The sequence below is a fragment of the Curcuma longa genome, chromosome 18 (genome assembly GCF_044706935.1).
Source record: "Curcuma longa cultivar G26 ecotype Majalengka, Jawa Barat chromosome 18, ITB_CL_G26_1.1, whole genome shotgun sequence".
Classification (NCBI taxonomy): domain Eukaryota; kingdom Viridiplantae; phylum Streptophyta; class Magnoliopsida; order Zingiberales; family Zingiberaceae; genus Curcuma; species Curcuma longa.
Window position 1 is genome coordinate 4,732,355 of NC_133878.1, and position 70,900 is coordinate 4,803,254.

Below are 70,900 nucleotides of genomic sequence, written 5' to 3' on the forward strand. Positions count from 1 at the left end.
AAGAGAATGCTTAGTCATGCACTAATCATCATCTTCAGAAGAACTCCAAGTTCTGTAATGGATGGAAACTTTGATGACTCCTTGGAAACAGCTCTCCTAGGATTCCCTGTCATGGGAAAATACCTCCTCCTAGGGAAGGGGAGAACCTCCAAATCCCAGATGATCTAAACAATAGCCTCATAGGTTCGTTTATAACCTCAAAGCCTTTCAAATTCATTGAAGCCTTCATAAATTATCGGGGCACCACCACCATGTCACAAAATGACATTTTTGCGCCTTGAAACTGGGTTTTTACGGGTTCCACCCTGAACAAAATTTGGAGATATCTAAATTATCTTCGATTTGATATATTGTACACCTTGTGATTCAACTCGAATTAAAAGTTATGATCTATACAAATTTGGTCTACTATTTCGCACCAACAGTCGATCACGAGACAACAAGCAACACAGTTGTGCCATTTAGCATGATTCAGGCATGTCAGAAGCTGTGGCATTGAACATGGTCATGCCTAGAGGCACGACTTGGGTGTGTTGGAAGCTATGGACTCCGTGGCTATTCCATTTTGCATCTAAATTCGTCTGGAGGAACACGCTCATGCCATGAGACACTATCAAAGTGTGTTCTTTGATGTGAATTCTCTTTCCATGACCTTTTTACTCTAATAAAGCTTCAGTTTCACATCTTGTCGATCAAAAAGCACTAAGAGTAGTTTTTCGAACTAAAAGAATGAAAACAATACAAAAGAGGTGAAAGTATGCATGATATAATGATATAATGATATAATGGAATAATATGTATGCAAAATAATACCAAAAACTAGGTATAAAACACACACACATCAGGAATTCAGTCACTTTTCCTTAGTTAGCATGCACCATGACATTGTATTTTCCTTCCTTATTTCTATCATGCATCTTATTTTCTTTTTTCAATTTGAATTTTTAACACTCATGCATTTTGCTTCTCTTATAGCTAACCATAGCATGTTAAACTTAGTGTTTTTGTGATAGCATGCTCATATCTTTTAGCAATTCATATTTTCCGATCTTGTAGTAATATTACATAAGCTCTATTGAGTCAAAGATATTTCACTGTAGGCCTACATGTTTAGTATCTCCTTCACTTACACATAAAAACTTAGTTTGAAAAGTTGAAGTATCCGAAAAAATTATAATTCATCTTGTTGAACTAGTATCTTTGTATCTTTAGATGACCTATAAACATGTTTTGGTTACTGAAGAAACACTCGAGTCGAGGATCTAACAAAAAGGAGATAAAAGAAAATTTTTATTTTTAAAAATGTGAAGAAAAACTTATTTTGATAATGAGTAAAAACAATTTGATACCCTTTGAGACATAATGATTACTGAGTAAATATCGATTATGTACCCCTTTGAGATCCTGAGGTTACTAGAAAATACCTATTAGTTTCCCTCGACATCGAATGCTTCTTTGAGATCTTATGTGGACAATGCAAAGCATTATCAAGGGGACGATCTTTGCATATGATAGGTAAGTGCCTCTTGCATGGGTAACTCTGGGAACACAATAGAATAACAAAATAACTTAGCTTAGAAATGGATACTTGAAGATTGAGTTACATTGCACCATGTGCAAAGAACTTTCTGATTAGGACTCAGTAAAACTATTCATTTACCTTTGCTCCGTAGTGGTACTACTTGATAGGACTAGATGAACTTGCTAAAGGTAATGAGGTGTTATTCACACACATGAATTTGACTACAGATTTTTGCTTGAGGATAAGCAAAGATTTAAGTCTGAGGGTATTTGATATATGTGATTCATACCTATATTTCTAGGTTTATTTTGCATCTATCTTAGACATTTCACTAACATATGTGCATATACTTTTAGCGTTTTCATAAATTTGTATCACTTTAGTTCGGGAGACTACTTTTTTATATTTATTGTTGTCAAGGCAGGAAGATCTCGACTTTGGACACATTTGGAATGAAAAGTCTCAATCCAATATTTAGCACAGGTTACCCATGGTCCATACCACAACCGTGCACCATATTTGGAGGCAAGACACACAAACGGAGCAAATTTAGAGCATACAAGGGTTGATAAGGGAAAGTCATGCCAACCATTGCCTTCCTAAACTTAGTGTTCAGGAGCCAACACAACCATGTCATGTTCTCTAACACGGTCGTGGCGCGCCGACTAGGTTTTATCTTAAAATTTTGTATTATGTTGAAGATTGAGTAGCTCTCAAAAGCTATAAAAGGAACCCAAGTCCTCAAGCCAAGGAACATTGAGGGGTTCTCAAAAGAAACCCTAAGGATTAAGTGATCCCATGATAGAGGATCGAGGAGAAGGCTATCGTGCGAGGAGTGGAGACTTCACCATTGCCAAGAGCTATTGGAGTTCAATCGAAGATGATTTTCTGTCTTTTCTAAACTTAACTCCTATGTCTTCATTTTATAACTACATCACAAAGTTGTCTCCCTAATTCTAGGATTAGGGAGAACTTGATATTTTATCAGATGAGTTTAATGCATTAATCCTCATTTTGGCTATGATATGTGTTTGAATCGATTGATTTTAGTTCGTTTCACTCCATCCAACGTATGTTGCTAGATTCAACGAGAAAGTAACCTCTCTGGGATAGATTAAGAGGTGAATCTGAGCCGTTATCATCACATATAAATATACGATTAGATTATTAGAGAGAGGGGGTTGTACTTATCGACGAACCCCAATCTCCGACCTCTAAAACCAACTTGAGGGCCCCACCAACTTGAGGGCTTGTCTACAAGTAGATAGGTAGATATCCCATGTGACAGTTGGGATAAAGCCCGGACCTTTGAGTGACAGAAGGAGGTCGATAAGGGTCACCTACGAAATTAGATTGAATATCAACGAGTAGGATAGCGTTTATAAGTCATGGAGCTCTAGCGACAAGAGTATTCCTTGAAACCGATCTCTAGTACGATTATCCCGAAAGTGATTCTCTCTCGAGGCTTTCACAATTTGTTGCAGAGCTTAAAGGGTATATCCTAATCCACTTTATGAGTTGCGGGTATGATAGACACATCGTGTCCTTGTTCTTTTCTTTTCCATATAGACACATCACAATTACCTTAGGACGAATCCCTTCATAATCATACGTTGAGATAAGAGGATTTGCATTCACCGACATTCATCATAGTGAAATCAAAACCCTAGAATTGCCTTCCTAAATAATTTTCTCTTCATTTTCATTCAATCGCTCTCATTTCTCTTTCTATACATACCTTGTCTCGATATTCTAGATAATCGCCTTCGCGAGTATTTTGATACTCAATAACACGGTCTCAGTGGACGATATTCTATGATACCATGTAGTTGTTGTATGATTAGACGACATCACCCTGATGTTGATTCCTTTAAAGCATCACCACCTTGATGTTGATTTCATCAAAGCATTACTACCTTGGTGTTATTTTCATCAAAGCATCACTATATTTGTGATCTAAAGAAGGAATATTAAAAGATTTAGTCTAATAGATTCCTTTCATTCTCCTAAGTCTCACCATACTTAAAAACTCTTTATTCATAACCTTTATCAATTTAGAGCAATTGTTTAAAAAATTCACCTTTCTTTATTTTTGGCATGGTGTTATGTCTGGACTTAAACACCTCTAATTTACTCTAAGACAACACCAATATCTTTCTTGTGCTCTCTTTATCTTAACTAAAAGTCATAGATAGACTTAGATAAGTCAATTTCATCTAAACTTTATCCAATAGATTCCTTTCACTTTCTTGAGTCTCATCATGCTAAAAAAAACTTTTGATTCATGACCCTTATCGATTTTAAAAAAATTATTTAAAAATTTTAACCTTCTTTAATGTTGACACAGTGTCTTATTTGGACTTAGATACGTCTGATTTACTTTAGGACAACACCAATAACTTCCTTGCACTCTCATAATCTTGTCCATGCTAAAGTTTTAAAATTTTAAAAGAATCTAAGCCATCAACGAGTTTTGACGAAAACTCATTGATTGATATAGATAAGTCAATTTCAGTTTAAACTTTATCCAATATGTTCCTTTTATTGTCTTAAGTCTGACCATGCTAATAAACTCTTAATTCACGATCCATTTCAATTTAGAGAAATTGTTTAAAAAAATCAGTCTTCTTTACTTTTGGTACAATGTCATATTTGGACCATACATCTCTGATTTATCTTAGAACAATATCAATAGCTTCCTTACACTCTCTTGATCTTATCAATGCTAAAATGTTAGGATTTCACAAGCCTTTAAGTCATCAATGAGGTTAGACTAAAACTTATTGATGAACTTAAATAAGTCAGATTTAGTCCAAACCTTGTCCAATAGATTCCTTTCATTCCCTTGAGTCTCATCATGTTCCAAAACTCTTAACTCATGACCTCTATCTATTTAGAGAAATTATTTTAAAAAATTCAACCTTCTTTACTTTTGACCCCTAGCAATACTTTTTAGTTTAAACTCATTAATAACTTAAATACCTGTAAAATCTTGACACTTTAGTATGGATGAGATCAGAAGAGTATAAGAAAGTCATTGATGTTGTCATAGAGTAAATTAGAAGTGTTTAGGTCTATGCCAAAAGTAAAGAAGTTTAAATTTTTTAAACAATTTCTCTAAACTGATAGGGATTATGAATCAAGAGTTTATAAATATGGTGAGACTCAAGAGAGTAAAAGGAACTTATTGGATAGAGTTTGGATTGAAATTGACTTATCTAAGTCCATCAATGAGTTTTAATACTTCTGAAATTTTGAAACTTTAGCATGGACAAGATCAGAAAAGTGCTAGGAAGCTATTGGTATTGTTCTAAAGTAAATCAGAGATGTCTAAGTCCAGATATGAGAGTGTACCAAAAGTAAAGAAAATTAAAAATTTTAAATAATTTTTCTAAATTGATAGGGGTTATGAATCAAGAGTTTTTGAATATGGTAAGACTCAAGAGAATGAAAGAAATCTATTGGATAATGTTTATTTTTAGTTGGCTTAGATGCTTCTAAAATTTTGAAATTTTGGTATGGAGAAGACTAGGAGAGTAAAAGAATGTTGTTCTAGAGTAAATCAGAGGTGTTTAAGTCCAGATATGACACTGTGTCAAAATAAAGAATGATAAATTTTTTAAAATAATTTCTCTAAACTGGCAAAGATTATGAATCAAGAGTTTTTAAGTATGCTGAAACTTAAGAGAGTAAAAGACACATATTGAATTAAATTTTTTTGATATTTCATCTTTGGATCACTAAGATGGTGATGCTTTGATGAAATCAGTACCAAAATGATAATGTTTTGACGAAATCCACATCAAAGTGATGGTGTTTTAAAGAAATCAATAATGCTTTAAAGAAATCAACATTAAAATTGTGATGCTTTGACGTAATCAACATCAAAATGATAATGCTTTGATTAAATCAGAACTAAGATGATGGTGTTTTAATCAAAATAGTACCAAAGTAGTGATGCTTTAATTAAAACCGTACCAAAATGATTTTTAAATTTTATTTCACTTTGTTCTTGTAATTAACTATTAAAAAGATAAAAGTAATTTTTATTTTATTTTTTGATTTTATTAGTGTTTCTTTAGTTTTATAATTTTTATTAAGTTTTTTTAATACTTTACATATTTTTCAAATTTTTTATTAAAAGTTTAAATTTTAAAAATGAATAAATTTAAGAGATCAACGATCACTACAAGAATTCAGGTATTTAGCGACGACTTTTTTTCGTCGCTAACTTAAGTATTTCGTCGCTAACAAATCTTAGCGACGAATAAATTTCGTCGCTAAAGTCGTCGCTATAAGCTTGTCGCAAATTCACATTAGCGACGAAATATAGACAATTCATCGCTAACATTAGCAACGAAAACGTAATCGTCCCTAATTTAAGAAAATTCGTCGCTATATTTAGCGACGAAATATCTATATTTCGTCGCTAATGTTCATACGTTTAGCAACGAATTTTACAATATCGCCGCTAAAACTTCGACTAAATTTCGCCTAAAATATCAAATATTAGCGACGAAATCCACAATTTCGTCGCTAACTCGCGGATTTTCTGATCGATATATATGGAAGGTTAGCGGCGAAATTGGCATTTCCGTCGCTAACAATGGGATTTTCTGAACGATAGGTCTCGAAGGTTAGCGGCGAAATAGGCGTTTTCGTCGCTAACACATCGAAGGTTAGCGGCGAAATTGGAATTTTTTAGATTTATCAATGATTTTATTCGAAACTATTAGATGAAATAATTAAATTATTTTTTATTTTTGATTCGATTATATTTAAATAAAAATTAAATTTTTTGTTTTAATTTAGAATTGAAAAGTAGAAAAAATATTTTAGAAATTAAATGCGCTCTTCGATAAAAAATGCTGTTTTATTTAAAAAATTTCAGAAAACTAAATATGCGGTACCGTAAAAAAATGCTGTTTTTACTTAAAGAAATTTCGAAGACTCCCATGCCCCATCATACATATTGCTATAGCCGTTAAGTTGAGTTAGATTCGTCGAGTTGACTTGTCCCATCAAGTAATTTAGGCGGATTGAATTAAAATTTTATCAATCCATTTTAAGATGAGTTCAGATGCATTGGCCCGTCTAGGTCCGCGACTCACGTGAATTAGTCCGCGGTGGACTTAGATTGGCTCGCGGATTGAGAAAGTTTATTTATTTTAAATTTTAAAATTAAAATAGAAAATTAAATGAATTAGTAGGTTTGATCAATTTAAATTACAATTCAAACTTAAAAATTATAATTTAAATCTAAAATTTTCAACTTCATCCATTTAAATTATAATTCAAACTTATAATTTTTAATATTTTTTTATTTTTTAACAAATCCATGAGTTGACCCGCCTAACTTGCGATCCGTCTTGAATTGGGTTGAGTTGGAGATTTTTCAATCCACCAAGTTGATGAATCAGTCCGTTCCGTCTTACTCCGTCATATAATAGATCTGTATCCACTCTATTCATAAATTGATCCGTTTGATAATTCTGCTGTTATTTTTATTAAAACAAATTCTGTCGTTTTGTTTGTTTTCCAGTTCTATTTTCAAGCAAAAATAACAATTGACTGCGCAGATGCATTTTGAAACTCTATTCTATTCTGGACCGAAGATTTGATTCTGCGACAACGATGACCAGCGCTTCACTTTTGTCTCTGTCTGCAACAATAATTATATTTATGGCTGCATGCTTCCATTGCGTCACCTGATTAAATTAAATTAAATTAAATTCCCACCGACCAAAGTTTCTTTTTATTTTTAATTTAATTGTTTCTTTTTATTCGCGAATTTATTGCTTTGTTCACTCTTTTCATGTTTTTAAAAAGTAACGGCTCTTTGTTACTTTGCTCACTTTTTTTGATGTAAATTAATCTCTACCATGACAACGGTGAATTTACCCAGATACCCTTCTTCTAGTAGTACAGTAATTGATTGTATAGTGGTCAATTTGAATTGGATCTGTCGAGTTAATTTATCTTATCAAATAATTTAGACAGATTGAATTGATATTTTATCAATCCATTTTATAATAGATTCAGATGGATTGATGTATCTAGGTCCATGATCTGTATGGATTGATACACGACATATTTGAATTGATTCATAGATTGAAAAAAATTATTTATTTATTTTAAATTTTAAAATTGAATTAAAAATTTTGATAATTAATAAATTTGATCTGTATAAATTATAATTTAAATTTAATAATTTTAATTAAATTAAAAATATAATAAATTTTTAAGGAGTGAATCCGTCCACCGTAAATTTGCCCGTTTAACCGCTCAATTGTCTGCCTAGCCCTCGCTCCGAAAAGTTACCCTTTTGTTTTTTTTTATCTTCCTCTCCCATGGCGATTCCTTCCTTTCCCACAAACGCCTCCTCCCCTCTTTGTTCGTCGCGCATTCCCACTGAGCCAGAGTGCTAAACCTTCACTCTGACGGCCTCTACGCCGGTTATCCATGGCTACTGCTCGTGCGCCGCCGCCTCCGCCAGTGATCGGGAAGGCCGGCAGCTTCACCGTCTTCATCACTCCCTCGTCGACCGCGCCGCCATCTGAGAGCCCGAGATCGGACATTGTGAGTCCCTCGCCGAGCTCTACTGCTAGAAGACCTGAAACGGAAGCTCCTTCTCCTGCGAAGGCTCCTCCTTCTCCTCCGCCGGTGCAGGTCCCGCCTCCGCAGTTTGAGAAGACAGCGACAAAGTCCTCCGGATCTGTGTTAGGGTTCTTCCGGGAGGCTGTCGCCAAAGTCCAAAATGGTATCATCTGTGATTTTTAGTTTTTGCGGGTGTAATAATTTCCTTGCTTTCTCATTTTCTTTAATTAACAGCGCATTCAAGTTTGGACGAGCACTTGGCGAACTGGTTCGGCTTGGACCATTCCAGGTACCAGTGGGCCTTGAATGATTACTATGAAACCAGTGGAAAGGTAATTGCTCTTTCTCCTTTTCCTTCTGTTCTTTTGGAGGGCAATGGCTTCAGGCTTACTCTGAAATTGGAATATACTGTTTCAGTCTGCATTTATCTTCTATAATTGGGAAGTGATATTATTTTCGCTGGAATTATTTCCTGGATCAATTTTCTTGTTGGTTGGTTCTAAACAGAATTGTATTTTCAATTTCTCCTGACGTTCTGAATTCTGAATTCTGGAGATTCGCATCTGTCAAATTGAATAACTATTAACATTTTTTAGCTGAATATATATATATAGGCATTGATAAGGGTGATTGTTAAGTCCATTTTTTTATCTGAAAAGTGTTCTCATTCATAATGGCTTACAAGCTACTTCGAACACTTGCTAAAGATATTATGGAGAAGATCCAATGTGAGTTTCCTAGGCTTTTCCATTCATTTTCTTTTTCAGGAGTTTATATCCACTAGAACAAAGAAGTGTACCCATATTTGTTTAAAATCACATTTGCCTTGAAAAGTACAAATTTGCACATATATGTATATTGTTGGGCCAAGATTAGAAAATTCAATTACAAAAATTTTCTATAAATCAAACATCTCATTACAGGATCGTGATTATTTATGTATTAACACGAATTGATTTAATGGAACATGTAAAAGAATTAAGGTTACCCTTGAAGCATGCTTTCAACATCGGATCTATGCTCCAAACCTCCCAGCCTTCTTTAGTATTCTCTCATGACTCAACTCTGTAATAGTATTTTTTGTATGTGTGGGTACACCATATATATAGAATTAAACATAATTATTCTATATAATAATAATATAGAATAATTATATTCTTACTATAGTTTAGGGTTGATCAAATCATATCTAGAATATTATGACAAGTTTTTTAAAAATTTTCCCTAAATAAAGATTTAACAATTACTTGTTGTCACTATCAAATATCTTGCCATGTGTAGAATACACATGCCAATATTAGTCTAATATATTTTATTTTCTACTACAATTTCGATAAATTATAACTCTTATAATTTATCCGAATCTCACTGAAGCTACCAAAGGGACCTAATTGGACCCAATTAAATTAAGCTCCAATAAATTAATTTTGACCTAGTCAACTCTTAACTTGTCAAAATAATTTATTAATCTCATTTTATTCCACTAAAAAAATGAAATTGCACTCTTAATCTCATTTTATTCAACTTAATTTTTACCAATATCGTTTTGGTGTTGGTTTTCGAAGACTAGCACTACAATACTTTGAAAAGTTTTAAATTATTTTACGCACTATTAGGAGTGCATTAAAACAGTAAACGATAGTTTATTGGACTCAAGTTCACCTAATAAACCTATAGGAGTTGGAATAGGCTCGATCGGAACTCTCTAGGTTAATCAATAGGTTTTGGTCAAAACTCATTGATGGACCTAAAAAACTCAGATTTCTGAAAACGTGCAATGAGATGGCAGATGTGAGCGTAGAAGGGAGATATGGTGAGAAATCCTAGTCCTAAGTCTCCTGCACGAAGTTATAGGCCTGTGTCAATTGACATCGAGTATGAAACTTTCTAAACCTTTTGAGTAATGTTGGGAATCTTTATGATGATAACGGAGGGCACCCTTGGATTCCAAGGCATTGCAAAAAGCTATAGGAGTTGAAATAAGTCGGATTAGAACTTTTTAAGTCCATCAATGAGTTTTGATTGAAATTATTGATGGACCTAAATGATTTGGATTTCTGAAATTTTATAATGAGATTGAAGTATGGAGTATGTAGAAGGTAGATATAGTGAGAAATCTTGGTTTTAAGTCTCCTATATGAAGTTATAAGCCCGTGTCAATTGGCAAAAAGTCTGAAACTTTCTAAATATTTTTGAGCAATATTAGGAATCCTTTATGATGATAATGGAGGACACCCTTGAACTCCAAGGCACTATAGAATTTACAGGATTTGGAATGAGCCTGATCAGAGCTCTCTAAGTTCATCAATGTATTTTGATCGAAATCCATCGATGGACCTAGACTACTTGGATTTTTGAAATTTTACAATGGGATAAGAGAGGTGAGTGTGTAGAAGGTATGTATAGTGTTTAATCCTAGTCCTAATACACATAAGCAAAGTTATGATTGCGTGCAAATTAACACAGACTGTGGTGCTGGTTTTCGAAGATCAGTACTACAGTGGTGTTGGTCTTTAGAAACCAACACTATAGTGTTGGTTTTGATCACACTGTAGTATTGGTTTCTGAAGACTAACATCACTGTGGTACTGATTTTCAGAAACTTTGGTGTGCCTTTCAGGCATTCTCAAATTTGAAGCACGCCCTTTGGGAATTTATCATTTTTTTTCGAACGCCCATAATTTTTTTAATATTTCAACTTACAACTTATAAATTTAATATTTTAAAATCATGAGCCAATGTTATAAATTATGTAATGTAGTATTTTAAATTTTAACAACTAGTTTATTTACAATCGACCATATGCTTGATAAATTTCTACTATTGACTAAATGCTTGATAAATTGAAACGACAATTGATTGTAGAGGGCTCTCACGTGGAAATTGCATGAAGGATCCTGCGATCAAGGGAAGGTGATGGAACCGTCAAGCTCCTGTGCTCCCAAAGGAGACTTAAGAGTCACCTATAAAACTAATACTGTGGTGTTGATTTTTGAAGAATGGTACCACTGTGGTGTTTATTTTCGAAAATCGACATTACATTCTGTATTAGTTGACACGTGATTATAACTTCGCTTACATGTATTAAGATTAGACATCATATATATTTTCTACACATTCACCTCTTCCATCTCATTGTAAAATTTCAAAAATTCAATTTTTCTAGGTCCATCAATGAGTTTCAGTCAAAACTCATTGATGGACTTAGAAAGCTCTGATCAGGCTCATTCTAACTTCTGTAGATTTCTGTAATGCCCTAGAGTCCAAGGGTGCCCTCCGTTATCATCGTAAATGATTCCCAACATTGCTCAAAAAGGTTTAGAAAGTTTCAGACTTTATGTCAATTGACACAGGCCTATAACTTCGTGCAGGAGACTCGGGATTAGGATTTCTCACTATATCTACCTTTTACACACTCCACACTTCCATTTCATTGTAAAATTTCAGAAATCAAGTTGTTTACATCCATCAATGGGTTTCGGTCAAAACTCATTAATGGACTTAAAAAGCTCTAATTGAGCTCATTCCAATTCTTGTAGGCTTCTGCAGTGCCTTGGAGTCCAAGGGTGCCTTCTGTTACCATTGTAGGATTCTCAACATTGCTTAAAATGTTTAGAAAATTTAAAACTTTGTGTTAATTGACACAGGTCTATAACTTCGTGTAGGAGACTCAAGATTAATATTTCTCACCATATCTCCCTTCTACACACTCATGTCTTTCATCTCATTGCAAGTTTTCAGAAATCCGAGTACCCTAGGTCCATCAATGGGTTTTGACAAAAACTTATTGATGGACTTAAAGAGCTTCGATCGGACCCATTCCAACTCCTATGAATTTATTAGATGAACCTAAGTCCAAATAAGCCATCGTTTTACTATTTTAAGGTCCTTTCAATAGTATTTAAAATGATTTAAAATTTTTCAGAACGCTGTGATGCTGATCTTCAGAAACTAATACTAAAGCGATATTGGTATTTAAATTGTAGTGTTGGTTTCTGAAAACCAACATCAAAACAAATTTTTATTTCATTTTTTTGTTATTTTATTAATAAAATCAGCTTTATTAATTATTTTATAATTAGATATTAAAAATAAAAGATATTTAAAAATATTTTTAATATTTTATTAACTTTCTTTTATATTTTTAATTTTTATTAAAATTTTAAAATAAAAATTAAAAATAAATAAATTTAGAGGATTATCTATGCTGATTAAAGTTTAATTTAATTTAAGAGGAATGAGAATAGAAGAACTTTTAAAATAGCGGCCCCCCCACCCCGGCCCCACAAGTTGAGGGGGAGTAAATCACGGTGAATGCGGGACTGGCCAACATAGTGGCTCGAGGAAGAAACATGACACATTTTGATGTTATCTCATGTGCGCCATGAGCCTCGAACCGCATACCTTCAACTGCAAGCATCTATGTCCTGAAGCTGCGCCCGCCCGTGGGGGCGAATGAGAATAGAAGAAAGATATTGCATGCAAAGGAGAGAGGAAAGAGAAGATATTAAATGTTGCATGCAAATGAGCAAAGAAAGAGAAGAGGAAAAATCGACAATTGTCAAAAAGGGTAAAATGGGAATCAAGTGTGCCTTTTGGGGAAAATGAAACTTCGGTGCACTGTTTAGACATTCTCAAACTTGAAGTGCACTCTTTGAGAATTTGCCGAATGGAATTAAAATATCATGATACAAAACTAACATTCTCGGTAAAACTTCTAATTTAAGTCTAAGGTCTAAAACAAATGCAACTAAATAAATTTGAAGAATATAAAAAATTATTTTTCCCATTTTACTTTCATTGCATATGCTCAAGGAGATAAAAATTCATTCGTATTATGTTTTTATAAAACTAATACTAAACTACAAAAATTCACTATAATTAAATGAGAAGTGGGATAATAAACACTGGAAAATTATTCGGTTGAATTATTAAATACTTTTAAAATTTCATAAATACTACTATATATATATTCCATGGACGTGAAAATGAATATATATTATATTATTATTTTGTGTAAAAAATGAATATAATAATTCTTTATATTGAAATGAGTCTTGTAATAATTGATAGGTTGAATTCCAATGTGTTGGCAAATCACGTGGAAATTTTTTAAGTCTTATTCTATTACTTTTATTAAATCTATTCCATTATTTCGTTATAGTAGGATGTGATCATAAATAAGAAATAGCAATTCTAATTAATTTAATATAATTTTTTAAAATTTTTAATCTATCTTGAATATATGAATTTAAAACATGACATACGCAACGAATATGAAAAAATAAACCATCAATAATAAGTTGACATATAAATTTAAGTTGTTCAACACTAGCAGTATTAGAATTAGCATTATCAAATGATATTGAAAATATTTTAAAAGTTAATACATATTTTTCTAAAATTAAACATAATAATTGAGAGATATTGTGAACACTATATGATTCATAAAAAACTCTATAGGCTAACAAACTTTTTTGAATTTTTCAGGAATTATCAATCCAATGGTAAGTCACACCCATATACGAATATGTTTACTAATGATCACTCTAAATATTATAACATAAAGAAACTTTATTATTTAATTTATTAAATTCTTCAATAATTTTTTCCCTTGCCTTATTAATCTTTTAATTGTATGAGTAAGTATTGTTCGAGGAACATGTTTAGCAGATGGATTAAAGAATTCTTGATAAAAATTTACAAAATTGCATTTAAACCCAAAACTAAAAGAAAGATGTTCTACGAAAACAAATATAGCTAATGATTCTTTTAATTTATTATAAAATATATAAATAAATAGGAATTAGTACCTCTATTAGTTGAGAAAAATCTGGATAGTTGCATTTGAGAAATATTCGATATCATATTCTGTCGAGTGCTTCATTTCAACATGTCATTTTAATGACTCATAGTCGCTTCAACCCATATTAATTTATGTTGTTAACATTATATTTATTTCTTATTCTTATTTTATTACGTCTATAGTTGACACGAATGACCGAACACACACATGAGTGCCCCATGAGAGAATTAATGATTTAAGTTATGTTTGTTTTGCAAGAGAATTTTATGTTAGGGTTTTAGTTATTCACCCCCTTCCCCTATGGCCCTGTCAAATCTCTTCTAAACTAGACCATCGATCTTGATAAATGCTATTAGAGCAAGTGTTCTAATTCAAAGGACTAATTGCCAATCATCTTGCAACTCTGGAATATGATAGAATAAATTTTGAATTTTAAAAGATGAGAATGGAATATTTTTTGAAGATTGTCTTCGAGGTGTTTTCTATTGTTGCACATGGATTTGAATCTCCAAATGATAACAATGGAAAATTTCTTAAAAGAAGGAAATGGACAAGCTAAGATGTTGAATGGTTTGAGGGCAATGATATAGAGCAAAATTGGTGAGTAAACTTATTTAAAAGATCTTTAGAGTACACTGGTCAATCTTTCTGAAAAGCACTTTCAATAACAAGAAGTTCAAAGTGTTGAATTAGTAGAGGATAACAAAAATTATAAGTTGAAGACATTAAGTTCATGAGGCTAAGGAACCACATGATGAGGTAGACTAGACTATGACTTAATTGGGTAGAGAATGACAAGCAATGAAGATGAGCGACTATCTTCATCATCTGAGCCATTGGAAAAAATAACCCTTAAATAACATCAAGGAGTGAATTTTCACTTAGGCCAATTGAGGAGAATAACTCAAATGCAACTCCTTCAAGCCTCTTAGTCTCAAATGGTGAAATCAATGCAAAAATAAGTTGTATGATTCATATGCAATGAGAAGCTCACTACAAAAATGTCCACACATAAAGAAAGAGAAAATGAAAGAGAAGAAAATAAAGGAGAAAATCAAAGAGAAAGCAACTAAGAAGAAAATTAAGTGCTTTCATTACAATGAAAGTGGGCATTTCAAGAGGGATTACCCTCTTATCAAGAAGGGTCTGATCAAGAAAAAAAGAGATGTCCTAAGACAAATCCCTTTACAAAGCTAATGTGGTAAAAATTAAGGAGTGAAGCTCAAGACAAGAGGAGGTAGAGAAAGGTTTGAAAGGGGGTAACGAACCCCTTTCTTAACTCTAATATGTATGATTTAATGTTTAATTTAACTTTAGAGTCCAAGAGAAACACTAAGGCCTTAAAACAAGAACTTGGGAAACTTAAGGCCAAGGTCAAATTATCTCACATGCTTGGTTAGTTGTTGAATTAGAAAATCAAGCTTTGTGGTCAAAACTTGATGACATGAGAACAACCCTATAAAAAATTACAAATGGCTCCACCTAAATATGATTTTAGAGAGACAAACGGCCTACATCTGTTTGACATACAAACTAATGCCTAAGAATTAGGTCGTAACACCCTCATACAACAGGTTTACTTTCAATTGAAATGTTATACTATATGAACCCACTAGGTCAAGATATGCTAACAAGAACATTAAGTCTAGAATGATGGCCAGGGAAGATATCCTAGTGAATACCTAGGAAACCCAATTGAGACGAATTGAGTTTGGGTTCTAAAGAATATCATTTTATTATTTCAAATGGGTTGGGTATGCCAACAATTTGGGAAGGGCAATCAATTCACTCCAAGTTAAACACACAATTAGGCTCTTTAGTGAATGTATATTTGCAATTTCATAGAATGAGAAGGGATAAATATGTTATTGGATGTAAATTGATTGTTTCATGATTGATATGCCATGATATCTGTTGTGTATTTATGTTTGATTGAATTAAATGCCTAGATGTAGTAAAACCATGTCAATAATAAAAGCTAGGCATAAAAATAATAGATACTTGGCAAGATTAGAGCACATTTTTGCACTAAGTATCAGTAGACTTATGGAATCACAATAATTGCCTAATCATAAGACTAAAACATGTAATTTAATGTTATGCGTGTCATTAAAATGATAGGATAGACAATTCAGCTATGCTAAGATGACTATATGGTACTTAGAACTCATATCATTGAACAATTTGGATCACTTAAAAATCTTGCCAAAAATATAAAGCATTATGACTTTGTATGAAAAATAAATATACACGTAAAGTTTAATATTTTTAAAATTTTATATGAACTTTTATGAATTTTTAAACTTGGACTACTATTATTTTAGCATCTAATTGACTATATCAGAAATACAATTGATTGAAACTTAGTCTAGCATTCTAAAATTACAATAGTTAGTTTTAATTTTTCAGTAAAATTTTGCATATCTTATAGCCCTTGATCATGTTTAAATGGTCGTATATATTCCATACATCATTAAAACATGTTTGACTAATTTTCATCATCTTTAGCATGTTAAAATTCAAATATGGCAAGCAATTTTCATCTAGGATTGAAATTATGAAATCTACTATTAGCATAATTACAAATTGATTATTTTACTACATTTAGGAATATTTTATGCTCTTAGAATAGTTATCATGCATAAACATACGTCCTCATGTTTATTTACATACATACTTCAAGGTGGAGAAATGTTTTTAATTAGTGTGCATGATTGATATGCATTCCTTCTTGCATGTCTTGATCACTATGCATGGAATTAGTATGTTGATCTTGTGGCAAAGGGGGAGAAGTATAAAGGTCCACCAATCAAAAAGAAAAGAGTCACCTTTAGTAGCTCACTCATGGATGAAATCTCGAATCAAGGAGAAGCTTATGTTGTGATGGAGCTTTGAGTTTTGGATTGCCTAGTTTTCTTATTCATTTTTATGTCCTAATTTAAGCAGATCTTCAAGCATCAAAGAGCAGAAGATTGTTGGTGCAACTATGCTTCCAAATGGTTAGCTTCAATTAAATTGTTTTGATGTGTTTGACAAAGGATTTAAATAATATTTGACGTGTGCATTAAGTGTGCAAGGAATTAGAAAATTTTACATAGGAGCTTACAGAGCTCGGTAATTTAATGAACTTAAGTTGGTTTGATGGATGACTTGACGTAATTGAGTTGAGTGGTGGCTCAAAGGTTTGACATCAAGGTGGACTTTGAAGGTAAGGAGCGATGGCATGTGAGAAAACTTGGAGAGCTTAGTGCATCTAAGGTATTGAAGGTTTTGATGCTAGGTGGACATTGGAGTGGACTCCGAAGAAGAGAGAAGGATGACATATGTAGCAAACTTGGAGAGTTTAGTAGAACTGAGGTTTTGAGGGTCTGACACAAGGTTTATTCTCAGCAACACGAAGTGAGGTGGACTTGTAGGCGAGGGGTGAAAAATGACATGTGCCACAAGCTCGTGGGGCTTAGTGCATCTAAGGGATTGAGGGCATAATACAAAATGGACTTGAGGGCAATGAAAAACACCGACTAGGTTGAAGACCTTGAGGCATGAAAGTTTTGAGTAGTTATGAGTGATGTGTAATCTTAGGCTTTTGCTTTTGACCAACATCATCTGGGGTTGTGGTTAACTAGGTAGAGGTACATTACCTAGTGGCTTGATTGAAGCTGTTGATTGAGGAACAATATGTGAGATCGTAGCCTACAATTTAACTCAATTTCAAGACTTTGTGTAGGCTTACAAGGGTGTAAGCTGAGTGAAGGAGAGATCATTGATTTGATTCTGTTGATTAGAGATGTTTCTTAGTCAACTGAACGTGTAGTTTCTGTAAACAAAAAGGCTTTGTTCAAGCAACAGCCAACTGGAGGTTCGTCTAATCAACTCGAGACTTAAGCAATCAACTAGAAATTTTGACTAACGATGTGGTCGTTGGCTGCTCAACAATCATTAGTCCCAGAGCATTCAACTAAAGCCTTTTCTAGTTGATTAGAGGTGGAAAAAATAGAGTTGTGGGAGCAACATCTATAAAACCTCTTGGGGAGCTTTGAGTGGCAACAGGTTGCCTGAATGCATTTTATACTTCTCAAATTTTGTTCTAACAATGCTTGGATAAGGTTGAAGCCTTTAATTCAAACTATTGGTAATAAAAGTTTTATCCCATTATCACTTGCGAATGAGTGATTTTTAGTGGAACCTTCGTAATCGTAAAGTGACTCACTGGACAAATCATTAAATCGTATTATTAGAATTATATTTGTTTCTTATTTTTATTCTGTTGCATTTATACTTCACTTCTGATTTGTGCTTGTTTTGCAAGAGAATTCATTTTAGGGTTTCAGCTATTCCCCCTCCAACCATATCAAACCACATTCGAACCTGTTCTTGATCGTGCCATTGATCCTGACACAAGCATCCTTTGTCGAAATCTCTATGAAGGGGATTTTTATATAATTTGTATTGTGATTAGTTTGTTAGCATACTTCACTATTTTATGCCTAAGTTGCTCACTTGACCAATCAATGAATTATTAGGTTGACTCCCATGTGGTTCTCCATTAGGGCTATAAATGAATAGTATCTTTGTGAACAAATTCGACTAAGTTAATCCATATTCATTCGACATTAAATATATGTAGATGTATAATAAATAAGCTTGGACACTAGTGAGGTTGATTCATTAATCTTCATGAATAAAACTTGCAAACAATTAACTTTTCTGAAAAATATAATTTTAAAACTTATATTCAAATAAATATGAAAAATATAATATGTATCGTACAAATTTTTTACTTTCATGCTATCCAATAATATGTAAAAGTTAGCAAATAAAGTAAATTTCAATTAAATCTACATCATAACTTATAATGATAATAATGTTCGGTTGATCTTGGTAAAATCTCAAACTAGATAAATTTTTTAATAAGAAAAATGAACAAGCTTAAATATTGTCAATCTATTTACTTAAGTTTTGTATGCTGAGATAACATGGGTTGGGTCTACGATTCCATTTTCTACAAGGTTAACGATTCGCGAGAAGTAGATTATCAGCAATACTTGATGGCCTTTGCAATCTTCCTAAAAAATTTTCATATTTATTGCAGAAGGATAGTGAAAAAGTCACAAAACCAAAAGAGCTTGTTGGCAAAGGCCAAGCTGCCTGATGGGTTGTAGTAGAGTGGTATCCATCCTTATCTGCACATTGTCCCTTCTTCCAACTTTTTATGGATGACTCTAAACTTGTGTTCTTTTTTTTTTTACAGTAAGCGATTCCGACAGTCATATCTGGAAACATACTGTAAAATGAAATGCTGTGAAGACATCTCCATGAACTGCCCAACATTTTGTTATATGAAAGGTATCGCGCCATCATGCCGATCAGAGTTGCCCAATAAGGAAGCTGGAGTATATTAGATAAATAAGATTTCCTTTAGATATATTAGTAGCCTTGGACAATTCTGTATCTGATGTGTAACAATCAAAATTGCTCTCTTTTTTTTTTTTGTATGGGGACTGGATCTAACTATTCCTTTGTGCTAGTTTTAGTGTCTCTGATGTTTTCGGGTAGAATTGAATTACTTGTGCTTCGATTATTGATTCTCATGAAATTCTATTCATTCTCACACTTATGTTGAGATATCTTATCTCCTTAGGTGTAAGAAGTGTAGGAATATAAAAATGGATGGCGAATTGAGGGTGATGGCACGGTCGCTCTCCTCTCCTTTGATGTTAACACATATCTTTTGTCTCTTTGATATGAAATTTTTGGTTCCGTCCTTGCGTACAAGGGGATGCATTTGTGGTCTTTTTCAGCTCAATTTTTGTTCCATATTCTCTAGGTTGAAATTAGAGTTTTTCAATATTGTTTTTATCTTTTAAAAGAGAGAGATTTGTAAAACTTATATGGTTTAGAGGTTTTGTTCCTCTAAAGTTTAAGAGAATTGTTCTTAGAGTTGTCATCTCCAAAGTAAAGCTGGGAGATATATTCCGGCCCTTATCGTAATCGTTAAAACGGTATTTTTTTTCTTTTAAAAAAGAAAAGTTAAGTGTCCATCGTATTTTTCATCTCAAAAATATTTTTATTTTAGTATCAATTTGATTAAAATTGTTTAAATTTAATTAAAACTATTTTAATATGTTCGAAATGATTGTGATATTATTGTTAAAATATTATAATAGTTAATTAATGGTTGTTAAAATATTGAGCGCTAGAATAATATTATGATAATTTTAATTATGTTAAAGTGATTTTCATTCCGTTTGAATAATTTTAATTAAGTTAATATATATATATATATATCTAATTAAATCAAAAAAATTTGCACGTTATAATAATCATATTCTTTATAAAAATACTTTTATTTTAGCGTTGTAGCAATTGAAATAAGGATATTTTTAGTATGAGGATTTGATGGGATGTCTTTTCAAAATTTTTTTAAAAAGATGCTATTTTAATTAATTATTTTTTTTTTTTTTTTTGGCATACACTTAAGGCAGGGTTGTACCTAATATTTTTAGGCCCGAGATCAATTTGAAAAAAAAAGTGTCCCTTCAAACAATACTTTAAATTAATGCTTCTTTTCTTTATGTTTTTTTAAACTAGATAAATATTTAAGAGTCATTTTTTATTGATTATATCTAAAAAAAATTAAAAATACATTAAAACACATAAATTATTAGTTTTTTATAAATAATTAATTCAAATACTTTAAATCCAACGTGAAAAATATGAATGCATAAATATATAAATGAATGATGCATATATTTGTACACGAAAAAATAATTAAAAAATTAAAATACATCGTACTAATAAATTATAATTTATGATTATTATTTTATTTTTTTTAAACTTGGGTATCAAACTTTATAGACTCTCTCCCTAATCTCTCGGACTCTCACATTCTCAAATCAATTAAACAACTCAATTTTCACACAGTTTACGCATACTTAGGAAGAGAAAAACTAATGCACAAGATCAAATTAATTAATTAAGTAATACAAAATACAAAAAAATTAACATACAAATGACACATCATTAGTGAAGTAAAGTAGATTAAAAAGTTGTCTCTTGGACATAATTGAGTTAGTTACAACTAAGTAGAGTTGCAGAAGAGAGTAAGAGTCCGAATCCAAGATAATACTCTCCTCCATCATGGTCAACTGTAATTTTTCGATTTATTTCCTCACAGATGATCATGAAATTGACCGTGTGAGACCGCTGAGTGACGGATTTCATCTTTTATAGAAGAGTAGATTAAAAAATTTCTAGACCTCATAATATTCATCACAATTGAACACATTACGTAAATTAAAAAAAAAGTATATATACTAAAAAATTATAAAAATAGATTTAAGTCAAATAAAATATAACAATTAACGAAAAGCAAAAGAAACAAATTGTATCATCAATTATCAGCATTATCGCAAAACTATTACCACATCACGTGTTTAGGTCGTCATTTTTTTAAATTTATTTTGTTTTACCATTTGTGATTCAAAAAGGACAAAACAAATTTTTAGTCCTTTATGCTGGGAGAATTAAAGTACCTAACATAATTTTTTAAATATATAACTCATTTATAATTTTTGACCTCTGATAAAGAGCTGTCAATTTGGATTGAACTTACCAAGTTATTTTATTTCACCTCCGTTAAATAATTTAAATAAGTTAGATTGAAATTTTATCACTTATTTTAAAGTGGGTATAGACAGATTAACCTATCTAGGCTTGCAACCCGCACATATCAACTTAGACAAGCTCGGATTGAGAATTTTTTTCTTCTAAAATTTATAATTAAAGTAGAAAATTCAACATATAAGTTTAATCCTTCTAAACCACAACTCAAATTTAAAAATTTTAATCATTTTTTATTTTTTTTATTTTTTGACAGACTCTTAGGTTAGCTTGTCTAACCCGCAATCTATCTTGAATTGGGTTGGAAATTTTTTAGGTAATATTTAGTTTAGTCTTTTTTTAATTTTTAATTTTTTATTTTCTAGAAATTATTGTTTACTTTGTGTTTTCCAATCTCATTTTCTGGAAAATGAGAAGTCATTTTCTAGGAAAACAGAAAATAGAAAATGCGAAAACATGACTACAGTAACGCCACATGCCTAACCCTGATCGTACAACTCTAAATTTCTCTCCGAAATCACAACTTCATCGCACAACTCTTTTTCTCCTCCGATGCCACAATCTCATCGCACAACTCCTTTTCTTCCCCGACATTGCAACCTCATTGCACAATCCTTTTCTCCACCAACGCCGCAACCTCATTGCACAATTCCTTTTCTCCCCGACGCTGCAATCTCCCCTACATGCGATTTTTTTTCCCTTCCTTGCGCAAGCAAGCGACACCGTAGCCCTCCTCGTGGGTCTTTTCCTCCACGCGCGACACCACAACCCTCTCCTTCCTCCTCAAGTCTGTCGATGCCACTCATCCCTTCCCCTCCCCTCATGATTTAGTTGGCATTAAGGTTCCATCACATTCTTTTTATAGGTTCCCAAATGACCTTGATTTTGTTGGATCCAGAGTAAAGAAATTTATTTTTAAATTTTTTTTAATTTTTTTAAAAAATAAAAAATAATATATTATATCAAACGTATTTTTTATTTTTAAAAAATAAAATTAAAAATAAAATAAATAAAAATAAAAAATAAAATAAATAAAAATAAAAACTTTCTAAACCAAACGTACGTCCTCTTAATTTGTGAACGATGAATCGATCCATTCCACTCCATCACGAAGGATTTCTGACAGGTCGATCTATTTTGCCATGGATTGACTTATTCTACATCATTAGGCTCATGGAAGATTGGGAATGAGGTGGAGGTCGCTTGCACCTTCGTCCGACCGAAGGCAATTTAGTGATCTAGATTTGTTGATCTTGTAAAAAAAGAATATTTTTAAATTAATTATTATTATTTTATTTATAGAAAGTGTTGCACTTAAATTAACTATTATTTTAAATATTTATAATTATGATTTATTTATTTATTTATAAATTATCTATCCCCTGATGGTTATGGAACATGGATACCTCCAGTGACGGATCAAAATGAATTTATGATAGGTGATATATTCTAAATTAGTTTTTATAATTATTTTTAAAAAAATAAAAATAAAACTTATCTGTGACCCTAAAATCTATATTTGATAATTTTTCTGACATAAAAATTCTGATAATTTAAAATTCCACAAGTTTTCAACATGTTCCGGTCCAATCTCCACTATTTGGATTCGGATTCGGATTTTGCATATGGGGATCCGTACCCATACTCTTATATGTCGGTTATTTTGCTCGGCCAGTGAGCAATAACGCAAACCCTAGCCTAAGGATCCGCCGCACGCCATCTCCTTCTCTGCCGGATCGCCGCCTCTGCCTCGCCCTTTCACATCTGTTATCGCCCCCGCCGGAGCACTGCCCTCATCTCTCCACCCGGACCGCAACCAGCGCAAGCCACCTGCTTGATTTTCCTTTTGTAAGTTCTTTTGTGTTTCTGTTCGAGTTCCTTCGTTCCGATATCTTGCTTTTTGCATTTTCGCTTGCTCTTTGCTCTGTGTATTCTTGTCTGTCATGGCTAGATTAGTGTTTGGATAAACATTTTGTTTTCTGAAATTTGAGTTGCATTAAACATGATGGTTATAGTGCTAAATTTTATGTGGAAGGTGAACTAAGGTTTTGTTTTACATATTTTCATAGCTGCTCCTTTTTACTCGCAATTAATTATTTTATTATTGAATGATGCGTTCAGTCTTCATCGTGTTGTTGATCTTCTGATCACTAGTGGTTGTTATAAATAAAAACTTCATGAAGAACAGAAGGGGGGACGAGAAACTGTTCTAGAGATTTACTATAATGCTACATATTTATCCGGTTGGTGAAAGTATTTGCAGTCTTTCAAGTAGACTTGTAATATTTTGATGTCAACTGCCTCATTAAAATCTACAATGCCAAAGTAGTACTTAACCAGTGCTTCATGAGGCATTAGGTGCACATAGGCACTAAAAGGTTGTAGGGCTAGGCAAACAATGGGAGGTGCAGGGTGTTTCTATGTGAAGTGTGGCACACAATTTCAAATATCGATTATATGAGCTACATCTCCCTTCTATACTAGTGGATAGGCGCGTGCCTTCCTTACACCTGGATAGAGTCACCTCATCTCAGCTACTAGGATTACCTAGGTTGTACCACATAGTACTTTTGAATTGAATTTTTCACTATATTTTATACTAAAATCTCTAATACCAATTGCATTCCTGTTCTACCTTGATGTTCCCTTCTGATACTAACTTTTTTGCACATTGCTTAAATATTTAAAATTAGTTTTTAATTGGAATGAGAGACTTAGGGCTTGTTGTACATATTTATCTCTTTTGTTTGCTTCATTCTCTTCTACAGATAAGGTGGATCTGCTCGTTATTTGTTTTTAACAGAGATAATGTTCCTAGTTATTAATTTAAGCATTATATTACTTTTTGATTTACTTGCCTTTTCATTTAATAACTAATTGGGTAGTGTGCTTATTGTTGAATAACCTTTTATGTGGAATTTCAAGGTTTTGGGCTAGAAGGAATCAACAAGAAAATGGCTTCTCGTTTCTGGACACAGGTGTGTTTTGTTGTTATTTATTTATTCTTTGTACAAGCAACTCCTTTTAGCATGTTTGATTTGTCATTGAAAATTCTTGGTTTCAGGGTGGTGATAGTGATACTGAGGAGGAGGAACAGGAAAACAGCGAGTATGAAGATGGAAGTGATGCAGAGCAGCCTGCAGGTGATAATGCCGGGGCCACAGCTAGGAGCAGGTACCTTCGAGATCAAGCCAGTGATAGTGATGATTCAGATGGCCAGCACCGAGTGATCAAGTCAGCTCGTGATAAAAGATTTGATGAGATGGCTGCCACTGTTGATCAGATGAAGAATGCTATGAAGATAAATGACTGGGTTAGTTTGCAGGAGAGCTTTGAGAAGATCAATAAGCAGCTTGAGAAGGTTGTTCGTGTGACAGAGTCTGTGAAGGTGCCAAATCTTTATATTAAGGCCCTGGTGATGCTGGAGGATTTCTTGGCTCAGGCCTTAGCTAACAAGGATGCTAAGAAGAAGATGAGCAGCAGCAATGCTAAGGCCCTTAACTCAATGAAGCAGAAGCTGAAGAAAAATAACAAGCAGTATGAGGAGCTGATAGCAAAGTATCGTGAAAAGCCAGAAAGTGAGGATGAAGGGGCTGCAGATGAAGATGAGGATGAGGAGTCAGAGTCAGAGGTGGAGGAAGACCCATCGAAGATTGTCATGTCTGATGAAGAGAATGATGATGAGGATGATGAGGATGAGGATGAACGTGATGAGGAGGGTGGTGGAACCTGGGAGAGAAAGATGAGCAAGAAGGATAAGCTTATGGACAAGCAGTTCATGAAGGACCCAAGTGAGATCACATGGGATATTGTTAACAAGAAGCTCAAGGAGATTGTGGCAGCTAGAGGCAAAAAGGGAACAGGGAGAGTAGAGCAGGTTGAGCAGCTTACTTTTTTGACACGTGTTGCCAAAACACCTGCCCAGAAACTTGAGATTCTATTTAGTGCCATATCATCACAGTTTGACATCAATCCAAGCTTACTTGGGCATATGCCCATCAATGTATGGAAGAAGTGTGTTGGTAACATGCTTCTCGTACTTGATATCCTTGAGCAATATCCTAATATTGTAGTCGATGACACGGTTGAACCTGAGGAGAATGAGACTCAGAAAGGTGCAGATTATAATGGAACTATCCGTGTATGGGGAAACTTGGTTGCATTCCTTGAGCGACTTGATTCAGAATTTTTCAAGAGTTTGCAGTGTATTGATCCATATACTCGAGAGTATGTTGAGAGGCTTAGGGATGAGCCGTTATTTTTTGTGATTGCACAGAATGTACAAGACTATTTGGAGAGGATTGGGGACTTCAAAGCAGCTTCTAAGGTAGCACTGCGCAGACTTGAGCTTGTATATTATAAACCTCAGGAAGTTTATGATGCGATGAGGAACTTGGCAGAGCAGACTGGGACAGAAGAGGGTTTGGAAGATGATGAGAGTGAAGAGAAGCAGTCTATAGAGGAAAACAGAGGACCACCAGTTTTTATCTCAATTCCTGAACTTGTGCCGAGGAAGCCTACTTTTCCAGAGAGCAGTAGGGCATTGGTGGATGCGTTGGTATCTCATATCTACAGTTTTGGTGATGAAAGAACAAAGGCTAGGGCTATGCTGTGTGATATATACCATCATGCTATTTTTGATGAGTTCTCTATTGCTCGGGATCTTCTATTAATGAGCCATTTGCAGGATGGTATTCAACTCATGGATATATCTTCTCAAATCTTGTTTAATAGAGTAATGGCACAACTTGGACTTTGTGCCTTCAGGGCAGGTTTGATTCAGGAAGCCCATGGTTGCCTCTTTGAACTGTATCAAGGTGGTAGAGTAAAAGAGTTACTGGCTCAAGGCTTGTCCCAAAATCGATACCATGAAAAAACTCCTGAGCAGGTAACTTATCTTCTTTTCTTATTGTCACTTTTTACCTGTTTTAAACTGTCTTTCATTTGTTAATTTTAACAAACTGATTTTGGTAACTAAAATTTTTTAACTGGTTCTTCTCTTGTCATGTGAATATTACACCAATAGTATATAATTTTCCTGCAACATGTGAAATTTATATCAATAAATAGGTAGATAATATCTATCTTTTGACATGTATGTTAGATGGAATGTCTCGTCTTAATATTTTATAAGTCCACCTGCCGGGACATATCTTCCTTGTTTTTTTTTGGGTACTGCTTAGTACATATAAAGTATAACTGACACTTTGGGTTCCATAATTCTTTTGATGAATAATTCTGCCATGTTTGAACGAAGGTTTTTCTTTATAAAATAGCATTGAAAAAGAATTGACATTTCTTTCTAGAACAAATCTTGAAAGAATCTTATTGGCGCTGAGATTTGGTAATGTAAAATTCTAGTTTTGCTTTTTTTTTTGGTTAGGTAGAAGGTTTTTGAGGATCCTTTTTTATTTTTTTTTTCTTGAACTTCTCTTGTGCATTAATTGTGCTACAATGTATGTTTTGAACTGAATGCTGCCTTACTTTACTGTCTATTAACTATGTTATGATATATTGTTAGTACATTTAGATGTATCAGATATATGAAATCTTGTTTCCTGAAAAGAAAATTATGTACCTAAATGCCAGCCATTAATTGGCTTTCCATTCAAGAGTGGACAAGGAATTGGAAGTTGCATGTACTTGTGTAAAAGATACATTTCCAATTTTGGTTCCACTTTTACCTCATTATACAAAATTTCTCGTGCTGTTCCACTGTAATGCTTTCCTCTCATTGTACAAATCCTACTCATAACATTTTTTATTCTTGGTGACTAAGTGATACAATTTACTTGCTTCGGGTGTCAGCACAATGATTTTATTTTTGCATCCAAACAATATTCAGGCAATATAGTTTCGACCATGATTGACCTTACCTCTTATCTCCTGTATTGTATTATTCAACTGCTATGCAATGAAAATAATATGTATATATAATATATTTCATCAGGAGAAGGCTGAGAGGAGAAGGCAGATGCCATACCACATGCACATTAACCTTGAGCTCCTTGAAGCTACTCATCTTATCTCTGCAATGCTTCTTGAGGTCCCCAACATGGCGGCTGCTGCATATGACCCAAAGCGTAAGCCTATTAGCAAGACATTTAGGAGACTTCTCGAAGTGAATGAGCGCCACACATTTGTGGGTCCTCCTGAGAATGTTAGGGATCATGTCATGGCTGCTACAAGAGCCCTTAGCAAGGGAGACTGCCATAAAGCTTTTGGCGTCATCAGTTCTCTTGATATCTGGAAGCTTCTCAGGAACCGAGAAAGTGTACTAGAGATGGTGAAGTCCAAGATCAAGGAAGAGGCTCTCCGAACTTACCTCTTTGCTTACTCATCCTGCTACGATACTCTCAGCTTAGAGCAGCTTACTTGTATGTTTGACCTCTCTAAGGCTCAGGTCCACAGTATTGTTAGTAAGATGATGGTTATGGAAGAGTTGCAGGCAAGCTGGGATCAGCCCACAAAGTGCATTGTCTTCCACAACTTGGAACAAACCAGGCTCCAAAGCCTACTCTTTCAGATGGCAGATAAGCTTGTAATTCTAGCTGAAAACAATGAGAGGGCATTTGAGGCAAGGACTGGCGGGGGGATCGAGGGACTTCCGCCAAAGCGAAGAGAAGGTATGGATTATGCTGCTTCTGGGGCATCCAACAGGTGGCAAGATAATTATGTTTCAGGAGCCTCGCAAGGCAGGCAGGGTGGTGGTTATGGAGGCCGCCTAGGATACGGTGGGAGGACTGGAGGCTCGGCACAAGCTGGTGGAGGGTTTCAGAGAGATCATAGTGGGCATGGTTCACGGGGTGCCGGAGGGTATTATGGGGGTACAGGGCGGACATCATACCATGCATCAGCTCTGAGAGGCGCACAAGTGGAGGGTTCTGCAGGGATGGTGAATCTAAGTAGGGCTGGTAGAATTTAAGATCAACTGGGTCGTGGCCAACAACTTATCCCGAATTATTTGGCATTTTTGTTTGTCTTTTGATCTGCTTGCAGCGGAGGACTTTGCAACGTTGTGTTTACCAAGTGAAATTTGTTCCCCTATGTAGTTCAGCTACATTTACAACTTATGTTACCTTAATCCTACATGCTCTCAGTTTTTTTGGGTCGCTTGCTTATAAAATCACTTGATTGTTTAAGGATTTATATTTGATTTGAGATGGAAACATATAGTTTCAGTTGTGGATGAGTGTTTACTATTAATTTACTTGATGGCTTAATTGATAAACCTAAAGCTCTAAGTGGCATTAAGCCAATAGGTGTATGGTGGTGGCATAATCTATTCAATTGTTAGGGTTGCTTGCTTCACTGTCTTTCTTACATTGTAAAATAAGACAATAGATTGGTTGAATGATTCTTACAAATGCTTTTTTGAATTAGGAGTTTCTATTCTTGGGTTTGCAATTTTGGGGGCGCCCGCCTCATTTGTAAAATGAAGAATCCTTAAACCCTAAACCGAAATAAATTTTTAGGGCTTAGTTTGGTAAAGTTAACTATAGTTTCTTTGGTTTGGGTCTACCCGAAAATTTTTAGGGGTTAGCGGGCATGGTCGATGGTCGACGGCTCATGATCCACAGAAAAATAGAGGTCGGAATAAATAGAGTTTCCACAGGCGGACGGGTCGGGTCGTTACAAGTGTCGCGCACGGGTCGCGTAAATACCCGTCGCGCATATATATATTCTTCAGTCTATTAGTGCAAACTGATTCAAAAAATATCTGATGCATGATAAAGAACATAAACAGTCATAAAGATTGCATAATGCAAGCTTTGACAGCTTACCAAATCGGAACTTCATATCTTCAATACTAAGTATCCCTTAATAATAGCTGATTAATAATAAATAATAATAATTTTCTTTTTTATGTAAACATTAGCGCCGCCTTTGTTTGGGCCTACCCGATCACCCGACCCGATCCGCTACCGCAGCTATAAAAATCTTTCTCCTCGATTTCTCTCTCATTTCTCTCGCGTCTGTTTGTGTTCCGAGCGGCGATTCACCGGCGATTCAGCGGCGAAAGAGCGAATCGGCGGCGATTCACGGGCGATTCAGGGCGAAAGAGCGAATCGGCGGCGATTCACCGGCGATTCAGCGGCGTCATCAGAGCGAAAGAGCGAATCGGCGGCGATTCACCGGCGATTCAGCGGCGAAAGAGCGAATCGGATTCACCGGCGATTCACGTGAGCGATCGGCGATTCCAGCGGCGAAACGGAGCACGTGAGCGATCGATTTCTTTGATTCTCACATTCCGGCGATATCTCCGGCGCACCGTCTGCGTCTGCGTTCCGAGCACCGTCTGCGTCTGCGATGTCGACGGCGGATGGCGATGGTGGCGATATCTCCGGCGCACCGTCTGCGTCTGCGTCTGCGATGTCGACGGCGGATGGCGATGGCGCAGCCGGCAGTTCTTGGTCTCCGACGGCCACTCCGGCGGACGGCGAGGGCGCAGCCGGCGGTTCTTGGTCTCCGACGGCCACTCTGGTGGACGGCGAGGGCGCAGCCGGCGGTTCTTGGTCTCCGACGGCCACTCCAGCAGATGAACGTAAGACTATTCCCTGCCAACTAATTCCTGCCAGCCAACTATTTCCTACACTAATCGTTTTAATGTTTGTTTTCCTCTTGAATTGAATAGGTGTGAAGAAGTACGTGGAAGAATCTCATGCTCTAATACGGGAATATTTCATCTCCGAAGACATACAACGACTTGTCAAGGGCCTGGACGAATTAGGTGCACCAGAGCACCATGTCCTTTTCATCAAGAACTTAATTAGCCAGGCAACGCAATGGAAGAACACCTGGAAGGATGCTGCTGCAGCCTTGTTCCTGGCAAGGGCGGTGATCGACGATGTCTTATCACCCCTCGACTTAGAGCTCTGCAACGACTTCCCTCCAAACTCAAGCGGAAGTGAAATTGTAACCAAGGCTTGCGCACTTGTATCTGCTGCACATGCCTCAGAAGAGCTGAGGGTAGGTGTAGTAAATTTTGTATTTGATTCTGTAAATTTGTAAACAGTAGTTTGTTGTTGGATGGAAGCTTATTTTTATGATATTATTATTAGGTTAGTGTGTAAATTGGTTGGTTTGTAATTAACATATAACTTTTTTAAAATCAAAGTAATCACAAATTTTATATAATAACAAAAAATATTTTTTTTCAAAATTAAAATACACAATCTTCAATCACTGTGTGAGCTTTTTTAAATCATAAGTAATTACAAATTTATATACCAACAAAAATTATTTTTCAAAATTAATATTTATATACACAATCATGAACAAAAGCACAAGAGCAACTAACAATAACACAATTCAATAGTCGAACAAGTGGAACTTCAGATAGAGAAGGCAACATTGAAGTTGATGAAAGAACTTATGGCTTTGTAATATATGACAAACATTTAACAGTACAAATATGGTAATTACTAGTTTCTCCAACAGAAGAATAAGGCGAGCTTAGTACAATGGTAATGTCACCCTTGCTCCTCCACAAATAGGGATTCAAGTGTTGCTTTCTCTTTGATATGGAGGATAAGATCTGTGCACAATAACCCTCCGCAAGCAAACCCAGCATTGATGAGAGTCTTGGATCATAATTTTTACTAGTTTCACTAAGAATGTAGAAAACTTAATGCATGTTCTTCCATAATTCACACAACAGCCAATAACATCCTTGAATTGGTACTCTTTGTACCAGTTATTAATATTGCACACAAATATGGTTTAAATATTAAACCATATATTATACAATGAATCAATCTATGCAAAGAATAATGACGAAATGAGAACCCAGCAAAACGTGCTATTCTTTATGCAACTGGACCAAGACAAATATATGGATGAACTTTAATCAGTCTCGAAGCTGGTCACAATCTAAATTTGAGCTGATGGTATCTGAAACCCCACTTTACCAGCACGAATCTCTCTCTATTACAACGTACAAAGCCAATTAACTACCTAAACTTGTGCAAGATCTCAATGCTCAGATCAGACTACTTGGAGGAGACAAATAAAGCATCCATTACAATCTCATTGCACAATCAAAATCATGAAGCTGAATAACTCCCTAAACATATACCACATGCCAATGCTTAAACTAACTGATAAATGGAACAAGAACTCTCGCCAGAACATTCTGAAATGAGAAAAATACTTGTTCAACATCAGTTAGATTTGGGTAAGTCTCAGGGTCTTAGAAAGCTCAAAGAGATCACTGCCCTGCCCTTTAAGATAAGCCCATCGAGCCCAACCAGTCACACACACACACACACACACATGCCTCTCTCTTGCTTTTACGAGCAAATTTCAACAGCCAGCCACTTCAATCCCTGGGAGCATCTTTGTTAGATAATGGAGAAAGAAACAAAGACGAAAGACAAAATGGAGAAAGAAACAAAGACAAAATGGATATACAACAGCCACTTCAATCCCCGGGTTCTCAGCATTCCACGGACAAGACAAACAGGCTGGGAAATGATTTCCGATGACTCAGATTAGTGTCACAAGAACTTTTAACAGGCAGTGCTCAGGGGAGAGGCAGCTCGTCTGGGGGTTGCAGACCTCACAACATGTCCGCTTCTTTCATTGAATGTCTTGATCTTCATCAGCAAACTCGAAGGAATTACCAATCGCTTGTGCAATTTTTGCAGGAGAGATGATGCCCTCAGTAGAAGATTTGGGTTTACCAATCGCTGCACTGCACTCAATTGAAATTATAAGATAATGAAATTATCACTAATTTTTCCTAATTTTTAAAGATAATGAAATTATAAGATAACAAAAAGTATTTTTCAAAATTAAAATGATTGCCTAGGTCGGTCCTTAAAAAAAAACACTTTATACGCACTAAATAATGAGAATTATTGCAAGAAAACCTTTTGAGTTCTACATCTATCTGCTTTCTTCTTCGATTCTAGTTGATTTATAAATCATCTAATCTGATTTTACAGACGCCGACAGACCTCGCCACTGCATCGCTTGAGCATGCCACAGATGAGTTTGCAATGGAGAGACCTGCCAAGAAGCAGAGACTGGTTCCATCTCCCCTGCCCAAAATCACACTCATCTTGGATTTGGATTTAACTCTCCTGGACTCGGTCACCGTAAGTAAACAAAATGCAAATGGTTCTTTCTTTATTGATCAATGAATCGATATTTACATGTCTTCTATTTTTTCAACAGTTTGATCAAGTGTCTGCCGTCCATGAGCAACTTCTGCGAAAGAAGGATAACTGTGATATATTTCGCCTCCCTCGTCTTAGATGCTGGACCAAACTCCGACCAGGGATACGAGATTTCCTCCACAAGGTATCTTATCTGCTTTTTATCTATCTGGTGCTTTTTATTTATCTGATCGATGTTTATTGTTTGTTTTACATCTGCTGCTTCTGTTTCTGCTTCTAAATTCTATTCTCAATCATATGCTGCTCAGCTCTACGTGTTTCAGTTAGTGAATATGCATGCATATTTCTGTGGCTGCTCTACATGCATTAGTTTGTTAATGCATGTTGTACTGATCATTTATTTATATGTGTGTTCATTTGTTGTTGCAGGCTAGCGAGTTATTCCATCTGCACGTCGTCACCTTGGGGCGCAAGAAGTATGCACATGCCATGGCAAAACTGCTCGATCCCATCGGCACTTTCTTTTCCGGGAGAATCACTTCCAGGGAGGAGGCTCACAAAGGTAAGGATGGTTACTCGAAAAATCTAGACCATGTCTCGGCTACTGTGTCCAGCGTCTTGATTCTTGACGACACTCCTAGGGTTTGGCCTGACCACCAGAGTAACCTTATCACAATCAAGAGGTATGGTATGCATGTAGTTATAAGTTAGTCGTCTATTTTGTCTTTAATTTCTAATTAATTAAATTGTTTAATTTGTACAGGTATGCGTATTTTCCTCACACCTGGCAAAAGCAGCAGATGCCAGTTGGATCATCACCCCTAGAGACTGGCGTAGACAGTGATGACACCCTCACATTCATCTTATCGGTAAGTAATTAGGATTTTTTTAAGTGTTCAAATTAATAAATTTTTAGTATTTGAAGATATTCATTCATTACTTGTGTTGTGCAGATGTTAGAGAAAGTCCATGGTGATTATTCTTTGGCATATCAGTCGACGAGGGATGTCGATATCAGGAGCATCCTTGCTACTCGCCTCATGCCATAGCGAGTTGCATTATACTACTAGTCTTACTTACAGATTTTTTTTTTTTTTTTTGAGTTATTTTAGACTGTGCAGTGCAATTACCCCTACAAGCTAAGGAGACCTACATTTGTATATATTCTTTCCATGAACTCAACTCATAGAAAGGAAATCACAGAAGAAGACTTCAGTTGGGTGTCAAATTCCTCATAACTCTATGACTTGTTAACCAGGTAAGAACATTATACAGAGAGCATAAAATTGTATGCAGGTCAAAGAAACACTGTAAATTATGTGGAATAGTATGGGTCCTAGCATGACAGTTATGAAAAGCTAAAGTTCCTAATAGTCATCAATTAATAAATAAATACTAAAATACCTGCTTTCTTTGGCTTATATTCTGAAAATAAGCCTCTTCTGCATGCTGTAAAATCTCAAACTTTTTGGCATTGCATCAGTTGACATCATAGACATAACCATGTTGGTTGAAACATCTGCCTCATCTGTCAGGTAAGGAGTAATGGTTAAAAAGATACAAAAATATTCAGAGATATAATTAGTGTTTCATCTAGTACTAAGAATCATTTTATCATCTCATCGATGCAATAGTTTTAACTTTAATACCCCCAAAAAATTGTGGTGTCTAGCACCAATTTTATACTGCAGCAAGCAAATCCATAGTAATTTCTAAAAGTCATTTGTGAACTATACTTATTGGCAGGATTTTCTATTGGAGTTGAAGGTAAATAAGAGTGATTTTAAAAATTCAAATTTTACCAGTGATATAACATTGCATAGAGCTGACTACGGGGAAAAGATCCCCCAACTTGATGAGAATAACACAGCTTGTTGATGATTACGCTGATGATGATACTTGCCAGGATTTATGGATATTCAGCACTTATTACACTATCAATTAATGATCAGCTTGACGTAATAATAAGATTATTGATGACTGAAATTCAAACACACTAAAAGACAAGCTTGGCTCAAACAAGTGCAATATATACCTCCACAATCCGATATTGCTTCCTCGAAGAAACTGTCGTCATCTTCTCGATTCCAAAATTCAGTATGTTGACCTTCTAAAGGAATGTAGGTTGAGATGGAAAGAAGCAAAAATAAAAATAAGGATCAGAAAAAATCAATCAAGGAATTTATTAAACTAAAATTTGCATAATGATGCTAAGCCATGAAATAAGATTAGTAGCTTTATGAAGCTCATTCAGATGTGATCATATATTCTCTTAATTCTAATGCAGAGACAAAGCTGTGGCCAAACTATGGTGACTCTAGGTAGTAGGGCAGCTTGTGTAGTTAATAAACTTTTCGATTAGTTTGGTAAACAAAATCAGGGGCAAGAAAGAATAAGATTAGATACTTATTCAGTATGGATAGCATACCTGATCATTGGAATCTTTTCGAAAACGAACTTCATTCATCTCATTGCCTTGTGTATAGCCAACCAAACTGCCCACCTTGACACTGGAAGCAGCTTCTGAGTTTTGTTTCTGTGAATTAAAACTTGCTGTATGTATGGAAATTTGAGATACTGTTGCTGATTGGTTTTTGGTATTATCTCCAAAGTCCAAGGCAAGCCATTTCTTTTGTAATCCCTGAAGCCTTCCAGGGAATTCTTTCAGAGATATATCAGGTGGTGTACTAGCTTCTTGGAGCGAAATTGAAGAGCTCATCAATGTTGATCTACAACTTTTACTTCTACTTAATGGAATGCCTCTAAAGCTTTGATCTTGCCATGCTGAACACGGAGAGGATCCATCTGGATATGCTTTCACAAGGTTGCTAAGTGTCTTCTTTACATTCTGAAGATGCTGCTCTAATGTGACAGGATCAGCATTTGTTAATCCCTGATCTAGTTGGAGACTGTTGCTTCCTTCTGCCAACATGCACTCTGATTCTTGGTGCACAAGTTCACCATTCACTTCAATGCAGTGGACATCCTGACAAAGTTCCTCAAACTCTTCATCACGTTGACTCCTGGTTGACTCAATGAAGTCCAGATTTTTAACTGTGCGTCTTGGTGACGGAGTTCATGGGTTCGTCTTGCAATTTCCTTCATCCTTAAATCAATGCAACATGCCATTTAAGACATCCAGAATGAATTGGGAAGATATATTTATATCAAGTCAACATAACTCTTCAGATTGGCATCATTGAAGATAACATGGGTTCTGAAGGCCCAACCTTCCTCGATGCTTCAATTTCTATATACAAACATAATAGCCAGATTGAGTTGATGAATTAATGAAGTTATAGAACACTAAATCTCTACTGCTAGCAAAATGAAAGGTTGATGATGATTGTCCTCAGATGATGCCTAGCTGTGAGTTACTGATACCATGCCAAATAGTTCCTTGCTTATTGAATAACAGGAGTATAGGTGAAATTAAGGTTGTCGGCTATATATAGGGCATTCATCTTGTGGGTATAGGAGTTGTGATACCATGTCTATAATCTAATAGTGCAAATTTGTGCTAAACTGAAATAAATTTGGTTTCAAAGGAACTACTAAAAGAGTATAAAATTATCTTGTAGAGTTATCTTCTCCTTGTGTACGCATCATCACCACTCCTTGTTTTCTTTTTTGCATGCTTGAGATAGAATTGAAAAGAAGTCGCAGAATTATGAAGCCTATATGTAGTCATCCAGCTAAGGCTAGGGAAAAAGCACTATATGCGACCCTGAGTTAAGGATATGGCAGAAGCTGGTGTTCAAATTCAAGCATTCCAAACACTGACACTTTCGCCAAGCATCATTGTGGTGAAACTCAACACTGTAAGTGATCATGTCTGTGAAGCCAGTTACACGTGGAACATGTGTCCCCTATGGCTATATTTGATGGTGTCAATTGCAGAAATGCCTTGCAATCTTAGGTCATGGCCCACCACGTCTAAATGTTTTAATAAAATACTAGTAGTAAATTATACCCATACAATACCAACTACTGGTGTCAGAACTATAACCAAACAGTATGGGAAAAGTAATAGTTGCATCTTCCAAAGAACAATAAAGTTACCAAATCATATATTGGACTTTTTTTAAACTGCATCCTCGATAGAGGGTAGAAGGATGGTATGAATTAAGATTTAAGGCCATGGTTTTTCATAACCTTTATATCTTGATATACAAATTTAATCCATATTTCTCAGTATATCTTCTCCATGTGGTTATCTTATATGAAGCTAAGGATGGATACGTTGCATTCAGGCTACATGGTTATAAACATGTATTATTAGACACATGATTAACCTAAACCTAATGATATCTAACTTCAGACTTACAGATGAAAAGTTTATATGACTAGCTTCGTAACAAATTATAAATGGGGTTTTCGATTAAGAGCTCTAAGAAAAACAAAGACAAAGCAAACAACTTAGTTTCGACAGGCAGTAGGAAAGTGTGAGAACACAACTAAAGCAACACCATTTACATGTCATATAAAATCCACATAACTAATAATTTCAGCTATAAGTTTTCTGTAAACATGCTTTGATCAGACCAGTAGGCAACCAGCTTAGGAGGAATAGATCAAACCCCAATCCCTTAAGATATGAAGGCATTCTTGCATCAAACAGAATATGCATATTAAAAAATGGAGAGTTGGGAGAGAGAGTGGGTCCATGTACAATCTTAGCCCTCCTAGGGCCCTCGACATTTGGTTCCAAAATCTATTTTATTATTGAAAAAAAACTATTGCTAATTTAGCCCATGTAAAAATATATATCCTCCCGTTGGAAAACAAAGGGATTAAAAGAATCTACTTTATGTTGTCTGATCATTGGAAAAATACCCTTTTAGTCCAAAATAGGAAAGAACTTGTCCTTCTGCGAATATATTTTTCCCTCAAGATCCTTTAGGTGTTGTACAACTATGCTTGGTTGTTTGCATGAATCACATGATTTCTGACATAAAGATGTTTGCACCTATTCATGGAAAATGTTGATTAATAATCAAAAACTAAAAAGTCAAACAAACAAAGTTCATTTTTGTGGAGAAACATAGAAATATCATTGAATAAATGAAGTCAAGAAATAAATTTGTAGGCACCTGATCATTGGAAAAATACCTTTTTAGTCAAAATAGGAAACAACTTGTCCTTCTGCGAATATGTTTTCCCCTCAAGATCCTTTAGGTGTTGTACAACTATGCTTGGTTGTTTGCATGAATCACATGATTTCTGACATAAAGATGTTGACACCTATTCATGAAAAATGTTGATTAATAATCAAAAACTAAACAGTCAAACAAACACTCATTTTTGTGGAGAAACAAAGAAATATCATTGAATAAATGAAGTCAAGAAATAAATTTGTAGGCACCTGTTTGCCAAAATTTTGAAGAATTTTCCCCCTATGGCAACCAAAATCTTCATAGTATTCCACCATCTGTAAGTTAATCCAAGAAATTTTTATAATTAAACAACACAACTAACACACCTGAGCAAATGCAACTAAAGACTTCTCTGGCAAGCCACCTGAGGGAGATGAAGATTCTCTCTTTTTCATAGTGGCATTATGTTGAATGAATTCCTATCACATGTACCTAAGTGTTATGTGGAGATGATGTCTGATAAATGTTTGTTAACTATAGTGTGTATGGTATAATCACCATCTTTTTGCGATCATCTAGCCCATAGTACAATATACTCCTGGAAGGCAACTGATCATGACCGGCTCTTGCAGATTCCTGGTAAAACAATTCCATTGATTTTGGAATATTGAAATGACAAACAATGCGGACATCCTTGTTAGCGGTTTCGGTAACCGCCCACCACGCACGACCTCTACGCACCCCACTTCGGCACTCTGTGGATGATGCAACCTCTCCCTATTAAAGGGAGAGGAAAGCCCTGAGGAGATGGGAATGATATCAGTGCGTTCAAGCAGAGGGTAAGAGGTGCGAGAGTTCATACCTTGGAGGTGTGTGCGTCCAAGCCCAGAAGCCAGCAGTGGATTTGTTCCAGAAGTGCTGCGCTGGAGAAGAGGAAGAATACCAGATCGAAGGATTTCGTTCGTGGAAATCTAAGGAGCTTTCCTCGTGATTGTTCCTTCAACAGAAGTCATCCCAATCGCCGGCTGTTGAAGGCACGCTTCAACAGGTAATCAATCCACATTGGTATCAAAGCAGTAATTTACTTTACCTGTTGAGTTTCTTCGTTCGGAAGAAATCTGTTCTCTGCTCTGCATTTTTTTTCGTCTCTTTCGTTCGGCTCGTCACTGGCTTGTCCAGCGGCGCATTGAACAACCCTTCACAAGCATGGCTGTCCGCGGCCAGCGAAGTGCCCCTCTGACTCTAGCGACGCCGACATGGAGACGGCGGCAGTTGGCGTCAGCTACTGTCAGCGGAAAACAACTCTCAGCGTTGGTTTTGTGATCGGCACGCCTGGGACAGGCCATGGCGCCGACGAAGTCGACGCAGGCTGGCGACAACTAGCGATGACTGGAAAAAGGCCGTCGAATGGGTTTTCACGCTCATGCGTGATTGAGGGCGGCAGGATTTTGTTTGCTTGGTGGGGAAGAAATGAAATCACAACCACACACGTGATTTCATTTTTCCCAAGAACAAGAAAGAAAAAAATAGAAAAGATTATTTGGATTTAATTAGAAATTTGATTACAAGTCTAATTAATCCTTTAAATCGGGTAAGAACGTTGGGTCAACCCAATTAAAGGAAACAACCCAATTAATTGAGATTCATTGGAAGCTCAATTAATCAAATTGGATGGGATAATTGGGTTAAATTTCTAATTGGGCAAATTTAGGGCTTTCAATTAGAAAGACCCAATTTGGAAGGACATTGTTAACAAATTAATCAAAATGGGTCAGTCGACTCAAACTCTTGAAAATCAAGAAGATTTATTTTTCTTGATTAATATTGTTGGTTCTAAATAAATTGAATTAAGTCGGTTTTGTACTGACTTATTTAATTTCAATTTTTCAGATGACACGGACGACTGACATCTTGACTAGTCGCGAAGAGCGACAAAATGAACTTTGGGACAAGATTAAGAAGCTTAATTATGACCCGAATCAGGGAGTCAGATGGTTGATTGATCAGCTTGATGAATTGTTTTGGAAACTAGAGCAAGAAGATGTTCCAATCACAGACAATGAACGAAGATTTTTTCTAGTTTATTCACTATCGGAACATCTTAGGAATATTGCACTCGAACTATGGGATGATTCTGAAGGGCTCATGTCATATTCAGAAATGTGCAAAGAACTACTTCACTATGAAATCCTCGAGGAGGATCCAGAAGAATTCGAGGAGGATCCTGAAGATATGGATCCTGGAGAATTCAAGGAGGATCCTGAAGAATTCGAGGAGGATCCTGAAGAAATAGATCCTGAAGAATTCGAGGAGGATCCTGAAGAAATGGACTTCGAAGAACCTGAAGAGGTTCCTGAAATGGACCTCATGGAATTCGAGGAGGATCCTATAGAAGTAGATCTCAATGAACCTGAGGATCTAGAAATGGATCAGGAAGAATCAGATGAGGATCCCGAAGAGTGCGTGGAAGATCCAGAAATGGATCCGAATACAGGGCCGTTGGACAATTCTAAAGCTGACATTGCCATCATTGAGTCCGGGATGAACATGACTACATTGGCTACTGCACTAGTGTCCTTCCTAGTGGGAGCAGTGTTCACCTATCTATCTTCTTAGAGTCCTGTTATTAATACTGTTGTTATGTACGAACAGTATTAGTCTTGTCAGTTCATGAGTCATATGAATGTTATGTGTTACATTCCTAGTAGAGTCTGTTATATGTTAACAAAGTACAACAAGTTTATGTTAATGATATGTTCATTTTATGCTGTTTTCTCTACATGATGCAAAATACTCTTTGATTAGTTCATTATGAGTATAATATTAAATGATTAGTTCATTTAGATTATTAAATGATTAGTTTATTTAATAATATTAAACTTCATGATTAGTTCATGTTTAATCAAATGATCAGTTCATTCAATGATTAGTTCATTAGTTGGGATGTGTGTAATAAAATTGATTAATGTTGATTTGATTGGATGATACGAATGATGAGTGGAAACGTAGTTATCACTTGATTTTGTAAACCAACTCAAATTAATATTGATTCAATCATAAATTGCATGCATATTAATTACACTGAATATCTAAATAATCTGTTTATTTTAGGTTATGACAACCAAGAACATAATAGCTGAACTGAATAAGGAAGAAAAATTTAATGGTGAAAACTACAAAAATTTAATGGTGAAAACTACCTGAGGTGCCAGATTTTGTAGTTTTCACCATTAAATTTTTCTCCCTTATTCAGTTCAGCTATTATGTTCTTGGTTGTCATAACCTAAAATAAACAGATTATTTAGATATTCAGTGTAATTAATATGCATGCAATTTATGATTGAATCAATATTAATTTGAGTTGGTTTACAAAATCAAGTGATAACTACGTTTCCACTCATCATTCGTATCATCCAATCAAATCAACATTAATCAATTTTATTACACACATCCCAACTAATGAACTAATCATTGAATGAACTGATCATTTGATTAAACATGAACTAATCATGAAGTTTAATATTATTAAATAAACTAATCATTTAATAATCTAAATGAACTAATCATTTAATATTATACTCATAATGAACTAATCAAAGAGTATTTTGCATCATGTAGAGAAAACAGCATAAAATGAACATATCATTAACATAAACTTGTTGTACTTTGTTAACATATAACAGACTCTACTAGGAATGTAACACATAACATTCATATGACTCATGAACTGACAAGACTAATACTGTTCGTACATAACAACAGTATTAATAACAGGACTCTAAGAAGATAGATAAGTGAATACTGCTCCCATTAGGAAGGACACTAGTGCAGTAGCCAATGTAGTCATGTTCATCCCGGACTCAATGATGGCAATGTCAGCTTTAGAATTGTCCAACGGCCCTGTATTCGGATCCATTTCTGGATCTTCCACGCACTCTTCGGGATCCTCATCTGATTCTTCCTGATCCATTTCTAGATCCTTAGGTTCATTGAGATCTACTTCTATAGGATCCTCCTCGAATTCCATGAGGTCCATTTCAGGAACCTCTTCAGGTTCTTCGAAGTCCATTTCTTCAGGATCCTCCTCGAATTCTTCAGGATCTATTTCTTCAGGATCCTTCTCGAATTCTTCAAGATCCTCCTTGAATTCTCCAGGATCCATATCTTCAGGATCCTCCTCGAATTCTTCTGGATCCTCCTCGAGGATTTCATAGTGAAGTAGTTCTTTGCACATTTCAGAATATGACATGAGCCCTTCAGAATCATCCCATAGTTCGAGTGCAATATTCCTAAGATGTTCCGATAGTGAATAAACTAGAAAAATCTTCGTTCATTGTCTGTGATTGGAACATCTTCTTGCTCTAGTTTCCAAAACAATTCATCAAGCTGATAAATCAACCATCTGACTCCCTGATTCGGGTCATAATTAAGCTTCTTAATCTTGTCCCAAAGTTCATTTTGTCGCTCTTCGCGACTAGTCAAGATGTCAGTCGTCCGTGTCATCTGAAAAATTGAAATTAAATAAGTCAGTACAAAACCGACTTAATTCAATTTATTTAAAACCAACAATATTAATCAAGAAAAATAAATCTTCTTGATTTTCAAGAGTTTGAGTCGACTGACCCATTTTGATTAATTTGTTAACAATGTCCTTCCAAATTGGGTCTTTCTAATTGAAAGCCCTAAATTTGCCCAATTAGAAATTTAACCCAATTATCCCATCCAATTTGATTAATTGAGATTTCAATGAATCTCAATTAATTGGGTTGTTTCTTTTAATTGGGTTGACCCAACGTTCTTACCCAATTTAAAGGATTAATTAGACTTGTAATCAAATTTCTAATTAAATCCAAATAATCTTTTCTATTTTTTTTCTTTCTTGGGAAAAATGAAATCACGTGTGTGGTTGTGATTTCATTTCTTCCCCACCAAGCAAACAAAATCCTGCCGCCCCCAATCACGCATGAGCGTGAAAACCCATTCGACAGCCTTTTTCCAGTCATCGCTAGTTGTCGCCAGCATGCGCCGACTTCGCCGGCGCCATGGCCTGTCCCAGGCGTGCCGATCACAAAACCAACGCTGAGCGTTGCTTGTCGCTGACAGTAGCTGACGCCAACTGCCAACTGCCGTCTCCATGTCGGCGTCGCTGGAGTCAGAGGGACACTTCGCTGGCCGCGGACAGCCATGCTTGTGAAGGGTTGTTCAGTGCGCCACTGGACAAACCAGTGACGAGCCAAACGAAAGAGAAGAAAAAAAATGCAGAGCAGAGAACAGATTTCTTCCGAACGAAGAAACTCAACAAGTAAATTACTACTTTGATACCAATGTGGATTACCTGTTGAAGCGTGCCTCCAGCAGCCAGCGATTGGGATGACTTCTGTCGAAGGAACAATCACGAGGAAAGCTCCTTAGATTTCCACGAACCAAATCCTTCGATCTGGTATTCTTCCTCTTCTCCAGCGCAGCACTTCTGGAACAAATCCACTGCTGGCTTCTGGGCTTGGACGCACACACCTCCAAGGTATGAACTCTCGCACCTCTTACCCTCTGCTTGAACGCACAGATATCATTCCCATCTCCTCAGGGCTTTCCTCTCCCTTTAATAGGGAGAGGTTGCATCATCCACAGAGTGCCGAAGTGGGGTGCGTAGAGGTCGTGCGTGGTGGGCGGTTACCGAAACCGCTAACAAGGATGTCCGCATTGTTTGTCATTTCAATATTCCAAAATCAATGGAATTGTTTTACCAGGAATCTGCAAGAGCCGGTCATGATCAGTTGCCTTCCAGGAGTATATTGTACTATGGGCTAGATGATCGCAAAAAGATGGTGATTATACCATACACACTATAGTTAACAAACATTTACCAGACATCATCTCCACATAACACTTAGGTACATGTGATAGGAATTCATTCAACATAATGCCACTATGAAAAAGAGAGAATCTTCATCTCCCTCAGGTGGTTTGCCAGAGAAGTCTTTAGTTGCATTTGCTCAGGTGTGTTAGTTGTGTTGTTCAATTATAAAAATTTCTTGGATTAACTTACAGATGGTGGAATACTATGAAGATTCTAGTTGCCATAGGGGGAAGATTCTTCAAAATTTTGGCAAACAAGTGCCTACAAATTTATTTCTTGACTTCATTTATTCAATGATATTTCTTTGTTTCTCCACAAAAAATGAGCTTTGTTTGTTTGACTTTTTAGTTTTTGATTATTAATCAACATTTTTCATGAATAGGTGTCAACATCTTCATGTCAGAAATCATGTGATTCATGTAAACAACCACGCACGAACCATTTTCCTATGTATGAATTGGTTGCTGTCGCACGAACCATTTTCCTATGTATGAATTGGTTGTTCTTACAGTCTATGTGACTGAGCATTCCGATTAAATTTAGTCTACGTAGCTAGATATTTCTTAATGGTCTTTGTGACTATTTGTCTTTGTGGCTGCACTTGGACGAGTGGGAGATGTTAGCGGTTTCGGTAACCACCCACCACGCACGACCTCCACGCACCCCACTTCGGCACTCCACTTCGGCACTCTGTGGATGATGCAACCTCTCCCTATTAAAGGGAGAGGAAAGCCCTGAGGAGATGGGGATGATATCAGTGCATTCAAGCAGAGGGTAAGAGGTGCGAGAGTTCATACCTTGGAGGTGTGTGCGTCCAAGCCTAGAAGCCAGCAGTGGATTTGTTCCAGAAATGCTGCGCCGGAGAAGAGGAAGAATACCAGATCGAAGGATTTGGTTCGTGGAAATCTAAGGAGCTTTCCTCGTGATTGTTCCTTCGACAGAAGTCATCCCAATCGCCAGCTGCTAGAGGCACGCTTCAACAGGTAATCCACAATCCTTTCTATCAATACTCTATAAATGAAATCATTAACACTCAGCATCAAGTACCTTAATAGGGTTCAGGATTTAGGGTAAGTTTAGGGTAAAAATAAGCTTCAACACTTCCAAGATTAAAAAAAATTTGTTTGTACCATCCTGTACCAGCATAATTGAAGCATAAAAACCAAAAATTTCAGTCATGGGCACACCATAGTTGCAGCATCCAAAGAAGATTTCATTAGCATATAGAATAATAAAAAGAGTAGAAACTAATGGTTAAAGGGCTCTAAAGCTAGAATATAGGAGATATCAGCTTATTTAACCCATATGAATGGAATTACAAAATTCAAACCAAATACACCAAATTAATTAACAAATGATAGCCACTATGAAAACCCATCAGAAAGCATTTCTTATTTACACAGAGTGATAGTATGACTAGCATCCACAATTACTGATGTGGAGTATACTAACTAATCAGAAACATCAAAAGTATAACATCCTGATATGTTGGAGACCTACTTACAAATCATTAGGGACTTATATAATATGCTATGCAATTATACAAATATATTGGTAAACGGGACTACCTTGGCAATTAAGATTGATAATTTTCCCAAATCAATATGGTATCAGAGTTGATACTTTCATTAAATCCAAAAAGCTGAACTTGTAGTCATGTCTTGGTCAATACAAACTCTTCTATTGTCCTCAATCTTTTCCACTACATTGCTAATTTTGTTATGGCAACTATCTCCTAGAAGCCTGCCGTGGCTTTCAATTCAATCTCTTTGCATTTTAGCATCCTGATTAGTTCTAGATCAACATCTCCAGCTACACCTCATAACTCCACCTACAGTCTTCTTCCTTGCTACTAGTATCTTCACAGTGATCCTTTCTTTGCTGCTCTTCCTGGCAACCAACAGCTCACACAATCAACCTCCCGCCTGGCAACCAACAGCTCACACAACCAACAGCGCAAATATCTTCTAGAAGCTTGCCATGGCTTCAATTCAATCTCTTTGCATTTTAGCATCCTGATTACGCTTCTAGGTCAACATTTCCAGCTACACCTCATAACTCCACCAACAGTCTTCTTCCTTGCTACTAGTATCTTCACTGTGATCCTTTCTTTGCTGCTCTTCCCAGCAACCAACAGCTCACACAATCAACCTTCAGCCTCTTTTGGAGCTTCAATTCCTAGAAAACAACACAAGCCTCTTACTAGAAGAGCCCGTCTCTTTTGTTGTAGGTCTTCTTGAAATCCTGCAATCATTGACAAGCTTCCTTCTCCAGCATAAGTTTGAGGCACCACTAGCAAGATGAATGGGACTCAATGACAAGATATTCTTGGCACAAGCCCCTACAACACTGTACCATTAGGTACTAATGCTAACTTCAATTCGTACACCTTTCATGTCATGATATCCTTGATTCGCCAACGTAACTGAATTGCTTGCATGACATATATTGCTGGGTTCATTTTAGACTTAAGACCCTTCTTAGTGTACATTTAATGACTTGATTAAATGTACACTTCTACATTTTTTTAGTTTTTAGATATTTAGTGTCCTAGTGCTGTCATTTTAAATTTAGCTTTAGGTGTTTTGTTAGTGTCCTATTGCTGTCATTTTAACGACTTGACTAAATGTACACTTTAATGAAAGTTTAAGTGACCAACTTAACTTTTGAAACTTAGCAGTCAAAGGAGGATTGAAATTTAAATGTCTATCGGAGAATTCAAACTTCAGAATTAGAGCGTACATTAAATGGGATGTAAAATGGGAAAACAATTAAATCTCCAATAGAGGTATAGCAATGGGTAAGGAAGCAAGGCATTGAATGAACAAACAAAATATCCGATCAATAGAGGGTAAGTACTCAAATCTCCTATAAAAACAAAGGAGATATACAAAATTATATGAATTATAAGGGCATTAAACTAATGGGTTATAACATGAAACTTGAAAAACAAAAGTAATATAAAAAGATTAAGTATCTAAGGTGACCTTAAATCAATTTCAATTAGTGCCTAAAAGGTTAACGATATAAATTATACAAATTCTCAAATAATTAATTGAAAAACATTGTGAAAAAAAGTAAGAATTACACATTGTATTCATTGTCCTCAAAAAAGTTCATAATAGAATCTCAAAGAAAATTATGTGGAGAATTCTAAAAAAGAAAGGTATTACTGTCGCGTATATTGAAATAATTAAGAGCATGTATGAGGATGTAGACAAAATCATTAAAAAAAATAGCATTTTATTGAACTGCGTAAGCAAGTTTCGGTATTACCCAAATCACGTACTCAACTTTTATAATACTCAAATCACGTATCATATCCCGAAATACCCCCTCTTTCTCTATAAGTACATTAGCCCAGTTTCATCTAAAACTGGATGATGGACTTAAAGAACTCCGAATCACTTCAAATTTAAATCAATGTACTCTTGAAAATACTCTTAATCAGAGTCGTACCCACAGCTGGCACATCATCTCAATTAACAAATTAAACACAGGTTTAGTGCAAAATAAACACAAGTGAATAGCAATAATCTGGCAACTTAGTGTATTGGTTGACACTGCTAATATAAGTAACATACTTTATCGAAAGATACATCATATACTCATATTTGAGGAATTCCTAGTGTGTGCGCAAGTATGGGGCATACTTCAAGACCATTAATCACATGTTAACTAAGACAAGTGACACTTAAATAACTGAAATCTACAAGTAGAATAATTATTAAATTACCAATAGATTCATGTAAAGGAATAACTGAAGCAAGAAGAAATCATATAGATTCATTTCTTATATTAATTATGAAAAGACATGCCCGAAAGCTACTGTTGCAACAACAACCTGAACTTTGGAAGACAACCAGTCACCCTAGTACGCGATTGTCTATTCAAACCAGCATGGTAAACTATGCAAACAAAAAGATTAGGTGCCTTTTAGTGCTTATAATTATTGTAACGGAATTGAATGTTTAACATTTTAAACCCAGACACATACCTGCTGGTGAAATGCCATTCTTTGACAAGTAAGCTGATAAGTCATTGCAGGAGGCATGCTCAAGACAATAAATATCTGAGCAAGCATTTCAATTAGACTTGAATAAAAATTAGAGAGATCAGCATAGGGGTCATCCAAGAGATCTTTATATCAAACTGCAATGATGAAACATGAATGATATAAATCTCCAACAGAAAATGAATGCATTTCACTCTTTATTTTTGCTCAGAAGAAAATAACAGAAAAGGAATTAAAAAATTTTAAGATACAATGTTTAACAAGATTTGTAACTCTAAAAAATTTTCACATACAAAAGGATACCTTTAACAAGGATCATTTAAGCACAAAGTATCACAAGCCAGTAGAAAATGTTTGAATAACTAACAAAGAAAACAAAATCAATTAAAAAAACAAAAAATTAAGGTAAATTTATCATGCTTCTCAGTTTTGTTCTCACCATATGATATTCTCTTCATAGAAAATATTAGGTCGACTAAATGAAGCCATTAGAACTAATGGTTGTCGAAGGCATAATGATCCTATCACATCCTTCTCAACTCTGCATCACAGAAAATTTGAAGTCAATATTACCAAAATATTTCAATTATGAAAATCAATAAATTTCTACATAAATATTCACCAAAATTAAAAATCAAGTACAAACTAAGACTACTTACTCATTTGAAAAATCAAGAGTCTCTATTTTCAATAATATTTATAACAATACTTGTTCCATATATGCATCTTAAAGTAAGAGTTTAAGTTATAGAAAAAATAGAGAAGTTACATATCTATAAAATTTAAGATAGCAAATAGTTTATAGTAATAGGAAGTAAATTCAAAATCTGTGTTTCAATCTTCATGTAGTTTATAACAAAGCATAATCCTAATTTTCCATGAAACAAACAAAGTGTGATCTTAATTTTCAACATACACAGGTAAGGTATTGTTCAACTTGGAAATAAAAGAGAATCATTCAAAAAAAATGACGTCTATATATTGTAGAAACTAAAATGCTACTGGTGGGAATTTCTCCTTAGAAGTTAGAATTTAACTCACTGTGAAACATCTGTGGCAGTTAAAGCAAGAATTGGGACACCTGGAAGGTGGATCCTTATTGAAGATAGCTTGCGATAGCTAGGCCTGCGTGCAAGAACATATGTTGAATGTGTTGATAGGATAATAGCCAATAGGTCTCAAACATAATATACTATTCCTCAATTTACAACCCGATTCTTATTTTGTAAAACACTGAGGCCATTAACTATACAATATCCATATTGAAACTCTTTGATGCTAACCTGAAATCATGGCCCCATGAAGAAATGCAATGAGCTTGAAAATCCATGAGAAGTTCAATAGTTTCTTCGAATCCCGACACATTTGTTTTTTCAGGATCCACAGGAAGCTTCTCGCATGATGCCAATAATGAAAGGATCAGTTCCTCCACAACAATTCCATTGTCATCAATATAATTATCTAGTGCTTCTTGAAGACAATTTTTCAGAAAAGAAAGATCATTTAACTTGACAAATTGATTAAGGCATTCCTTGTGGTCAGTAGCTACTAAAAGACTAGCAAGTGTAGACCATTGCATAGCTGCATCACCCAAGTTACTAGTAGAAGTATCATTCAGTTTCTGAATCATGGAAATGCTACAATAGTTTCAACAAATACATGAGACCTCCTATTGTGTTTGATCATTTAAGGGTGAGGATGTGCTAAGATGCAGAAATGCTACAATAGTTTCAACAAATCCATGAGAGCATAACATGCATCTTAAGCAAATGGAAGAAACTCACAAGTACCAAGGATATCATCCTAATTCCTATGCATCCTTCTAACGATCAGTAATTTTTTACATCAAAAGAAAGTAAGACCACAAAAAGAGGCTTCCAGTACAATAACATTGTGTGCCTAGGAATATAATATAGCAAAAGTAACTAAATTACGCTCAACTATTTTCAATGAAATGAAGATTTCCTGCTAATAAATAAGCCCACACAAACCTAGTGATCTTACCATATTATCCAACCATTAGCAATCACACAAACATCAATAAGAACTAATTCAAACCAGTTCAAATGTCCAAATTTAACAACTAAAAAATGACAATTTCTAAATAGAAGTAACTAAAAACCAAAAATATATCTAACCGCCGACTACAAGCCACGAGATTAACATCAACTTACCTTGCAATGAGAAAAAAAAATAACAAAAAGAAGGCGTCGCACAAATTAGGAAGCAACGAAAGGATGATAATAAATTCCGACAATTCTATTTAAAAACAGAAAAAAGAGATCTAAAAACACGTGACCAGTGAAATAAGCCCGCCTCTCACCATTTCCCCTGTGTTCGCCAAAGCAAAATTCGAACCGCCAAAACCAGATTAAAATGAAATCATCGGGGCAGAAAAGAGGCAAACGGGATCAAAACGAGGTTGAAGGCGGAAATTAGAGGGCATCACATCAAAAATTGAGAAAAAGGGAGAGCGAGTCCAGGGATTACCCCGTCCAAGGCACCAAGGAAGAAGAGGAAGGCAACAATTAACTCCATCTCCTTCCGCTCTCTCTCTCTCTCTCTCTCTCTCTCTCTCTCTCTCTCTCTCTCTCTCTCTCTCTCCTATCGAGCCTCCTCCCTCCCTCCCTTCCCTTCTCTCTTCTCTCTTCTCTCTTCTCTCTTCTCTCGTCCAAGGGCGAACCCTAACTTTCTTGGCGCCCGGTGGCCGGAGCGAAGCCTCTATATTATTTTTGTTATAATTAGAGATTTTATTCCCACATATTTAAAAATTGATTTTTAGAATATTCATGCTATTAAAATTTAAACTCTATCTGCTTATTACTTTTCTAAAAATTCTATCTTTCTTATTAAAATTCTATGAGGTGTGCTTAAATCATTTCTTATTAGAATACTACGAGATGTGCTTAAAATTATATTAGGTGTGCTTAAATTCTATTAAAATTTAAACTCTATCTTTCTTATTAAAATTATATGAAGTGTGCTTAAATCATTTTTGCACAATTAAAAATAAAGTATATTTTAATTGATTGTTAATCGATTCGTTGTTGTTTTGGTTGCTTGATTGAGAATAATATTGTCAAGCCATATTTCTATTAAGAATGAAGAACATTGTAAATGAGAGATTGCACAAGGTGTTTCTATCCCTTTATTACTGTTGCTTGCATCAATACTAACCTTTCTCAATTCATTTGATTGAACCCCCGATGATTAAAGCAGTTTAATTCTATGGGATAAAGCTTGCATGGAATATTAGCTACTCTATCAATATTCTGGGGGGCATATATAAACGAAGCTTGATGTACGCTACTTGAAAATTTCACTACAAAAAAACCTGACTTTTGCGATGAATTTCAAAAAAAAAAAATCATCGCAAAATCGTTTGCGACGAAATTTGTGACGAATTTAAATTCGCCGCAATCAAATCAACGTCAATTACTCTGCGACGAAAATACTGATTTCATCGTAAAATTTTGCGACGAAAAATCAAATTCGTAGCCAATCAGCGACAAAAGTGTTTTCGTCGTCGATTGGAGACGAATTGGTTTCATCGCCAATGGACGACAAATCGTTTTCGTCACCAATGGGCGACAAATCATTTTCGTTGCCAATCGGCGACGAAAGTGTTTTCGTCGTGATTGGCGACGAATTTTACGACAAAAATGCTATTTCATTGCTAAATTTCGATAAATAGTAACTTATGATAGATTTATGACAAACCTATTTTCGTCGTAAAATTCGATCGTCAATTTACGACGAAAATGATTTTCATCGCAAAATTAATTTTTTCCCCTAATCTGCTTATTTGTTGATTATCCCGTATATACAATCAAATATCGATCAATCGGATCGATTCATAAAATACATATATATGACCTGTCAACATTCATATCAATCCCTGAATCACAGCCTGCGATCAGGGTGTCTGAGACCGTTAAGGAGACAAGATCAAGGAAAAGGAGCAGAGAGGAGAATGAAAAATCTATCGAGGACAGAACTGAGTCCGATCAAGAGAAACCTTCTACTAAAATTCCAAAGACCCCAGGTGGCCATTCCGAAGAGGTTCCTTTGGTGGTCTCTCCATTGTGGTCTATCCCTCGAGAGACCAAAATCAAGCATCGGCATGACAAAGGAAAATCTTCAACTTCTTCCTCGGGGGCCACGTCTGCTCCTTCTAAAGTAATGCCTGAAAAGAATCAGTGCAAGTTCCTCCTCATCCTCCTCGGGCCCCCTGGCAAGCCTCTCAAGAAGAGCAATCTCGGCTAACAATGGATGAGCTCCGTCGATACGAGACTAAAATACTACCTCACTTAGACACTGGCATTCTGATTGAGCGTTTAAACTTTTTTATGGCTAAAGTAAGTATATTTCCTGAAATTTATATACACTATTCCCGCCTACCTTATATACTGACTATCTACTTTAACATTTTGATGCTTGTTAGGTCTGGCAAGAGTACAGGGAGCTAAGCAAAGCAAGTTCCTCTCATGTTATATACCCAGGGGCAACTAGAGATGCAGATAACTGATCTTAAAAATCAGCTAAAAAGTTATACCCGAGATGTTGAAGAAGCCCAGACGCGTGTTGAAATTGAGAAACATCGTCAGGCTAGTGAAGCGGCCCAGATTAATATGGAGAGGGCTATGGTAGAAGTAGAGAGGCTGAAAAAGAATGTTGACCTCAGGATAGGGAGACTTCAGCAGTTAGAACAAGAGTTAGAGAAGTCTCAACTGACTCTTAAATCTTCCCAAGAAGAGGTATTCAAGGCCAAGGAAGAAGTTAAGTCATACCAAGAAGAGCAGGTTAAAATAAAAGCAAGTCTAGCTGTCAGCCACTCGCAACAAGGGGAGTTGCAACAAGACCTACATGAAGCCACGGCTCGTATGCAGGACTTGGAACTACAATTGTCAGATGAAAAGAAACAGAAAAATCAAATATCCTCTGACCAAGATAGTGTGGTGACGGAACTGGACATAATTAAGAAAGAGTTGGCCAACCTGAAGGAAAATGAAGAGGCTAAGTGGCAAAAAAAGAAAAATACTTTCCTAAGCTCCGCTGAGTTTTACGAGCTACTAGGATTAAGACCAGCAAGATGCTAAAGTATGGTTTCGAAGGTACTGGCAAACAATTTGTACAATTAGGGCTAATACCAAAGGGGGTTGATTTAAATTTCCTAGACTCTCAGAAGGTCTGGGATGATCTACCAGAGTCCAAGAGGCAGAGCTAACGAACTTCTTGCTATTGTTCTAATTATCACTGAACCTAAACTTCTTTATCCTATGTAATACTGTTCTAAAGTGTCACTGCCTTTCTCTTTTTTGGCAACTTAAAGACAATATTGATTACCTCCTTATGGGGGGAGATTTTTATTTTGAAGTATGTAATATTGCCTCAAGTATTTCCTTTTAGAGCTTCGTTTCTTGTAATAATCGTAGACCTAGCAATTGTAGTGACTATTATCTTATGTGCAGGTTTCACTTTTACCCGATGTGGTATTATCTTGAGTATCTATTAGCCAAACCTTGTGATCTATCAACCCTTATGTCAACTCATAGAGTTGAACTCTTCGCCAAGTAGTACTTTGAGCATCTTCCTACTGATTTAGGGATCATAGCGGTTTCCATCTTAATTTAGTATTTCTTTTTGCCTCATTAAAGACCTGTTTACCTATGTGTACTAGTTGTGCTGATATGCCCTATGTATGTATGCTCGTCGTGTGATGTTGTTTTTAAGAACTTTAACAAAAGATTCATTTAAAATATAGCAGCTTAGGCTTTATTTTGAAAATAACAATAATAGTACAGACGGTCTCACACAACTAGACTTCAGTAAGTCTGTTTTCATCGTAACCAACTCAATTATACTTCGAAGCCTCACGCCACACAACTAGAAAACAACAACGAAGAGGAGTAATAGCCACGTAACGTAGGAATCAAACAACACTCGTCTCTCTTATTTTGAATTAACAAGTTGCTCGCTGAAGTCCCAAAGCTTCGTTGCTAATGCTGCATCCCTGGCCATGTCGCTCGGCTTCTCCTCGTTCGAGTCGGCGAAGTACTTCCCGCTCACGCCCTTCAGGCTTGGATGCACTGCCACATAACATGAGGTTGCTGCTCCCTGAAATTGTGAAGATGCAGAGTGTTGGTGCTCAACTGTACGTTGTGGGAACAAATTCTAGCAAGTATACAAGGTTATTCAGCAAGTTTGACAGACCTGAGGTATGTTCTTCCACAGGACGCAGGTGACAGTTTTCAACACCGCTGAAAGCAAAAGCAACAAATTTGAAATCTGAGTTCAAAGAGAATCACTATGGAGTAGATCAGCAATGAATTTGAAGGTTTAAGTAGCATACTCATGAAGATGGGAGAATGTTTCCCCAAGTTTGTCCTAACCAGACCAGGATGAACAGAATTTGCTGTGACATTTGCACCTTCTGCCTGTTAACCATGAATTTGTATTCTATGAGATAAATTTCTTCTTTCTTTTTCGAACAGCATCGTTCTAGACCATTAGAAAGTACCTTCAAGCGCCGCGCGAGCTCATTGGAGTGCAAGATGTTTGCCAATTTGGACTGCCCATACGCCGATTTATCATTGTATCTGGAAGTTAAATCAGATGGAAACCATCAATTGATTGAATGGAAGAGAACACTAAAATCTTGTAGTCATGGAAATCCATATGCCTGACTGATAGTTATCACTTACGCCTTCTTGTCATTGAGTTTATCGAACTTGATTCCTTCACTATAAGGTCCAATGTGAGCTATAGAGGATAGGTTCACGATGCGGCCTTCAATCCCCGTCTTCGCTGCTGTGGTTTTCATTTTCTCGAGGAGAAGATTGGTCAACAAAAAGTGACCTGAAATTAGAAGGTCCGTGTTAAACTCAAAATCCTGATGAATACTTGGGAGGAAGAAAAGCTGATCTGGGAAGTGTGAAGAACCATACCAAGATGATTAGTGGCAAACTGCATCTCCACACCATCCTCAGAGAGCTGGAACGGGCAGTACATGATTCCAGCGTTGTTACTGAAAACAAATTGAATATGTGAGATTTGGCACAAAAAGATTGACAGGACATGTAACACAGAGCAGGAGATCCATGCAGGCAGCTACTTACATCAAGACATTGAGAGGCAGATCCATTGCAAGGAATTTGTCGGCGAAGGCTCTGACAGATCTGAGTGAGCTAACATCAATCTGTATGATGTCAATTCTAGCAGATGGGATGCCCTGCAGAATGCTTTGTTTCACATTGTTGGCAGCTTCCAAGTTCCTTGCACCGATGATGACATGGGCTCCTCTGAGGGCCAACACCCTCGCAGTCTCGGCTCCAATACCACTGCTTCCACCTGAATTTCAAGAAGAATCTCATACATACGGTACCAAGGCAGTAAAAAAATTAGTTCGTTGACCTAAATTTCTACTGAAGTTTATGTTCAAGATGGTATTTTGTGCATGAGATCTTTTCTTTTCTTCCGGCAACAAGATCTGGTGTGAAACAAAAACCCAGATCTTTGCAGCAAACAAAAACTTTTCACAGTCTAAACTAGCTAGTAATGATTTCTCATGACCAACTCCTCCAGATCTGGAATGCGGAAGATTAAGAAAAGATAACCGAGGAGACGGAGGGCATACCGGTGATGATGACGGTGAGACGGGAGGCGTCGATGCTTTGCGTGACCTGCTCGGCGGTGGCGCCGGATCCGAATCCGCTGGGGCCTTTAATGCCGGTGGCTTCCCTGAAGTAACCCATGGTTTGGGGAGTAGCCTTGAACAAAGAAGAGAAAGAGCAAGAAGGCGATGAGGAAGAAGAGGATGAGATGTGAAGCAACAAGGAGATGATTATTTATCTCGCTTAATCACCTAAAAATTGACAAGTTGTTGGAAGAAACGCGGGAGTTGTTATAAAAAAAACAAAAAACAAAACAAGAACATTGTATTTGATCCTCGATCACTGTGTTATTATTATTCTAATCCTCATAGTTTACAATAATAATTTTTAGTTTTATGACTCCAAACCAAAAAATTAAGTAGTCTCTCCTTTGTAATACTAACGCAGAAGAGACTGTTTATCCACGGTCGACGCACTTGACTAAATTCGTTCACATACTCAAAGCTTTTGGCAATTTCCCAAACCGCGCACGTGTAGCTATGTGACTTATCCAAATTGCGTAGATAATTTTGAGATTGTCCAAATCACACGTATCCTATGATTTTATCCTTTTGCAAAATTTCTATCTGTCACATCATCATCTTGAACCACATTTGCAATCCAAATCATGTCTTCATTTTTTTCCCTGTAGAGTCATTTCCCACTTGCATAATAATCCTATTTTTTTCTATCGATTTCCCATCGAATGCCATCGGCTTCAGTTATTCATCCTGACATTATCAATCGACCAAAGTTCCTACATCGCTAACTTCTCTATCTCACACCACCTTCACCCAGCTTCTCAATTCCCCGACAAACCATTTTCACCTCGACTTCTTTATTCCCCTGGTAGCACCACCTTCATTTCGGCTTCTCTGTTTCCTAGCAATACCACCTTCGCTCTGACTTCTCTATTCATCGGCTTCACCACCTTCAGCGTATTCTTTGTTCCCCATCAGCACCACTTTCATTGGCTTCACTATTCACATGCTTCACTTCCTTCAGCAACTTTTCTCTTCTCCAGTAGCACCATCTTCACCGCTTCATCACCTTCAGCATCTCCATTGTTGATGATCGGCTTCATTTCCTTCAATGACTTTTCTCTTCTTTGACAGCAGAACCTTCACCTGTTTTTGTGTTCACTAGCAACACTGCCTTCACTTTCACCACATTCACTTTGGTACAATGTCGAAGCTTCAAGATTCTAATTTGCCATCATCTTGAAAGGTATTTTTTTTATTAGGGTATCTATTATTTATTTTTGCATTGTAATTGCCTCATTGTTATAACATTAGTGACTAATTTTAGTTGAACTTAAGTTTACGAAAGTTATTGGATTGAGTTTTATAAAGCTTGATTGTTGTTTTGATATGCTGCAGGAAATTATATTAAAAGTTTAGATCAACTTATGTAAGAAAGATGCAATTATTAAGTCTGGAGAAAAAATTATATTAGATGAGTAAGTTTAGACATTTTCAGAATTATTTTTTGAAACTACCATAAAGGAAAAGGAAAAAGGGTCATTCAAAAATACATATACATTTCCATGAAAAATACATCAATGTTATAATTCCTCAGCATGCTAGAAATTTCACGACTTAAGGGATTACTAGTTAATATATTTGATAATTAAGAATCGGAAGCAAAGAGTTTTAAATTCTTTCATGTGGTTGTCCCTTCACAATGAAAGATACAACTTAAGGGAATTCTAATGTTGCTTCTGGTAATTATTCAAAAGATTTTTTTGCAAGTAAAGAACTGAATCGATCTAGATGGGAAGACTTGCTCAAGACTTATTATCGCTATGTGGATTTGGATATGGATGTTTTGTTATTTTTATAAATTTTATATTTTGCATGTTTTTTCTTCTATTTTATTTGTTTCTAGTATATGTAAGTTACCTTTAGGGATTATAAATATTGTAGATGATTTTGATAATCTAAGAAATTATAATTGGGTAGAGGCATATATAATTATATGACTTCTCAACTTCTAATATTTTGAGTATATTTTTGCATCAAAGACTCCTAGCCCTATCCTCTCACAACCGTATATAAAGGGATTTGCTAGTTTACTTATTGTAAGTTTTGATTAGCTAGTTAATTTCTTTCATAAATATGTAATATTATCTAATTATTGAATTATGACATGGGCTTGGTTTCTTGAGCATATCCCTATTCAATTCCCAAGCAGTATTATAGCACCGAGAATAAATAAGTGGAGGTTTAATTATTCTCATATAGAAAGAGTAAGAGCTAAGTTAGAAGGAGTCTCACCTCCTTAGTAATCATTGTGTACTTTAACTAATATTAAATTCATGTTATATGGTTAAATATTTATAATTAATTATGTATCATTGATTTTGTAGATTATTGTTGATATTCTCCTTATCCCGAGGAATTCTATTTACTTGGGACTCCCCTCCCTATTGACTTTGAGTCTACATCACAACAAGGTGAGACATTGGCGGCACAATTTCATATGGGCTCACAAGAAGTAGCTGGATGTTTAAAATGCATTGAAAAGAAAAAATAAATCCAAATTCTTACCTTCCAAAATGAAAGTTTACTTAAATTAAATGAGGAATTTAGTTGCTAATTTGCAAAGGGAAGATTCTTCTTATCCAACTAGCCATCATGCAAAAAATCCTCTTTCTGAAGAAGTTTTAATTAATATGATAAGGAGAGGATACGACAGAAGTCACTATGATCACAGGACCACTCCTCTAGGATTGGTCACTGGTAGGATGAAGAATAAGAGAGAAATAAAAGAGGATAGGGGGGTAACTGTGGAGATAAATTCTATGGCAGTGAATTTTGATATGCAAGAAGAGGATACCACTATATTAATCGACAATGAGATTGATGAAGAACAGGAGGCCCATAAATGGCAAGGAAGAAAAAATAAATTAACACTTTAAGATTAAATACTATTAAAGTAAGTTGATATGTATGCAGGAATATTTAAGTTTGATAGTAATTGTATTTCATTGATTTTATTTTTTGTTGTTAAATACATTGAGTTGTATTTATTTATCGTATCTGAAGGAATATTTAAAGAAAAAAAGAAAAAAAAATAAAAAGAAGATGTGGCCTATCTGATATTAGTGTTTCAAGATTTGAAATGACCTATTTCTACCTTTGTATGGGAGGAAGGTCACTACTGACAATACATGACTTCCTTTCATGTGTGTGAGGTAGCATATTTATAAATTGGGAAGTAATCGACATCTCATCTCATTACTGTTCAGGAAAGCATCATCATCTAATAGGTATATAATAAATCTATATATTACTCAACTAGATTTATAGTAAAAATTTCACTTCATATTATAACTTTTTATTATGTTTGTGATATTATTATATTAATTTATAATTATATCTTGAATCTTGCAGTCATGGTACGAACACTTATAAGAATCACCTTTATATCAAATTATCAAACAAATCTAGTTGATCGAGGAGTTAGGTATATATTTATACCTATAAACATCGATCGTGTATATTATCATTTAATAGCCATGGACACCGATACAAAAATCTTCTACCATTTTAATTCGTTGTTCTACAACTCTTAACATGATCAATATTTTACAGAGTTGATTAGTATTTACATTCTAGCACTATGTCACATTACTATATGTTTTTATAAATTATTTTTGTTCATCCGATGCTCACAGGTATCTAGATTGAAAATGGTTCCCATCAATAAATTAAAGAAAATGCATGATGGATTGCAAGATTATCACCCTTTAGATGAATGAGCCTCTATTAAAGAGGATTGCCCCCAACAAATATTATCGTAAGTAAATTGACTACATTATTAATAAATTTCAATGGTACAATGTGATTATATTTTACTTACTATTTAAATTTATGATATTGCAAGAATGATTGCAATTTCTGTTAGAACCGATGGAATCAAAATATCTCCACAATGACATGATATTGTCCACTTTGGGCCTAAGCCCTTATGACTTTGTTCTTGGGCTCTCCCCAAAATACCTCATGCCAATGAAGATATCTTCCATCCTTTTAAACCCATGATCTTTTTCCTGTGTTTTAGATGTGGGACTATGTTTGCACCCTTGCAACCCAACAATCCCCCCTCAAACAAAGGACCATAGGCACCCCTCAAACGGAAAACCTTCATTTGATGTCCGAATCCTTGTCCTACCAAGACTTTCTGCCCCTCAGTTCACCTGACCTACTAGGACTTTCTGCCTAGTCGCAACTAGGACTTTCTGCCTGGTGTATAGTCTTCTTGATTCAGACACGAGAGCACTCACTTCCTTTGTTTAAGGTTCAACCCACATGGTTAGATCTGGATCATGACTCTTTCAGCGGTTAATCCGATGAAGAGCGAACTCGCTCTGATACTACTTGTCAGAACCGATGAAATTAAAATATCTCCACAATGGCATGATATTGTCCACTTTGCACTACTATAAAAAAACCTAATACACAACGCTAGAACGACAACGCTTTTTGTCGAAACTGTTGTCTTTTTTTATTTAACAATATTTTTAGTCAAAAACATTGTCTTTTAAAGATCAAAGACAACATTATTCAGGGAGCGTTGTCTATTAGCGCTTTTTTTGGGTCAAAGACAACATAGTTGCCGAAAGTGTTGTCTAATAGCGCATTATTGGGGTGAAAGACAACGATTTTTTGAAAAGTGTTGTTGTTGAGAAATTGGTTTTAGCTCCTCTTTTCATGCCGTCCGCGGCCTGCTTCCGGTATTTCGCCACGCACCTTCTGCTCCTTGTGCCTCTCCTCTTCTCCCGATCCCTCTCATTGCATTCTGCTCCTCGTGCCTCTTCCTCTCTCGGCACTCCGGCCAGCTTATCCTCTCCGAATCCTAATCTCGGCGCAGTATAACACACAGGCGGCACCAGTTTCATCCTCAACGGGAGCACTTTCATCCACATGCGGTCTTCGTTGCCTTCCCCTGGGCACAAGTTGCCGCTTCGCCTTCCTCTCTCACCCTCCGCTTGTTTATGAACTTGTACACTTCCTCCGAGTTCCAGGTATGCCTTCGATCTTTTTTCTTCGATTAGGGTTATAATAATGATTCTAAAATTCTTAGCAGGTTAGACCATTAGATAATAAGCCATTGGATTTTCTTGAGATTGTGCTGTGTTTGGAGGTTTACCCTAACGAACCTGACCATTAGATAGAAGGTAAGTTACCGTTCACTTCTTTGTGTCTTTGACTATAATCTTTTCCTATGTCTTGTAAAAATATTTATACAAACTATTACAATAATATTGAAATGTATAGATTGAGTAATAATATGCATGTGTTCGAAGTCAGTTGATTAGTAAATGTGAAATTTGAATAGTTTGCTCATTGTTAGTTGATGTGAAAATAATATAGTAAAAATGATGTGAATTTTGATTATTGTCAGTTGATTTGTGAAAATGATATGCAGGTGTTTGCTCATTGTCAGTTAATTAGTTGTAATAAGAATGAACAAAGAATGGATGTCAAAGGATAAATATCACATGAATATGAGTTAGGAGTTGAATATTTCTTGCAATTTGCAATGAAAAATGCTAATGATCTGGACGCAATACCATGTCCATGTGCAAAATGTGGTAATCTAACAAAAAGAAATGTAGAAACTATAAGGGCACATATGTATTGTAATGGTATAGATCTGACATATCATACATGGATCTGGCATGGTGAAAGATCTATGTCAAGGAAGTCAAATAATGATAGTGATAATCAAATAGGGCTAGATGAACAAAAATATGTTGTTGAGGACCCGATAGATATGGTACATGTTGCATATGATGGTTATGTTGAGAATCCAACACAATTCACTAAGCTACTTGAAGATGCCGAGAAACCTTTATATCATGGATGCACTAAATTTACAATGTTATCCACAATTGTGAAATTATTCAACTTGAAGGCCAAATATAGTTGGAGTGATAAAAGTTTCACCGACCTACTAAGTTTGTTAGGAGAAATGCTTCTAGATGACAATGAATTGCCTTTATCTTTGTATGATGCAAAGAAAAGCTTACGTGCATTAGGGATGGATTACGTGAAAATTCATGCTTGCCCTAATGATTGTATTTTATACCGGAAAGAGTATGAGGATTTTATCAATTGCCCTACGTGTGGGGTGTCCAAGTGGAAGTTGGGCCAAAAAGATGCAATAAAGGAAGGAGTTCCAGCAAAGGTTCTGTGGTACTTCCCTCCTATTCCAAGATTTCAAAGAATGTTTCGGAATAAGGAGCTAGATATCTAAGGAGTTGACTTGGCATGCTGATAAAAGAGTTTCTAAAATAATCTTTTATATTTTAGAAAATAAATATATTTTTAGTAAATATTAAAATTAAATAATGTTTTAAGTTTAAATTTAAATTTAAGTGTGTGATATGATAAGTTAATTATTAATAAATGCTGCCCACTTGAAATAGACCTTCTGGAAGCATGAACGTGAATTAGCCATCAAAAATTGACTGAAGCCAGCACGACCATAAATGTAAGTAAGACAAATCTACTACAACCTGAAATGTAGTCATCATCTGTCTAGGAATTAAAGAGAAGCTTCTTATCCTCTCGTCTCCTCCCATTATTGACCAATTAAGTTTTGATGGAAATTTAGAGGACCTAACTCTAGTAATTATCGATAACTAAAATAGATTATCGGAGAATCATTATATTGCATTCATAAAACATAAAAAAATGAATCAATATTGATCCGGCTGGGATCAAGATGGATTGATGATGAGTGAAGAGCTCGGACAAATTAGCGGCACTTATAGAATGATGCATCAATAGTGAGAACGAGGTAGACTGTTGGACTGAGATTAGGATGACCTCCGAACAGTTAATGTCTTGTGCTCAAAAGAAGATGTTGGTGTAATTGACTGCTAGTCAAGATTGACTAAGATCTAGTTGACTCGAATTGAGTTTTAATGTTTAATCAATATATTAGTTGGTCGAGTGAAACATTAAGTAGGTTAAGGTTAATCAGACACTTAACAGTCAATCAATAAGTTAGTTTGATTGAGGAAGAGTCAAGTAGGTCAAAATTGATTGAATACTTAACAAAAAAAAGAGGAAAATTTAAGTAGGTCATTGTTGACCTAACATTTGGTGATAAAAAATTCAACAAGGAATTACACGAGACAGATCTAAGTGGGCCATGGTTGATAGGATACTTGACGGTCAAAAGTTCAACAAGGAGTTGACATGAGGAACAAGGAGTTGACATGAGGCATGAAGTCCCAACAAATCAAGGTTGATCGGATGTTAGGCAATGAGGAAGTCTCAATAGGTCAAGGTGAATCGGATACTAGACAACAATGAAGTTTTGATAAGTCAAGGTTAGCCGAATGCTAGACAATGGAAAGCCTTGGCAAGTCAAGATTCATTGGATGCTGATCAAAGAAGTCTTAGTAGATTGAGGTCAATCGGATACAAGGTGAGAATTCAATTTTGGTAAGGTTGAAATAGAAGTATTAGTCGATTGGTAGAGTGTATTGATCGATTAATGATTGTAAAATTCCAAATATACAATTGCTATAGTGTTGTTGTAAAATACCGAAAATTTCATTGTGGTAGAGAATGGAACTCGTCTCGCAAGGACAAAACCAATGAAACCAAATTGGAGCAAATTAGAGATCGTTTGGGTAGTGAACCAAACAAACCAAGATTGAACCAAACTGAACCAAGTTGGTTTGATTTGTGCTAGAAGAGGTTTTGATAGAATAAAATGAATGAAAAGATTCTTCTTGCGAAGACTAATCCAACAAAACTGATTTGAGTCAAATCGAAGGTCGTTTGGTTACCTAGACGACTTCTTCTTCCCGAAAGCAGAGCAACCCTAGTCGGAATCGTGGCCACCGTCGTCGCTCGATGCCACACAGCGCCTGATGCCGCCCTCCCCTCATGATCGCATCTGCAAAGAGCAACACCGCGATTCCTCCTCTTCGCCGCTGCACAAGTCCACCGCCGTCGCCCCGACTCGTAGACGTTGCCGACGCCGAAGACCTTCTTCTTCCTCTTTCATCACCACCTCCACCTCCGGCCACCGAGTTCTCTCCTCAAGCCTCCTTCCTCTGCCGACGCTGTCGCCCATTTCTGCCGACACTTGCTGTTGAGGTCTTCCTCTTTCTCGCTGAAGTAGCGATCTGGATCTGGCTGCCGCCGCCGCTTTCCACCTATGACCGACCCCTTCTTCACTCAGTCGACACCCAATAGTGGTTCCCATCGTCTTCCTTCGTTCTGAACGAAGTCAAGCTGTTCCTTCCCTCGTCGCCGTCGCCGCATCTCTGCCGCCACCATCCGTGAGTGGAAATAGGGCACGATCGGTAAGTGCTCTTGATCTAATTCGAGTTCAATAACCTGAATGATGAATTTCGTTGGGATTTAATCCAGATTTCATAGATGGATTTTTGACTAGGTTGAAGTTTCGGTGGATGGAGGCGGTAGGGTGAGGGGGAGGAGGACCGAAGCTTGATTAAGGCTCCTTAGGGTTCAATCTAAGGTAAGCATTTTGGATTTTGATTAGGTTTATTGTTTAGCAAGGAAATTGTGGCTTGGAGTCATCATTTCAGTTGGGATTCTGATGTAAGCAGATTAATTGGGATTTTTGTGAACTTTTGGCAGAGAAGGAGGAAATTGGATCGGAGCTTGACTAGTGTTCTATCGAAGTTGGAGTCACAACTCTTAGATCTCGGGTCATTCCTCCGTAGCATGTCAAAAGGTGAGTTAATCTGGTTCTTGAATTTGGTAGGGTTCGGTGAATTTATCAATGCTATTAGTTGGTTTTGGATGGATCGGTATGGGAATGATTGATAAGATTAGTTGAATTTGTAGGTTTACCGATGTTTGTAGGTTACTGGGTGTTTGGGTTGAGGTTGATATTATGTTAGTATTGATCTGTTGATTAGGGGCTACTTGATTTGTAGATTGGAATTTTATGGATCGGTGTGATTAGGTGGATGTTGGTGCCGTGATGAAGATTTAATTAATAGGCTGTTGATTGTTAGTTGGGTTATGATATGTTGAATAGCTATTGCTAGATTAGGTTAGATTAAATATAATTTAAGCTAAGTATTGTATTGTTGTTCATTTCAGGACCTTGAGTTGATTGGTCCTATTATTCTCGGAGTGTGATCGACGATCATCAGATTAGGTGGGTACCCTGTATCTGGTCAATACAGGTTCATTCTTCCAGTGCATGTTATATTGCTATGTTGATATCCTGTTGCCATTCCTGTTATTTGAGATCATTACATAGTTGATACCTTTGTTATTCTTGTTTGAAACTTGCTGATTGACCTTATGATGTCCTACTGTTGCTTCTATCTGTCTATTGATACTCCTGTTGTTTATGCTACTTATCTAGTTGATACATCACAATATTCGCTGGTTGAAACCTACTGTTGACCTTGTGATGATCTGTTGATACCATATGGATACTTTTGTTAGCTATATCATTTATCCTGTTGACATCCGTATGATTCATTACCTGATTCATGTCGTAACCTTCAATGGATTTATCTACTGTAGACCTGTATTACTGTTGTGTCGTTGATCTATGTTGACCTCTCATTATTCCTGATGAGCATGCTAATTACTTGTAGTTATTACATGTTGGGATGATTATCATGCATCCATATTCAGTTGTAGATGTTGTGGACAACATTGTTGGCTGTTCTTGTTGGCTCTGGCCCTGCACCGCGTTGTGGTGTGATTCAGTAGAAAGAGCCTACTTGCACTATTGTTGGGTGCAACCAGGACTGGCTATATAGCCCTCCTGTTACACTGCCACTCTCCACTAGATCAGTGGTGGTTGTTGTTGGAATCTGTGCAGTATGTCTTGTCTGACCCCTCAGTTCACTGTGCTCTGGGAGGGTGACTGGGGAATGCAGAGTGCGGACAGAGACTTGCATTTATTTGCGTTGGTTGCTGCGTGTTTTCCATGCATTCGTTGGTAGGATTAATATATAGTTTATTTTAATCATATGTTTACGACTGTTGCACTTGTTTGCTATGATTGTTGCATTTGTATGACATTACATACATGATCATATATATACATGTTGCCTTGTATTCTTATTCTTTATCGTTCAGTTGATATACCATGCTCGACTTCCATTATTTACATACTCACATGTAACTGATACCCATATCTATTTAGTAGTGCTATTCTTTCCTTATTATTTCCGTTGAGATACCATTCTTGGTCACCATGTCGTTGTTACCTATTGATACCTATTACCTGTTGATTAGTGTTTGTTCTTCCGTTTATCTTTTCATGCACTTATATTCTTTTGTACCCACTGAGCATCTAATGCTCACTACCCAGACCCTGGGGATTGTTTTGTTTTCTCCCAGGTAGCAGATAGGTTACTTGGAGCTTGGAGTTTCGGTCGACTGCTGCTGTCTCACATCAGAAGGTTGTTGGTAGTAGTATAGTTGTTTTCTTTCAGTTATGTTTCGTACTCCGAGGACATGTATTTGTGGTTTGGATTGTAGTCATGGTTGGATTTATCATATTACAGTAGTCGTGTTGATTTACGTTGTGGTTATTCGTTTTGTTGGATTTACGATGTTTTCGTTTCATAAAATTTGATTATGTGGAGTAGTATGCATGTGTTAGCTGTTGTGTGGCCGTGTGAGCCTTATTCTATATTTGTTTGCAGTGTGTGTGTCTATTGGACGTGTAGTCCTATTTCCGACCGCCTGTGGCCGTGTATTTATGCATGTATTTAGAGAATTGTCATAGTTACTGGGGAGATGCTGCCAAAATTTTTTGGATGGCCTTCTTGAGGCGTGACAGTTGCTACAATAGTGTTCTAGTAACATTGAATGGTGACCATGAATAATAATTTACTACAGTATCAATTGACTAACGGGTTGCATCAGTCAATTGATGACAGTTTATAGCATATAGAAAGTTTAAAAATCGATTGAAAAACTCAACTAATAGCATTCATCGACTAATGATGAGTATTAATTGACTAATATCAATCAGGAGTTAAACAGAAACAAATCGATTCGAATACGAGATTCGACTGATTGCTATCAGTTGATTGATCGGACAAATTAATCGACTGATGTTCAAATAATTGACAAAATTAGACAGATTTTAAAAGGTTCAGAGGACGTTCAACGACAAGAACAATGTCGGAGACCATATCAATAAATTGATGAGTAAGATTAGTTGACTGATAGACGAAAATCCACCCCGACCTAAAGACTTTAAGAGAAGGGTTTCAAGAAGATTTTCTATACTAGTTCTTGGAGGTTTGAGGACAAAGTGTTGATGTATTTTTAAACTAACAAGAGGCATTCTAAAGCAACCAACATCGATAAAAATGAGATTCTTATAAAGTAATTACTTTCTGTGTATAATTTTTTCTTGTTGTATTGGTTGTGAAAAACTTGTAAGAGATTTCTCTACCTCTGTAAGGTATCTAAGAAGGAGAAGATTTAGTGGTAGTGACTCTCTAGGACTAGGCTTTGGATTAGTCGCCTTAAGAGGTGAATACCAAATAAAATCAAGGTGTTGTGCATGTGACGTCAAAGTTGTTTCAAGTATTTTGTCGCGCATTCAAATGACGAACCCGCAATCAATACAAAGTGATTAGAGCTATTCACCCATTTTGCTCGCACGAGTCCTAACAAAAGTTAGAAGGGAATTGAGACATAGCTAGATGAAATTCCTACGACACTCAAGTCGGATCTTAAAGAAGAAAATAACGAATTGACGATATAGTGTAGAGTAATGTTATCATACCTCTGAGATGCCAGTATCATTACCTTATATAAAGGGAGAAGAACGATGAAAAACTATCCCGTCTTTTTTCATTCGGTCGCACTTGTATCAAAGGGTGCACCCCTTGTAATTGTCGTCGTTGTAACTGTATCAAACTACTTTTGTATTAGAGCATGATAGTGCAAATCATTCGAAGTTCTCGACACTCGAGATTCGACCACTTGGGCTTGAGCCATCAATATTTGGGTGCTTGGGAACTCAACCCGTTCGAGCACTTAGTGTTTGGAAGCGCAACCCATTTGGGTTCGACGACTCAAGAGCTCGCTCACTATTGGTTGGTGAGTCTAACGGGTACATTTGGGTATATCTCTTGCACGGAGGCAGAGAAAGTTGAGTTAATAGTATACCACCTTCGCAACCAGACTGTCGCGTGGTGGGAGATTCTGAAGACTATATTCGGAGAGCGAGATCTATCTTGGTCATCCTTCCGAGAGGCCTTTAAGAGATAGTATTTTTCAACAGTGTTCTGTCGGGAACGACGTCAAGAGTTTCTGAGCCTTAAGCAAGGCGATCGCTCAGTTACTGACTATCATACGGAATTTTCGAGACTTGCTGAGTTCTGTTCACATCTGGTAGCCCAGGACAGTGATCGGATGTTTCAGTTCACTCAGGGCCTAGCTAAATACATTAGACAGAGGATGTCTGATTTTTCGGTCAACACGTACAAAGAGGCTTTGGATTGGGCTTTGTTTGTGGAGATGACTCCGCAGCAGGTGGATAGAGAGAGAGAGACGTAGAAAAGTTGAAGAATTCGAGTTCACAAATTTCTGGTCAGAAAAGGCCAGCTCAGGGATCTGGGACACAGTATTCTTCCATACGACAGAAAGGGAAACAACCTGCGGAATCTTCGAGTGAGTTTCAGCGGAAGAAGGATAAGGATAAGAAATGTCATCGGTGTGGATCGCATAGCCATTTGGTGGCCAATTGTCCATTGGAGCACTCTATCTGCTACTTCTGCAAACTTCCCGGTCATATAGCCCGAGAGTGTACTATGAAGGCTCAGCTGGAGCCTACTGACGTTGCATCTTCTGGAGGACATTCTACACATCAGCGATCGCAGAGGACATAGAGGACCAGAGCCCCTCAGCAGCAGCGACTCCTGTCATCTCAGCCACAGATACATACATTACAGGAGAGGGACCATGCAGCTATGCCGATAACATTCCAGTACACCACCAGTTCAGAGACGCAGTATCCTTCACAGCATTACCTATCAGCGGTGTCTCAACCATACGTGTTACCAGCAGCTCCTCAATCAGAGATCTATTATGCGGCGATGCAAATGCAGCTGCAGCCACCAGTAGCACCGGCTTATTTGAGTGTACCTCCTTATGTTCATCAAACGACATATGTACCCCAGAGTCAATTCCAGCCAGAGCGGAGGCAGACCGCATTTTATTCAGCTACTCAGCCTGCTAGCGCGGAAGTTGGTCGGGTCTATGCCATTACTCGAGAGGAGACACAGCGGGTCGACGGATCGGTTACTTGGGGTATGGTTTCAATTTATGCTATATAATTGCTAATACCTTGATAGGTACGAGTAGTTTATATTCATTCTGGTTTAGAGTATTTTTAGGAAAATTAGGCGAATTTCGTGATTAGATCGTGTAGCCTAGCAGTATCTTTACCTTCGAATGAAGTGCTGACTACGAATTTGAAAATTAGAGGATGTCCGTTGGAGTTCGATGGTCATACCCTTACGGTGAACCTTCAAGTGCTGGATATGATGGAGTTTAGTATCATTCTTGGTATGGATTGGTTAGTCACTATCATGCTACGATGAATCGTCGGGCTGAAGTGATTACCTTCCAACCTACGGATCAACCCGCATGGGAATTCGTGAGTACTAGAAGTGAACAAATATCCATTATTTCAGCGATATAGGCATAGGAAATGTTAAGACGTAGTTGCCGAGGTTATTTACAGTTTCTAAAGCAAACAGAGAAGGATAGTGGTGCTCGTTCATCCGATGTACGTATCGTCCGAAAGCATCAGGATGTGTTTCCGGACGAGCTTCTTGGCTTGCCGCCTCAGAGGCAGATTTAGTGCATGTGTGAGGTGATTTCAGGCACTGCACCAGTGTCTAAAACTCCGTATCGGATGACTCCGAAGGAGTTAGAGGGACTGAAAATCCAACTACAAGAGTTATTAGACCAGAGTTTGGTTCGTCCTAGTGGTTCACCGTGGAAAGCCCAGTTCTAGTGTGAAGAAGGACAGATCCATGAGGTTATGCATCAATTACCGTCAGTTGAATACAGTAACCGTCTAGAATAAATACCCGTTGCCTCGTATTGACGATTTGTTCGATCAGCTGAAGAGTTCCTATGTACTCTAAGATTGAATTACAATCTGGTTATCATCAGCTCAGAGTACGAGATGAGAATGTGCAAAAGACACCTTTTCGCACTCGGTACGGACATTATGAGTTTTTGGTGATGTCGTTCGGTTCCACTAATACTTCGGCCGTATTTATGAATCTGATGAACCAGATTTTCTTAGAGTATCTGGATCGGTTGGTTATTGTCTTTATCGATTATATTCTGATATATTCTCGATCAGAGGCAGAACATGAGCAATATCTCCGCATCATATTGGAGACACTATGACGAGAGCAGCTGTATGCAAAGTTTAGCAAGTGTGAGTTTTGGATTTCTACTGTGGGATTTCTCGGACACATTGTATCGAGCCGAGGTATCTCTGTTGATCCTTAGAGGATAGAGGCTGTTATTAGTTAGGAGCAACCCAAGTCCATTCAAGAGGTTCGCAGTTTCTGGGTTTAGCCGATTACTATCGGAGGTTTGTGGAGGACTTCTTTTGAATCGCTACATCGCTGATTCGTCTGACAAGGGGGTGAAATTCCTTTAGTCAAAGGCTGGTGAGATAAGTTTCCAGGAGCTGAAGTAGCGGTTAGTGAGCGCCCCAATTCTGATGATTTTTCCGGAGACGACGAATTTATATTATATACCGATGCGTCGTTCCAGGGATCGAGGGCAATCTTGTAGCAACGTGATCGGGGGTTGTTTACGCTTCTCGTCAGCTGAAAGACCACAAGAAGAACTATCCTGTTCATGATTTAGGCTTGCCATTATTATCTTCACTCTAAAGATTTGGCGACACTATCTCTATGGAGACACATTATTCTAGATTTGCAATACATTCGGGTGATACTTGTAGGTATCGGAACCTGAATCGCTCCGATTGGTGGAACGACATGAAAAGAGTTATTACCGACTTTGTTGCAAGGTGATTGGAGTATCATCCGGGTAGGGCTGAACACCAGAAACCAACTGGGTTATTTCAGGAGATGTCGGTGCCTGAATGGAAGCGAGACCATATTATTATGATGTCTCGGCACTATAGTATGAAAATGATAAATTTAGGGATCAAATTTATGTTAGTAGGGGAGAATGTAAGATACCGGAAATTTCGTTGTGTTGGAGAATGAAAATCGTCTTGCAAAGACGAAATCAAATTGGGTCAAATCTGAAATTTTTGATTGGTGAACCAAAACGATTCGGTTTGAATCAAATTGAACCAACTTAGTTTGATTCGTGGTGAAAACTATTTTGACAAAATAAAAGGAATGGGAAGATTCGTCTCGCGAAGACGAATCAAACGAAACTGATTTAGATCAAATCAGAAGTCATTTGGTTAGTGAACCAAGCGAACCAAGATTGAATCTGGTTCACTACAGTAATCGGTTCAATGGTTACAGTAAATCCTAATTATAAGCCGGTTTAGCCCAACCCTAACCCAAAGTTATTGTGCATTCCTCTTTAAAACACAAATAAATCCCGG

General features: G+C 36.3%; 7 protein-coding genes across 13 annotated transcripts; 3 read left to right on the top strand and 4 right to left on the bottom strand.

Moving 5' to 3' along the window:
- The first annotated feature begins 7,889 nt into the window (after positions 1-7,889).
- LOC141812270 (uncharacterized) lies at positions 7,890-19,483 on the top strand. Of its 2 annotated transcripts, XM_074700323.1 has the most exons (4): positions 7,890-8,282; positions 8,354-8,451; positions 19,018-19,094; positions 19,177-19,483. In XM_074700323.1, the coding sequence occupies exons 1-3, from the start codon at positions 7,985-7,987 to the stop codon at positions 19,075-19,077; spliced, it is 456 nt and encodes a 151-aa protein (XP_074556424.1). In that variant the 5' UTR covers positions 7,890-7,984; the 3' UTR covers positions 19,078-19,094; positions 19,177-19,483. The 2 variants fall into 2 exon arrangements, with proteins under 2 accessions (XP_074556424.1, XP_074556423.1); XM_074700322.1 differs by lacking the exons at positions 19,018-19,094; positions 19,177-19,483 and having other exon boundaries at positions 8,354-8,556.
- A 3,757-nt stretch (positions 19,484-23,240) lies between these two features.
- On the top strand, positions 23,241-28,754 carry LOC141812197 (eukaryotic translation initiation factor 3 subunit C-like). Its single transcript, XM_074700231.1, has 4 exons — positions 23,241-23,396; positions 24,474-24,526; positions 24,613-26,436; positions 27,499-28,754. The coding sequence occupies exons 2-4, from the start codon at positions 24,503-24,505 to the stop codon at positions 28,471-28,473; spliced, it is 2,823 nt and encodes a 940-aa protein (XP_074556332.1). The 5' UTR covers positions 23,241-23,396; positions 24,474-24,502; the 3' UTR covers positions 28,474-28,754.
- Positions 28,755-31,887: 3,133 nt separating this feature from the next.
- On the bottom strand, positions 31,888-38,889 carry LOC141812200 (kinesin-like protein KIN-7F). 6 transcript variants are annotated; one of them, XM_074700235.1, is made up of 8 exons: positions 38,192-38,213; positions 38,037-38,102; positions 37,784-37,915; positions 37,508-37,640; positions 35,100-35,921; positions 34,707-34,781; positions 34,076-34,199; positions 31,888-32,244 (listed from the first exon to the last, which is right to left on the bottom strand). In XM_074700235.1, exons 5-7 carry the CDS (start codon positions 35,601-35,603, stop codon positions 34,161-34,163), a joined length of 618 nt encoding a protein of 205 aa, XP_074556336.1. In that variant the 5' UTR covers positions 35,604-35,921; positions 37,508-37,640; positions 37,784-37,915; positions 38,037-38,102; positions 38,192-38,213; the 3' UTR covers positions 31,888-32,244; positions 34,076-34,160. The 6 variants fall into 6 exon arrangements, with proteins under 6 accessions (XP_074556336.1, XP_074556338.1, XP_074556337.1 ...); XM_074700237.1 differs by lacking the exons at positions 37,784-37,915; positions 38,037-38,102; positions 38,192-38,213 and adding an exon at positions 38,630-38,889; XM_074700236.1 differs by lacking the exons at positions 38,037-38,102; positions 38,192-38,213 and having other exon boundaries at positions 35,100-35,777; positions 37,784-37,963.
- LOC141812127 (uncharacterized) lies at positions 32,130-32,801 on the bottom strand. The gene is made up of 3 exons (XM_074700168.1): positions 32,496-32,801; positions 32,384-32,393; positions 32,130-32,244 (listed from the first exon to the last, which is right to left on the bottom strand). Exons 1-3 carry the CDS (start codon positions 32,611-32,613, stop codon positions 32,130-32,132), a joined length of 243 nt encoding a protein of 80 aa, XP_074556269.1. The 5' UTR covers positions 32,614-32,801.
- On the top strand, positions 32,752-33,898 carry LOC141812128 (RNA polymerase II C-terminal domain phosphatase-like 3). Its single transcript, XM_074700169.1, has 5 exons — positions 32,752-32,855; positions 33,042-33,057; positions 33,101-33,354; positions 33,435-33,540; positions 33,625-33,898. The coding sequence occupies exons 1-5, from the start codon at positions 32,752-32,754 to the stop codon at positions 33,718-33,720; spliced, it is 576 nt and encodes a 191-aa protein (XP_074556270.1). The 3' UTR covers positions 33,721-33,898.
- Positions 38,890-43,736: 4,847 nt separating the features above from the next.
- LOC141812202 (ATP-dependent DNA helicase Q-like 3) lies at positions 43,737-50,215 on the bottom strand. Its single transcript, XM_074700241.1, has 7 exons — positions 50,130-50,215; positions 48,923-49,029; positions 48,681-48,764; positions 48,079-48,180; positions 47,622-47,776; positions 47,469-47,532; positions 43,737-44,758 (listed from the first exon to the last, which is right to left on the bottom strand). The coding sequence occupies exons 1-5, from the start codon at positions 50,175-50,177 to the stop codon at positions 47,767-47,769; spliced, it is 351 nt and encodes a 116-aa protein (XP_074556342.1). The 5' UTR covers positions 50,178-50,215; the 3' UTR covers positions 43,737-44,758; positions 47,469-47,532; positions 47,622-47,766.
- A 3,181-nt stretch (positions 50,216-53,396) lies between these two features.
- On the bottom strand, positions 53,397-55,509 carry LOC141812152 (short-chain dehydrogenase TIC 32 B, chloroplastic-like). Its single transcript, XM_074700187.1, has 8 exons — positions 55,276-55,509; positions 54,758-54,989; positions 54,587-54,666; positions 54,344-54,497; positions 54,160-54,238; positions 53,992-54,076; positions 53,853-53,899; positions 53,397-53,756 (listed from the first exon to the last, which is right to left on the bottom strand). Exons 1-8 carry the CDS (start codon positions 55,391-55,393, stop codon positions 53,592-53,594), a joined length of 960 nt encoding a protein of 319 aa, XP_074556288.1. The 5' UTR covers positions 55,394-55,509; the 3' UTR covers positions 53,397-53,591.
- Between the last annotated feature and the right edge of the window lie 15,391 nt (positions 55,510-70,900).

Coding starts and splice junctions, on each gene's coding strand:
- LOC141812270 (XM_074700322.1), top strand. CDS start 7,985: ATGGCTACTGCTCGTGCGCCGCCGCCTCCGCCAGTGATCGGGAAGGCC. Junction 8,283..8,353: donor TGTCGCCAAAGTCCAAAATG/GTATCATCTGTG, acceptor TTTAATTAACAG/CGCATTCAAGTTTGGACGAG.
- LOC141812197 (XM_074700231.1), top strand. CDS start 24,503: ATGGCTTCTCGTTTCTGGACACAG. Junction 24,527..24,612: donor CTTCTCGTTTCTGGACACAG/GTGTGTTTTGTT, acceptor TCTTGGTTTCAG/GGTGGTGATAGTGATACTGA. Junction 26,437..27,498: donor ATGAAAAAACTCCTGAGCAG/GTAACTTATCTT, acceptor ATATTTCATCAG/GAGAAGGCTGAGAGGAGAAG.
- LOC141812127 (XM_074700168.1), bottom strand. CDS start 32,613: ATGAGTGTGATTTTGGGCAGGGGAGATGGAACCAGTCTCTGCTTCTTG.
- LOC141812128 (XM_074700169.1), top strand. CDS start 32,752: ATGAGCAACTTCTGCGAAAGAAGGATAACTGTGATATATTTCGCCTCC. Junction 33,355..33,434: donor AACCTTATCACAATCAAGAG/GTATGGTATGCA, acceptor TAATTTGTACAG/GTATGCGTATTTTCCTCACA. Junction 33,541..33,624: donor CCCTCACATTCATCTTATCG/GTAAGTAATTAG, acceptor TGTGTTGTGCAG/ATGTTAGAGAAAGTCCATGG.
- LOC141812200 (XM_074700237.1), bottom strand. CDS start 35,603: ATGTTGGCAGAAGGAAGCAACAGTCTCCAACTAGATCAGGGATTAACA. Junction 34,782..35,099: donor GAAAAGATTCCAATGATCAG/GTATGCTATCCA, acceptor ACATTCCTTTAG/AAGGTCAACATACTGAATTT. Junction 34,200..34,706: donor AGCAATATCGGATTGTGGAG/GTATATATTGCA, acceptor CTTACCTGACAG/ATGAGGCAGATGTTTCAACC.
- LOC141812202 (XM_074700241.1), bottom strand. CDS start 50,177: ATGGAGTTAATTGTTGCCTTCCTCTTCTTCCTTGGTGCCTTGGACGGG. Junction 49,030..50,129: donor TCCTTGGTGCCTTGGACGGG/GTAATCCCTGGA, acceptor TCATGCGAGAAG/CTTCCTGTGGATCCTGAAAA. Junction 48,765..48,922: donor TCATGGGGCCATGATTTCAG/GTTAGCATCAAA, acceptor TCTTGCACGCAG/GCCTAGCTATCGCAAGCTAT.
- LOC141812152 (XM_074700187.1), bottom strand. CDS start 55,393: ATGGGTTACTTCAGGGAAGCCACCGGCATTAAAGGCCCCAGCGGATTC. Junction 54,990..55,275: donor TCTCACCGTCATCATCACCG/GTATGCCCTCCG, acceptor CTTGAAATTCAG/GTGGAAGCAGTGGTATTGGA. Junction 54,667..54,757: donor CTGCCTCTCAATGTCTTGAT/GTAAGTAGCTGC, acceptor ATTTGTTTTCAG/TAACAACGCTGGAATCATGT.